Raw genomic sequence first — 72,089 nt, 5'->3', positions numbered from 1 at the left:
CAGACTCACCAGTAACCACTGCTCCAAATCTCACTGCAGAGAATCCCAAGTCAGAAAATCACAGAGAGAACTCCCATGCTCTCATGCTAGGCACAACCTTATATTGAAACAGGGCACACTCCCTCTTGGAGTTCCACTTTCACATTCGGGCCGATACAGTAAAGTCCGCGGGAGAGCGGGCGAATGCCTGCTCTCCTGGCGCGTGCACAGGCCACTCTCCTGTGCACGCGTATCCTTAGCACCTCCTTTTGGACTAGAGCGGCGGCGGCTGTCAGCGGGTTTGACAGCCAACACTCAATTTTGCCAGCGTCGGGTCTCGAGCCTGCTGACAGCCATGGGCTCGGAAACCGGACGCCGGCAAAATTGAGCATCCGGTTTTCGACCTGACAGCCGCCGGCCGACTTCAAATTTTTTATTATTTTTTTTTTACTTTTGGAAAGTTTCAGGACCTCCGACTTAATAGCGCCATGATATTAAGTCGGAGGTGCACAGAAAAGCAGTTTTTACTGATTTTCTGTGCACTTTCCCGGTGCCCGAAAGTGCACCTTTGGGTAGGCGCTAATTTCTGAAAGCAAAATGTGCGGCTTGGCTGCACATTTTGCTTTGTGAATCGCGCGGGAATACCTAATAGGGCCATCAACATGCATTTGCATGTTGCGGGCGCTATTAGGTTTGGTGGATTGGATGCACGTTTTCTGAATAAGGGGTAAGGGAAAACGCGCGTCCAGTGGCGGGTTAACAGTGCGCTCCGACGGAGCACACTGTACTGTATCGGCCTGATATTTACTTAAAGAGGTAGCAAGAACCCATGCCATACTCTGACTACAATGGAGAAAATCCCACATAACAAAACATAGAGGTTAAGTGACAAAATTTAGGATACATTTCTAGTGGCTAGGAGCTGATTTAGGGCCTGTGCCGCATGTATTTAAATTGGTTAATAAGCATGTAGATAAGGCATTTAATGTGTGCAAATTACTACACTCCTGTCTTCTAAACCACTTTGGTCCATACAAGACCCACACCAGACCAAATCCAATGATGAGACCGGCATCAGGGAGAGGGAGAGCTTAGCTGCCTGGAAGGGTGAGTCCAGTCACAGCCTGGGAGCCAGCTGGAAAGAGAGTGTCTGACTGTGAGAAAAGTGCAAGAGCTGAAGAAATCCGAGAAGCAAGGTCCATGAGCTGCCTCTGTGTGACCGAGTGAGAGTGATTGTGAGCTATAATTTTCTCTTGCTTGCTACATTCAGGTAGGGATACTGAATGTTTCTTTATTTTGTTAAAAAGCTAGTTTGCCACAGTTCACCAAGATTCCAGTTGGAGTGAGGGAATACTTACATAGAGTTAAGTAAAGGAAGCTCTTTGAACTAGAGATTAGTTAGGGGTTTTCTTCCTTTGAGTTGTGTTAAGTCAGCAAGGCAGTTACTATTGTGGGTCAAGAGGCTTGAGAAGGGCTACAGCGAAGGAGCCAGCTTTGCGTTACAGGAACCAAAAATAGTCTGCATGGAAGCAGCTCATCAGAAGGGCCCCCACCAATTGTGAACTCACTGAGTGCATTCACACATACTTTGGGGGAGGGGGAACCCAATTTACCCTATTTTATTGGGCTATTGAATTCCAGAGCTCTGATAGTAATGGGTAGCTTAGCACTTTCACTGCCCAAGAGTAGTCCAAATATTTCTGTAAGGGTAATGTAAGAGCAATCTTTAAGACAAGTCAGAGCTCTGAAAAGTGTTTTGGGGTTAAAAGTTATCTCACGACATTGAATTGGTATAGATTGGTCATAGTTTGTTGGTCTGAAAAGTATTTGGGTAAATTTTGTTACTTGCCTGAAAAATGTTTTTTTTGTGGTATTTCAGTAAGAAGAGTACATGAAAAACTGATACTGAAATCTTTTATTTGTGACTGCTGATTTACTATACTCTAAACACAATTGAATTTTTTTTGGAGAAACTGTAAATAAAGATTGCATTTGTTTTGCATACATCCCCGCTTCTTATTCCTACTAATTTGTGGCAGGCAGGATTAGCCCTTGTCCCACTTACCTGGCAGAGGGGTGGGATTGTGGGGAAGGAGTAGGCCTTTCCCTCCTGAACCTTTTTACTCCTCAGGTGAGAAGAGCCACAATTCCATCTGTAGCCCCAATTTCAGGGCGGAGGTAGAAATAGGCAGGGGCCACACTCAGACCAGGGGCTAAGTCCTAATTCACAATCTCCAGTCCTTTCACCTCAAAGTGCGGATTCTTTCAGCTGGGGGTAAGGCTGAACCTTCAAGGCCCAAGGTGTAAGGGTAGAAACCTCTTCACTGCATGTTATTAATGATGCTTAAGTGTAGGTGGAATGAATGGAACAGGCAGGATAATCTGGTTCGGTGTTCCAAAGTAAAACATTACTGTGAGTAATTAAATGCAATCAATTGTTACAAAATAAAACTGTTCCCAGTTACATGCATGTCCAGACTGATCTATTTCCTTAAACATCTCTTCTCTCTCTCTCTGTGAAAATGTCACTGAGCACCGGGTCCTGAGATTTTCTTAACCTCCAGGCTTTGGAAAGATAAGTGTCTCAGGTGGGTGGGGGTATCCCAAGAGTAGCGGGTTCCCTTTCCCAAAAATACCTAATGTCTGGGTAATCTCCAGGAGACCAATATTCAGTAGGCCGTTTAGTGGACAAGATATCCAGCTAAGTTTAGCCAGATAACTTGTCCTGTATATTCAGTGGGATAAACATCCTGGGGGAATGGGACATAAGGATAGTGTAGCCAAAACAGAGCACGCACCCTCCTCCGTATTAGTTTTTCTGTTTGGGAAGTCCTGGCTAGTCTCTATCCTGGCTCCGTTTTGCTGGGCACCACCCATGACTGATCTCTAATGTCTGGAGTTAGAGGCTAGTCCAGTAGTTCATTTCCTACCAAGGATACAGGCACCCCTGAGATGTTAGTACCTGCAGAGGAACACACATCTTCAGGCAAAGCTGGGAGTGGAGTTGGAGAGTCACCGAGCAACAAGAATTTCTCTCCTGAGAAGATTCCAGAGCTGAATTGAGAGGCAGCCATTCTGAAGAATTCTCAGTAGGTCTTAGGCCCCCTCACTAGCAGGGGGTCACCACAGAGAACCGTTCTCAAGCATACTTAGGGCTCACTGCCATGCTCAACTCTCTCCGATCTTTGCTCCAACACACTACCACCTTTTCTGATCTTCTGGAAGATTGGGAACTGCTAGACCACTCATCTGAGGAATGGCCTCTACCTAAGGCCTTCCCCCCTTCCGTTGTGGGGTTTGGTGCCAAAGACAAATTCTGACATCCTGTACATGGTCAAGCCATCTCCAAAGGCCTATGCAATTCTAGCCTTCTCTTCCCCACTTTTCTTGCTTCTCCTCCTGCCCCCACTACCTTTCACCTGTGTCTCTACATGTTCTGCTCAGGAAAAATAATTCACCTGGCCTTGAGAGATCTGGGTATATCCAGATTTTTTCTCCATGAAAAAGATCATTTCTATTCCGCATGTAAAGGCGAAATACCGTATCCCTTTCCGCAGCAAAAACAAAAGATACATGCAATGTGGCCCTCAAGGATATTTTATCTTCGGGTGTAGCCTTGATTAAAGCTGTTAAGTTTAATGGAGATTCTCCTGGTTTGCTATTTGATATACTTTCTTTAGTTGCAACATAATATATTTTAGAGAATACAGGTAAAGCCTGCTGTGGTATTTTAAATATATGACTCAAATATTCTTTAAACATATCTTGTGGTGTTACCAAAGTATGTCTAGGAAAATTTAACACTCTGAGAAGAAGGAAGAAATTTCTAGTGACTAAACAAGAAGTAGAGAATAAAGGTGGTAAAATGATCATTAAATTCCCATGCAGATGTGAATTAACGTACCTTGATCAGAAATATGTTTTCTTTGAAATCTCACAGCTACGAACTTTTCTTGATTCCCAAACCCAAATGTCTCCAGCTAGAGGACCAGAGCAATAGTATTGAAAAATTCATGTGTTCTCTTTAAATTCAATTGTTCATATTGCCTTTATCCGCTTTATATAATTCTTTTTTTTTTCTTTCCTGGAATTTGCCTTTGCTTTAAAATACAGATTTCATTTTTCACTGTATTAATTTCTGTAGGAATTATATTTTTGTTGTATTTAAATTTCATGATCACTTGCCTGATTGTATAAATGAAATTGCATAAATAAAAAAATTAAAAAAAAAAAAATTCACCTGGCCTTTTGGAGGGAAAAGAATTTGGCACTTCAAACACAATCTTCACCATGATTTCGAGGGGCCTTTTCAAAACTTAAACAGTAGTTCTTTTGGAGAGGGGGCCAAATTTCTTCTCTTTGAAGGGTGGAAAGTTAAGTTGGGGGCCCAGATTACTGTCAGTCTACTCCTGTGGGAGATATTTCCTGCACTGATTCTTTTTCCCTCTCCTGACTAATGCCACTACTGCCAGTCTCCTTCTACTCTACTAGGGACAATTGACTGCTCGGGAACCGAGCACCACTCGCTCCAGTGCACTGACCAACTGGATGTCCACAAACATCATCGAGGTTATGAATTGTCCTGCATTGGCATCCTTAAAAAGATTTGGGCTGCAGTGGAAATACTATAGATTAACTGGCTGTGACTGCCGAAAAGGTATGGCACTCCATGCATTCTTCCGATCTGAACATGGCACACCCCATCAGGATTAGATGGATGTGACCTCAATAGTAGAAGTGCTGCAGATGATCTGGGGGCCCATATAAGTTTCCTAGCCCAACTGATGGGAATGGGTGAGTACTCACAATGGCTGTGGTGGCCAGGCTACCCATGGATGTCCCAGTGATAGACGTCCGATCTCTCTTGGGACACAATGGTGGGCTGCCATCCCCATCCTAGTCTAGTAGGGGTTCTGCATTTTGCTCATCAAATTGCTGGTCTTTGCTCACACAACTGATGGATCTTTGTGGGAGTCTGGTGAATCTCGAAAGTGAGGCCTAATACTGACGCTCCTGCACCATCATATGCTTGGCAGATTTTTTCACACTCTCCTCATGCTAAGCCATATGTGCACAACATGTTGCCAGTTTTATGGCTCTCCACTGGATGTGTACTGTCAACATCACTAATAACGTTAGACACCTGCGCAGAACCTTCTCTTCTCACTTCTGCCATGCTTTCTCTCCTGCTGCTTTCCTAAGGCGGGACCAACTACAGCGATTCACCTTCACAGTTCTCCCAATCACTGCACAGCAGCAAAACATTAATTTTCTCCCCTGTAATATGCAATTCCACCTTATAATGTCCTCAAGCCCCCTGTTGCTTGGCACCATTTTATATAGCTCTAATTTCAGGGTGTAGACTGAAAGGGCAAGGGCCACACTCAGACCCAGGGCTCAGTTCTAATTCATAGTCACCAGTTCTTTCACCCCAGGGCATGGATTCTTTCAACTGTGGGGTAAGGCTAAACTTTCAAAGCCCAAGGCGTAAGACTGGAAACCTCTTCTCTGCATGTTATTGATGATACTTAAATGTAGATACAATGAATGGAACAAGCAGGACATTCTAGTTGGATGATCCAAATTAAAACTCAGGGGCTCTTCTATGATGAGAGAAGGTGAGGCACCTTAGGTGGCAAAATTTTGGGAGTGGCAAAAAGGGAACCCATAAAACACTCCTGTGGCAGCTGCCTCACTGTGTTGAAGACATATGATTATTAAAGTGCCAGCAGGCTTTGGTGGACTCCACCTCACCGAGGCAAAAGAGATGGCCAATAGGGTCATGGCAGACTCCTTGACCTGAAGAAAAGAAACCAAGCAGAGCCAGGGCAGAGCCCATTCTGCCATAGTCTGAAGAGAAGAGGCCCAGTGGGGCCACGGTACAGCCCATCCCACCATGGCCAAAAGAGAAGAGCTCTGACGGCACTGGCAGACTCCATCCTGCTGCAGCCCAGAGAAAAGAAGTTGGTGGGTTGTGGTTGATCTCATCCCCCTGCAGTCTGAAGAGAGGAGGCCCGGTGAGGCCGCAGTGGGAAAGGAAGGCCCTAAGAGCATGTGTGTCCGTGCGTGTGAGAGAGCTTGTATGTGAGAGAGAGAGCCTTTATGCATCTGAGGGTGTGTGAGAGTCTGTATGTATGTATGGGTGTGTGAGAGAGCCTGTATGCATATGTGAGTGTGTGGATGTAGGAGACATTTTGTATGCATGTGTGAGTGTGTGTGGTGTGTGTGGGAGAACCTGTATGCCTCAGAGGAGCTGCTGTTAAGAATGGTACAATCCTCTCCTAACTCTCTAACACAGGACTTAACTAGGGCCATCTAATGGAGACCTAGAAGGTCTCTACACATCTTTTTCTGGAGGCCATCCCACATTGTGACAAGAGTGGGGTGCTCTTCTATGTCTGAAGGGGAGCTAGATTATACTAAGAAAACTGAATTTTTATTTTAGTGGTAAGATTTTTTGTGAAACTTCTTTTTCAGTGGATATTTCTTTACAGAGGCTTATCAGATGGTTGAGTATGTCTGTGTGTGTGTCATCTCCTTACAAATTCTAAACATTTACTGAAGACTGAGCTGAACCAAACTTTGTGTGGATGTAGACCTAGGGGGAAAGGGGCAACATTTGTAGCCAGTCTATTTTACAGTATATTTGCAAATTGTTTCTCCAGCTATGCAAGTATGCAATATCTTTTCCAGAGATGCATGGGTTTTGATTTCCTTTATCCAGACTTCAAATAATGGTGATTTGGCCCTATGGTGGATATATTTATTTACAAAATGTATATTCCGCTGATCCAAAAATCTCAGTGGATCACAATTGTACATACATAAATAATACACCATCAATGAACAAACAATTGCATATTAACAGATTATATAAACAAACTTTAAATTAAAATAAATAATTTAAAACAACCTCAGCATACTGTCTGTCAGTCTGGGAAACCACATGAAAACAAGAGTGGCAAAAAGCGAAGGAGGTCATTTTCCACTCTGATCATGTCTGGCAGTGCATTGCAAAGGGCAGGGCATGCAACGCTAAAAATCTGCTCTCGTGATTCAACTAAGTGAACGTGCTTAAGGGAAGGAATTTCTAATAGATGATACTGAACAAAGAGTATGGGCGTAAAGCCATGAAGGGCCTTAAGTTCCAGAATGAGAATTTTAAATTTCACTCGCCAGATGACTGGCAGCCAGTGCAGCTTTTCCAGGACTGGTGAAATATAGTCTCTTACAGTAACCCTTGAGATGAGTCTGGCTGCCGAATTTTGAATTTGTTGAAGTGAACAAAGATAGGATTGTGGAAGACCTAAAAACAGCGCATTACGATAGTCTATGGAAGAAAGAATGAGTGACTAGGTGACCAAGCGGAAATCTGAGCTCTGGAGAAAAGGCTTTAATGACCGTAACTGACGAAGCTTGAAGTTAGATGACTGTACTACACAGGAGGTATTCCCAATGGCCTTTACGTCGCCATACATCTAATACCTCTTTTACTTGCAGGGTATTCTCGGGTTCAGTATCATGTTGTGTAGGTACAGGGGACCTTCAGGAAGGCAAGGATAGGACTAGTGGTTTTAAAAGGGACATGTGAAACGTGTTGTGGATCCCCATGGAGGTGGGAAGCTGTAGTTGATATGTAACTGCTCCTATGTGTCAGATGATCGGGAATGGTCTGATGAACCTAGGAACCAGTCGTTGTGACGGAAGACATAGCTTGATGTGTCTAGTGCTCAGCCAAACCTTCTGGCTGGGCCGGAACGGGGGTGCGGTGCGATAATGAGCGTCCATGAAGTGTTTGGCCCGCTCGGCCGCCTGGGTCAGTCTTTCCTTGACTTGATTCCACAGTCATGTACTGTCTGTGCAGTAGACTGGGCTGCATGTGAGGGTACAGAGAGCGGTACTGGTAGAGGCAGGTGTGGCTGGCAGCCAAAGACCACTGAGAAGGGTGAGGCATTAGTAGCAGAGGCAAAAGGGTATTGTGAGATAACTCGGCCCATGGCAAGAAGTCGGCCCAGTTATCCTGATGATCATTGATGTAGGATCTTAGGAATGTCTTCAGGGAGTGGTTTGTCCTTTCGGCTTGGCCATTCACCTGAGGGTGGTAGGCCGACGTCAGATTCAGGGTAATATCAAACTTTTTACAAAGGGACTGTCAATACTTGGTGGCAAATTGAGGCCTTCAATCAGACACGATCTCTCTAGGTAACCCATGTAAGCGGAATACATTGTTTAGGAAGAGTTTTGCCAGTTCAGGAGTTGAGGGGAGTCTCTGTAGTGGAACAAAATGGGCCAACTTTGAAAAGTGGTCGATAATAACCCAAATGACCGTGTTGCCCTTTGATGGGGGCAGCTCGACATTGAAGTCAGTAGAGCTGCTTGACAAGGGTTCAGTGGGAGCAGGAAGAGGTTGGAGGAGTCCCATAGATGGCCAGTCGGGGACTTTTGCTATGCACAGATGGGGCAGGAGTCCACATAACTGCGGGAGTCGTTAACCATGCTAGGCCTCCAGTAATGTCTTCTTAACATGTTAAGAGTCCGAGTCATGGGCCCAGCAGAGGACACGCTCCCGGAGGTGGCGTGGGACCACTGTCTTCCCAGCTGGTATTGTATTGGTAACTGCGAGGGATATGCATGCTGGGTCAATGATGTGCCTAGGAGTCTCGGGCATATCTTCTGGCTCAAGGGAGTGAGAGAGAGCATATCCGCTCAGGTGTTCTTTGCTGGACGGTAGTGGAGTTCAAAGTGGAAAAGTTCAAAGAACAGCGCCCAATGGGCGTTAAGTGTTCGAGGTTCTGTGGTCTGTAAATATTGTGAACTTATGCTGTGCTCCTTCTAATCAGGGGCGCCATTCCTGAAAGGCCAATTTCACAGCTAAGAATTCATGGTCCCCAATCGTGTAGTTTTGCTCTGCGGCAGAAAACATGTGTGAGTAGAAGGAGTAGGGTACTAAGACCCCCTTGGAAGAATATTGGCTCAGGACCTCCCTGCTCCAATGGTGGAGGTGTCAACTTCGACGATGAAGGGGCGGTTAGAATCTGGATGACGTAGACATGGTCCGGTGCAGAAGACCTCTTTCAAGGCGTGGAAAGCAGATTAAGTCTTGGGGCTCCAAACTTGAAGGTTACTACCTTTCCTAGTCATGGCCATGAGTGGAGCAGCTAGCATGGAGAAGTTAGCGATGAAGTTTCTGTAATAATTTGTAAATCCAAGGAATCTTTGTAAGGCATGGAGGCCTACTGGCTGGGGCCAATCTTGAATACCTTGGAGTTTCTCAGGGTCCATGGTGAAGCCACGATTGGAGATGATGTAGCCCAGGAATGGAAGGAGGGTCTGTTCGAGAATACACTTCTCTAATTTTGCGTAGAGGTGATTGTTTCTGAGGCGTTGGAGGACTATTTGAACATGCGAGCGGTGGGACTTCAGGTCTTTGGAAAAGATCAGTATATCGTCCAGATATACCACGACAAATGAGTATAATAGGTCCCGGAAGATCTCATTCATCAAACGCTGAAAGACCACAAGGGCATTACAAAGTCCGAAGGGCATTACTACGTACTCGTCTTCCAAATGTCCTCTGGCTGGATTCGTACAAGGTTGTATGCCCATTGGAGATCTAGCTTTGTAAAGATCTGAGCTCCTTGTAGGTGATCAAATAGTTCGCTAATGAGTGGCAGAGGATAACGATCCTTGCGAGTCATGGCGTTTAGCCCACGGTAGTCTATGCAAGGACGTAAACTGCCATCTTTCTTCTTTACGAAGAAGAATCCGGCTCCTGTCGGGGAATCGGAGATCTTATTGTTATGGTTAAGCGGTGTTTGGGTACTGTGGCAGATGATCATGCCCACGGGAAGGAGCCCCATGAGGTGCCACAGTACTGGGCTAAACGCAGACGCACAAACACAGAGTTTAGTTCTTTTATTAAACAGCTTGTAGTGTACCACCAGAGGTGGCAGTAGTGAGGTAGTCTGGAAGTAGCAGACTCAGGACCCTCGGCAGAGGGGACCCTTCGCACCCTGTTGGTATAGGGGGATTCCAGTGCAGGTTTCCCAGCAAAGTACTGTGGATGAGATTGACTAAGAATTAGATTACTCACTAGATGGTTGCTTTTGGTATGCGCCACCAGGTTGAAGAAGTTTGTTAGCGGCACTGAGGCAGGGATCGAGTACCTGATCCCTGTAAGGCACCTGAAATAAAGCAGAGGGCCCCCGAGGAGCGGGTACCCAGGTTAGCAATACCCCAAAAGGGCAGAGAGAGAGCTTCCAGTGGCAGCACGGAAGCGGCAGAGTAGCTTAGAACCGGCCAAAACCAATCCTTTGCTAACTCAATGAGCTAGCAACAAAGTACAGGCTATATACCCGGATGGCGTGATGTCAGTAGAGGGGAATGCCCCCGAGGTTCGCGCCAATGCTGGAATAAAGACGTGGGTGACGTGTGCGCGCACACCCTAGTAGGCCCTTGGGAGGAGCATGGCGGGAGGCAGCACCATAGCCGTTCCAGGGACGCCGGAGAGCATTTGAATCGTGTCCTCGATCGTCTTAACGATCGATTTCGGCTGGGAGGGGGAGGGAATCGTATCGTCGCCGTTTGGGTGTTTAGAGTATCGTTAAAATCGTGAACCGGCACACTAAAACCCCCTAAAACCCACCCCCGACCCTTTAAATTAAATCCCCCACCCTCCTGACCCCCCCCCCCCAAATGCCTTAAATTACCTGGGGGTCCAGCGGCACACTAAAACACCCTAAAACCCACCCCGGCACACTAAAACCCCCTAAAACCCACCCCGACCCTTTAAATTAAATCCCTCACCCCAAATGCCTTAAATTACCTGGGGGTCCGTAGCGGCGGTCCGTAGCTTAAATTACCCCCGGGTCCGTAGCTAAATCGGGGGAAGGGGGAGAGCAGGAAATCCGGCACACTAAATCGTGGTGTCTTCAGCCGGCGCCATTTTGCAAAATGGCCGCCGCAAAATGGCGGCGGCCATAGACCAATACGATTCGACGCAGGAGGTCGTTCCGGACCCCCGCTGGACTTTTGGCAAGTCTTGTGGGGGTCAGGAGGCCCCCCCAAGCTGGCCAAAAGTTCCTGGGGGTCCAGCGGGGGCCCTGGAGCGATCTCCTGCCGCAAATCGTTTCCGTACGGAAAATGGCTCCGGCAGGAGATCGACTGCAGGAGGTCGTTCAGCAAGGGTTCCCGCTGAACGACCTCCTGCAGTCGATCTCCTGCCGGTGCCAAATCTGAAATCGGAGCGGCCTCGAAGGGAAAGGAGGCAGGCTGCATGGCTCGGCGCGCGCAGGCTGCTGATTTTGCACAGCCTTGCGCATGCCGACCCCAGATTTTATAAGATATGCGCGGCTATGCGTGTATCTTATAAAATCCAGTGTACTTTTGTTCGCACCGGTGGCACGAACAAAAGTACGCGTACGCGTATGTTTTTAAAATCTACCTCTGAGTGAGGTAATCAAATTTGCAAATACAAAATTATTCAGAGTAGTTAAATCCAAGCAGATTGTGATAAATTGCAGGAAGACATTGTGAACCTGGAAAATTGGGCATCCAAATGGCAGATGAAATTTAATGTGGATAAGTGCAAGGTGATGCATATAGGGAAAAATAACCTATGCTATAGTTACACAATGCTAGGTTCCATATTAGGAGATATCACCCAGGAAAGAGATCTAGGCGTGGATAATACATCGAAATCGTCGGCTCAGTGTGCTGCAGCAGTCAAAAAAGCAAACAGAATGTTAGGAATTATTAGGAAGGGAATGGTGAATAAAATGGAAAATGTCATAATGCCTCTGTATCGCTCCATGGTGAGACCGCACCTTGAATACTGTGTACAATTCTGGTCGCAGCATCTCGAAAAAGATATAATTGCGATGGAGAAGGTACAAAGAAGGGCAACCAAAATGATAAGGGGAATGGAACAGCTCCCCTATGAGGAAAGACTAAAGTAGTTAGGGCTGTTCAGCTTGGAGAAGAGACGACTGAGGGGGGATATGATAGAGGTGTTTAAAATCATGAGAGGTCTAGAATGGGTAGATGTGAATCGGTTATTTACTCTTTCGGATAATAGAGGGACTAGGGGGCACTCCATAACATTAGCATGTGGCACATTTAAAACTAATTGGAGAAAATTCTTTTTCACTCAACGCACAATTAAGCTCTGGAATTTGTTGCGGGAGGAGGTGGTTAGTGCAGTTAGTGTAGCTGGGTTCAAAAAAGGATTGGATAAGTTCTTGGAGGCGAAGTCCATTACCTGCTATTAATTAAGTTGACTTAGAAAATAGCCACTGCTATTAATTGTATCAGTAGCATGGGATCTTCTTAGTGTTTGGGTAATTGCCAGGTTCTTGTGGCCTGGTTTGGCCTCTGTTGGAAGCAGGATGCTGGGCTTGATGGACCCTTGGTCTGACCCAGTATGGCAATTTCTTATGTTCTTATGTTCTAAGGGAAGCAACTTCTTATCCGAGGGCTTTGGGAGAGAGGAATCCCCAACTGCTAAATGGCGCTTTCATTTTGGACTGGCTAGCATGGGAGATTTGCACATGGCTTGACATTTTTAAGCCTTAGCATGCATGGCAAAAAATATAACACACAATCTGAGACAGGCCTTAAATTTTAGGCCTTAGCACGTGATGGTTAAATGGCACGTGGAGAAGTGCATGCCATGCTATTTACCAAGCACAGTATAAAGTCTTGGTTGCATGCATCGCTCCTTCATTTCACGTGCAGAGATGCTAATTTTAGATCAGATGTACTAACATCTTTTCAAGCCAGTGTGAACACAAAGCTGGTACTGCATGGCTCTAAACAGCCTTAACATGCACACATATGGGTAGATTTTCAAAGGCCTATGCGCGTGTCGGGCGAATTTTCAAAGAGGCCCGGCCACGCACGTAAACCCTGGTACGCGCACAACTGCCGGGCCTCTTCAAAGGGGCGGGTTCTGGGCAGGGGGCGGGCTGGGACAGTGCCATGAACGCTGTCCCGAAGACTCAGAGCGCGCAACTTACTTCAGCCTGGGGACCTGAAGTAAGTTCTAAAGCAAAAAAAAAAAAAGATGGGGAGGATTAAGGGGGTGGGGAGGCGAGGGGAAGAGGGAGGGAGTTTAGGTAGGGGGGTAGGGAACTGGGGAAGGCCTGAATGCGTCGCCGCATGGAATTTGCATAAATTCTCCCCTCCCTTCCGCGTGCCGCCCGCCGATTATAAAATCCGGCGCACATGTGCGCGCGGCCATCTGATTTTATAACATGTGTGTGCCGGCGCGCGCATGTTATAAAATCAGCGGGTCCATTTTAAAATCTACCTACCCCTAAGCTTTACGGCATAAGCCCTCAGTTACTGAGCTAGGGTGCATTGCTTCCAGGCCGAGTTCATGGTAATTGCTGGTCTGTGGCTCCAAGTCAAGGACTGGACTTTCACCACAATGGCTCAGCTAGAGAATGCTATAGAATAGGTGAAGGGCTCTTGGTAACACTGAGTGAAGGATCAAGGCACTGTTGCCCAATATAGACACAGATACCAATTGTGCTGTAAGCCCAAAAATAAGCAAGAGGGAAACCTGGGCTAAACAATACAATTAAAGAAAAAAAATAAATAGAGACACTGCAGGCCTCTTATAGCATGAGAAGGTGCTGATGAGCTGCCATAAAAATCTGAGCAGATGGATCTTCATTCCATTGTCAATTTGTTGAAATGCCAAGAAAACTGAACTCTGGCACTGTATAGCAGTTATTCCAGGCAGCAGTACTTTAAACTGAAAGGTCGCAGTCTTGTAACACTGCCATGAAAATGTGTCCTGACGTCCCAGTTTGAGTTTCACACCTAAACAGCATTTTGATATTGATGGATTGGTTTTATTCCTTTTGAGTAGAGCGTAGTACAATGAGAATCTTAGTCGGTTGTGTCACTTATAATTTGCATTTACGGTAAGGTTCTAAAACGTCTGACCATGATTTCAAGTCCTGCCTTTGTCCCTGTGTTTCTTCTCATTCATAGTTCACCAGTTTCGGCCAGTATATCCAGAGTGGGGTACATGCTGGGGTACATTTTCAGTAGAGCATCTAACAAGAATACGTGCGTCCCTTTCAGCTTGCAGAAACCAACCTGATCTCCAACAACAAGGACAGGAGCACACACACACAAAAAAAATGTCAGGTTGGATAGAATAAATCAGTCAAAATACTTTAAAGAAGAGCGCTTGACTCTGCAAAAAAAAAAAAAAAGCATCCAAATGAAGTAGGCAAAGAATTTCATGAGTTTCAATAAATCCAAAACCTAACACGTGAGCATGAATGTGAAAACAAGGCAGCAGAACAATGAAAGATTTTGTTCAAGGTCAGTTAGATATTCATTCTTTTCTTTCTGCAGGTATTGTGAACGTGCTTGAAAGTAGCGTCCATTATGGAAGCAGAAGACTCTGTGAGATCAGAGTAAGGAGCTCCCTCAGCCTCTTTCAACACTCACTCCGGCCATTCTGAGAAAAGTGTCCTATATCACAACCAAAAGGGGACTTGCGACCTAAATGCGACTTGCCCAGAGAAAAAATCAGTGGACATTATCGGCCTGATTTTTAATCCCCCACATGCATAAAAAACGGGGGGGGGGGGGGGTTATGTGCATGGCCGGGCCTTGCGCGCGCAGTGCACATCTTCAGAGTGGCCCGGCCATGCACATAACCCCTGTTACGTGCCAAAGTGCCAGGCCCAGATAAAGGGACGGTCCGGCAGGCAAGGAGGGGAGGGGCTGCAGGCGGCCGGTACAGCAGCCGTTTGCCGCTGGGCTGGGGAAGCGTGCGCCGGCACCCTGCCGGCAGGTGCAACTTGCTACTGCTACTGTTGAGGAGCAAAAGGTAAGAAACAAAAATCAGAGGTAGACAGGATAGGGATAGGGGCGGGAAGGAGAGGGGAAGGGAAGTTAGGGTAGGGGTAGGGAAGTTCCATCCCCAGTCCGCCTCTTAATTGGAGCAGACCGGGAGGGAACTGGGGAAATCTTGGATGCATTGCTGCGTGAATTTTGCAGAACTGTCGTCCCCCCTTACGCGCAGCCATTGGGTTTTATAACATGTGCGTGCCTGCGCGCCCATGTTATAAAATCAGCGTGTCCATGTGTGTGCGCCGGGAAGCGTGCACACATGGACGCGCACCTTTCGAAATCTACCCTTTTCATGGAAGATGCTTACTTCTGAGTAGAAGTACTTGCCCTCTCCAATAGATAAATGATGCAAGATATTTTCTGTGGTACTAAATAAGAATAAATACAGATGCTTGTGTTCCATCATTGGTATGACTCCTGCGGTTTCACACCTTCATATTTAGTGAGCTGTATGCCAAGAACCATTCACCAAGGGGTTATTAGAAAGGATAATAAATGCATAACTTGCAGATGCTGAACACATCCCAAACAGCTGGCAGTTTCTCCCCATGTAATTATACAGCTATCATCTTCTTCTTAATGGGGTGTTTCATGATTTTAATATCCAAGTTTAGGGATTATTGCCTTGAATCATCTGTCAAACTCCTTGGTTCTTTCTCAGAAAAGTATATCCAGCTTGCTCTTGTGTCAAGTATATGGGAAAGGGCTTGCCTTTTTCTATTAGAGTTCCCTGGCTGTGGAACTTGCTGCCCTTAGAAATTAGGACAGGATCAGACCTATATCAAAACCTGATTAGTTAGGAAGGCTTTCTCTACTGCTCATTAGCTAGTTTGTTGAATGGGCAATTTTGTGAAGAGATGGGTTTTAATTTGTCTATTATTTATCTGTTTATTATTTATGATTATTGTAATGTTTATGATTATGCTTATTGTATATACATTGTTATTTTATTTGATGTACACCACTTTGCATTTTTTTAGCAAATAGCGCTCTATAAATACAATGAAATGAAATTTGATCCAGATGTGAACTACTGCCCAGACTGAGTCCTGAGCACACAGCATCCTGAGAGTGCTGTCTTCATCTCCCAAGCGTGGTCATCTCATGCTTATGAAGATAAATCATAGCCTCAGGTCAATCAGTGCAGCATGCAGTATGGGATAGGAATGTGCTTTCCTTTGAAACATTTGTTTTTCCTTTTGTTTTATTTTCAATAGAAAAAGCAGGCATCCCTGTCCCCCTCCCCCCCCCCCCCCCAACCAAAACATCCAGTTGCATTTAGTCAGCCGCAGATCCGTCCTGCTCTTACCTCCAGACCCGGGTCAGGGGGGCCCCATTGACACCAAATGGGTCGAAATGGGGTAGGAGGGACCCCAGTTGCTCTTACCCTGCCAGCTCCATTTAAAAATACGGCACGGGTGGAGCAGGAGCAACTGAAGATCACTCCTACCACATATAGACTCACAGATGGGGTAAAATGCGAGCAGAAGGATGCAAGACAAGTCCGCGTGGCTTCTCTATAACTTTTAATCCCAAGAGCTGGCAGCCAGCTTTTAGTGTGCACAGTAAAACAAAAAGAAACAACCCCACCCCCACCCTCTGCACCCTGCCTAATGTGGGGCAGACCCTTCACACCCACCAAAGGAAGGACAACGAAAGATGGCAGTGCCTCCTGAATTGCACCCTGCTTTCACTTGGCATCATTTCTGGGTAGTGTGATGGTTACTATATACCCTGGGAGGGGTTGGATGAGGAAACCAGTGGGGGAATCTGGGCAAGAAAGGAAACCTGGCTGGGACCTTCAGATCTAAAGAATCCCTGGTTTGGCCTCTGTTGGAAACAGGATGCTGGGCTTGATGGACCCTTGGTCTGACCCAGTATGGCATTTTCTTATGTTCTTATCCCCAGGTTAGGAGAAAATCTTTTTCACTTAGAAGAACTGGGGGGGGGGGGGGGGGGGGGGGGGGAGAGAGGGTCAGAGAACAAAGAGGGAGGGACTTCACCTCAGCAAGGGGGAGGGGGCACCCAGGTAGGAGGGGGGAGGGGGCCGGACAGGAACAGGAAGGAGCACTACTAGAGGCAGAGGGAGACATAGAGGAGGTGGAGCTGGAGGTGCTGGAGAAAGCTGAGCCAGAGCCAATGGATGTGGGAGAAGAATGGTGGAAACCCCCTTGAGGAGACCTGGATTGCTAAAGCCGAGTCTGGTAGAAGGGACTGCTATGGGTGGTGGCAGCTGTAGTTGGGCAAGGCAAAACGTAGTGCATAAGTTCCCTCCACAAGCTACGGTGGGTGGTGGCAGTAAGAGCTTGGGTTTCCCTCAAACCAAGCCCACATGCACTAGAAGCTGTGCTTGAAAAGACTCTTCTGGTCTTGGCCAGAAACTGTGGCAGAAGCCAGAGGCTGTGTTTAAAACAGACAGGGTTAAACCCGGTGGCAAAAGCAAGAGACTGATCAATATGCGGTTCCACGAACTGCGATTTGACCTGTGCAGAGAAGGCCGAACCTACTTTCAGAAGGCCTGCCAGGAACTGGAATAATAAGGTAGATGGAAGTATTTTACTCCCTGTAGAGATAAAGCATCTGCTAAAGCACGGGCTGTGTTTTGAGGTTGTCTTGCTACAAGGAAGAATCCTGCAGAGGAGGCTTGTTTACTGAAGCATTGGCTGTGTTGGGGAATGCTACATCTTCTTCTCAAACCGTGGAAAGGTGGGAATGATGACATCAGGCAAAAGGCTGACCCTTTGAGACTATTCACAGCTGACAAAAAAAACAAAACAAAAACTTGGCAGTGGAAAACGGCAAGCAGCTTTGCGAAAAGAAAAAAAGGAAAAGAGATGCTGATTTTTGTGTGGCGCAACAGGTCTTCCTAAAATTAAATTAAATTACAGAGCATCTTGGGGAAATGCAATTGGTTATTTTCTTTTAACTTGAAAGAAGAAAAAACTGTATTTATGCTTCTACATGAATAGCGCAAAATCAGAGTATTCAAGAGGCTGTAATTGTGCTAGGTCTCAGTCTCTGGTTTTATCAGGTATTCTTTGCCATTGCTATGCATGCCTCTGCATTTTAGGGGATAGCTGTCTTCCTGATCTGCATCTGCACTAAGCCGGCCTAGTGAAGCGCTGCCATGCTTCCCTTTTACCATTTTTCCCCTGATTCCAAAGCAGATACTGCTTGGAAAAGCCCACTTGTATTTAACTGTTTCAGGTTAAGAAATTCAGGGGCTGGCTTCATTTCCTTTCTTTTACGGTTTATTAAAGAGGATTGGAAATGTAATTTTAATGAGCAATAAAAAAAAAGTGCATTTTAACCAAATTAGACGACCTAAAAGCCTCAACAAGACTAGCCAAGTTCAGAAATGTATTTATGTATAAAATAGGGATTGTGGCAGAATCTGTGGCAGCATATGACTCTTCCTATATTTATATTTTTACCATCATTTCTAAAGTTTTCTTCATAGTTATTAAAAAAACCATATTTTCCTAGAAACCTTCGTCTGTCCCCCAGATTACCGCATTCCCCTGCAAATTTCTTCTTCTCTATTGATATTTAAATTTCCTAACATGGCCCTTAAAAACACAGATCCAGCATATCACTGCTCTGTTTACCATTCCAAGCATCTGGTGAGTGAATGAAAGATTTACTTTTGGTCATTTTGCAATATTTATTTTTTGGAAATGCAGAAACAGGGCCGGTATGACCATTAGGCAGTCGCCTAGGGCTGCGTCAATGAGAGAGAGAGAGAGAGCACCATAGGGGGGCGGTGTTTCATTGGTCTGCCTAGGGCATTTCTACCCTTGCACCGGCACTGTACACAAATAGCCAATAGTTAAGGCTGAAACTTTGAAGACTGATGCTATCATTTGCAAATTTCAAACTTATTATTATTATTTATTGAATTTAATATATTGCCTTTAAGGCTATCTATCCAGGCAGTTCACAATAAAAACATACAGAAAATCAAGCAAATTATATGATAACAGGCACAATATACATAATCAGGGTCAGTACCTGTGGTCTGCATTTAGCCCCAACAGGTAGTAAATTGTGATAAAATATTGTTGCAAGCTAATAAATAAAGGAGAGGGAAGGTGAAGGAGGCCTTGTTGGGAGGAATGCAAAGTATAGGAGGGCATGTAGGGAATCAAGAGCTTTGAAAGATACTAGGAAGTCCATGAAGTGTGCTTATTCAGCCCTGGTGCATGCATGTCTGTGTACACGTGGGGGGTGCACGTTACTGTGTGACTATAAGCGCACATGCATTTTTCTCTAAAATGAAATTGGAATACTCTCTTGTCTTCCACTTTTCTGCAAAACGAAAAACCTGGATATGTCCCTTTAACAAACCAGCAGGGCAATCAATTATTTAAGCTTAACCAATGAATTAGCCAATTAATAAAATACTTGCTAGCACCAGAAGAGTATCACCATGGAAACCCCAGCTATAAACATGATCCAGGAGCAGGTGGAAGCAGCGACGTTAGAGCATTAAAATCAAAATTATTCTGTATGACACTAATGGCATCTTCACCCAGAGTGCAACAATATTTTATCACAATTTACCACCTGTTGGGGCTAAATGCAGACCACAGGTACTGACCCTGATTGTAGCTAATTAGTTCACTAATTGCTATTAACATTTATATTAATCAAAGTGCCTGTTGTTAATCTATATAAAGGTGATACATATGCAAAACAAACATTTTAAGTAAGACTTTTTCAGAGGGTGCCACCAAGGCTGAAATTCTATGGTTGGAGCTCATAGGTGCTCTTCCGTGTGACTTAACTTCTATAAGAGAGGACCCCAAACTTTTTAAGTGAAGGGCCACATGCAACATTTCAAATCACCAAGAGGGCTGGGAGGTTATCCTCTTCGATGAATGGGGGGGTGTGTGTGGGGGGGGGGGGGGGGAGGTGTTTAGGAGGTTCCCTCTAGGAGTTCCAGGGTGGTCCTACAGAGTGGAGAGCTTGACATTGTTATTGGTCAAAATGGTAGATGCTATTCTGAAGAACAAAATTACTGACCATCCAGATAGATAAAGATTAATGGGGCAGAGCCAACATGGAAATTATTGATTTACAAATCTGTTAGATTTTTCTGATGGGATTAACAAACATGTGGTTGACATAATGTATCTGGATTTTCAAAAGGCTTTTGACAAAGTCCCTCATGAGAGTCTCAACAGAAAATTAAAGAGTCATGGGACAGGAGGCAATGTCCTATTGTGGATTGGTAACTGGCAATAAGATAGGAAACAGACTGAATAGTCATTTCTGTGAATGGAGAAATATAAATAATGGAGTGTCCCAGGGATTTACAAACACCATAGCAAGAACACCCATCATAATACGTCACCATATGAAAACATCATTGTACAGAAAGAGGTAATTTTTGTTTGCCAAAAGAAAGTCAGATAAATGATAAGCAAGACTTTTTATCCCCCACCTTCCCTATCTACAATCCCCACCCCCCTAATGGGTTCCCATTGGTCAAGATCAAGGCACTACACAACTAGGTCAGACATCTGTTTCTGGTATGTCTGACCTATCCTCTTAGCGGTACCCCCTCCCAATGCCCCTTAGAACTCCTTCCTCCCCCCCCCCCCCCCCCCATGCTTCCCCAAACCCCCACTTATCAAATATAAGCACGCAGCATGGAAAAAACAAAAATAAAGCCCTTTACAAAGTATTCAGAATTAAACACCTGGCTTTGCTGGATAGACCTTGAATATAGGGTTCCCAAACATCTAAAAATTTAGTCTTGGAATGAAAAGATGACTGAGCAGCCATAGACTCCATAACCATCATACCATGCACAGCATTACGCCATTGCCAATAAGATGGTGGTGTCTTGTCTCCCTCCAGACTAATAGAATTGAACGCTTCCCTTGAGCTAGTAGTTTTCATACTGAAAGGCATTTCCCTGATTTTTGAGCATAAGTGTGTAAACCTACTTCAAACAATATTAATGCAGGCTGTAGTGGTATTATATAACCTAAGAGATCATTGATGTATGATTTAATCCTAGAATGAAAAAACAAAGAGCCACAATACGATCCTGTATGCAAATTGCCAAAGATATAACAAAAGGTATTGTCCAACTAAACCAAAATGCTCTTCACCAACTCAATAATAAGTATATTACTGTATATATCAGAACCTTATCAGCAAGCCTGACGACGTGCTCAGTATGATTCTAAGCCGTCCTGTCTTTTCTATCATTTGCGGTTCGATAGATGATAAAGGAACACCAACCGGTGCTTAAAAATAGTCTCAACAGAAATGTTTGGAACAAGGGCTTGATCCACTGTGACGGAGGTGAAAGTAGAACCATCATATACTCAATCCCTCACTATCCATAGTAAACTAGCCAAGTTGTATTTTTCCATATCTGGTAGTCCCAGCCCATCCCGACTCCAATTTTATTGTTTTTTAAGAGCTATTCTTGTTTTTTTCCCCATCCATAGAAAATCAAGAAGCATTCTATCCAAAACTTTAAAATCCCTTCTCAAAATATGAATACGCAGAAGCTGAAGAACATACATCCATTTGGGGAAAATTACCATTTTAAAAAGGTTGATTCTACCTCCCAGGGACAGTAGAAGATACTGCCATTCAGCAAATGTTTGCTTAGTACCTTCAAGAAATGGGCAAATGTTGAGAGATTGTATAAGTGGTCCAATTTCAAGGAAATAATAATGCCCACATAACGCAAAGACTCAGGCGCCTACTTCAACAGAAAGCCCCCTTCCCACGAAGCTTTGATAGAATCTGGATATGCCAAAGCTTTTGACTTATCTGTGTTTAGTTTGAACCCTGAAAATGCCCCAAAATCTCAAAGATTTAACAGAGAATCCAGAGATTGGGCCGAGTTTTGAAGAAAGACCAAGAGAAGGACTGGTGCTTTTTAATATATTTATAAATAATCTGGAAAAGGGAGTGATAAGTGTAGTGATCAAATTTGCAGATGACACAAAATTATTCAAAGTAGTTAAATCACATGGATTGTGATAAATTGCAGGAGAACCTTGTTGAGACTGGGGGATTGGGCATGTAAATGGCAGATGAAATTGAATGTGGACAAGTGCAAAGTGATGCACAAAGGGAAGAATAATCCAAACTATAATTACATGATGCTGGGTTCTATATTAAGCATCACTTTCCAGGAAAAAGGTCTTAGGCTCATTGTGGAAAATATTTTGAAATCCTTGTCTCTCTGTGCAGTGCTCAAAATGCAAACAGAAAGGAAAGGAATAGAAAATAAAATGGAAGATATCATAATGCCTCCATATTGAGCCATTTTGCGACCACATCTTGAGTATTATGTGCAGTTCTGGTCATCCCATCTCAAAAAAGATATAGCAGAACTAGAAACGATACAGAGAGGAGCAACCAAAAACGATAAAAGGGATGGAACGGCTTCCCTATGAGGAAAGGCTAAACAGGTTAGGACTCTTCAGCCCTCAGAAGAGAAGGCAGAGAGGAGGTATGATAGAGATCAATAAAATCATGAGTGGAGAGGTAGGGGTAAATAGAGAATGATTATATACACTTTCTGATAGCACTCGGACTAGAGGACACTCCATGAAGCTAATAGGGAGCACTTTTAAAACAAATAAAAGAAAGTACTTTTTTTTTCATGGTACACAATTAAACTGTTGAATATATTGCAAGAAGATGTGGTGAAAGCAGGTAGCATAGGTGGGTTTGAAAAGGGTCTAGTCAAATTCCTGGAGGAAATGTCCATAAACCATTATTAGCCAAGTAGACTGAGCAAAGCCATTGTGTATCCCTGATTATGAACAAGAAGGATTGGATTTATTCTTTGGGATCCTGACAGGTACTTGTGACTTTGGATTGGCCACTATCAGAGACTGGATGCTGAGCTTGAGGGACATTTGGTCCAACCCAGTATAGCATTTCTTATGTCAGTCTGGCCATTTCAGTGATTTGAAATGCAGTGTGTGTGTCTGGGGGGGGGGGGGGTGTACAGGTGGCAGGATTTGCAGAACTACGGTTCATGTAAAACATTTTTAAACTCCTTCTCTGTTCTTAGAAAGTCTCCTGCAAAAATGCATTAAAAAATGCCCTCTTCCCATAGTTTATACCATAAAAATCTTCCAAGTTGCGAAGCCACTTCCGAGAGATATGGTATGATTTTTCAAGCAAACAAATAAGAACTCATAGTTACAGAGGGGCATATAGTATTAAACAGAGAAATTAGATGGCAGAAAAAAGATCGTAGGGCCTATTTATTCTGCCCAAGAGAGATATCATGGATATGGCCAGCACGGGGGGGTGGGGAAATTTTCAAAGGGTTTAGGCTTCTAAATTGGTTCTTTTGAAAATTCACTAGGGTGGAGTCCTTAAATTTAGGCTCCTATTTTCACTAAGTTTCTAAATGTAGGAATCTACAAAATGGATGGCAATAGGAGCGGCGTTAGGACACAGAAACAAAGTTAGGCACTTAGCACTAATTTTCAGAACTAGGCACCTAACTTAGGAGCCTAGATTTAGGAAATTAATTATGAGTCTAAATTTAGGGACCTAACTTTTAGGGACCTAAATTTATATGAATTTTCAGTGGAAAACTTAAGCTCCTAAATTTGGGTGAAAATAGGCACCTACCTTAGGGACTTAAATTTACGGTGTCCAAACAAATATAGCTTTGGTTTCATATTTCATTTATAAGTGCTAATAGTGAAAGCTTCTTCTCCATTATTTGGTATTGTGCAGAGGCATTCATTTTCTTCTTAAGCGAATGACCCATATTTGTATACAATGAGTGATAATTTCATTTTCCATAGTGTAGACAGATGGACTCAGGACCAGTGGGTTATGCACCTCTGCCAGCAGATGGAGATGGAGCAAATTGACATCACAGTGTATATATACTCCTTCAGTGACATCAACCTGCCAGTATTCTCTTCAAAAGCAACCGTGGACAGACTAGTAAAAAACTTGATTAAAAATCGTCAACCATTGCTGTACTCAACCAACCGGAAACACTGAACTCAGGCAATAAATGTTTGTACCCCAATCTAGGGACTGGATGAACACTTACCAGCAATCTCCTGGAACACGTAGCTCCACAGGAGGACCATTAACACAATCATTCAGCAGCCAAGGGCAGGAAGCTGAGTCATCTATCTACACTAAGGAAAACGAAATGATCAGGTAAGTAGTAATTTCTCCTTTTTTAGCATGTAGACAGATGGATTCAGGACCAGTGGGATGTACCCAACCTCTCCCGAATAGGGTGGGAAGCTGCCTGAGGTCCAGTCAACACCACACATCCAAAGGCTGCGTCTTCCCGGGCCTCACATCCAGACGATAATACCTTGCAAAAGTGTGTAAGGAGGATCACATCGCAACTCAGCAAATGTCAACAGGAGACAACAATCTAAACTCTGCTCATGACACTGCCTGAGCCCTAGTGGAATGAGCCCTAACCTGAGTAGACAACGGCTTTTCAGTATCCACATACGAAGCCATGACTACCTCCTTAATCCAGCAAGTTATTGTAGCCCGTGAAACTGGTTCGCCCTTCTTTCCTCCACCATGAAGGACAAACAAACAATCCATCTTTCAGAAAGGTTTAGAAACCTCCAGATACCGGACTTCATGTCTCTTGACATCCAAGGGACGTAACAAGTGATTCCTTTCCGCATCTCTTTCTTATTCAAGGGCGGCATGGAAATGGACTGATTCAAGTCAAAATCCGAAACCACTTTAGGCAAGAAAGAGGGAACAGTACACAGCTATATCACACCTGGTGTCACCAGAAAGAACTGCTACCGGCAAGACAAGGCCTGCAGCTTGGAAATTTGATGCGCAGAACATATTGCCACCAGAAACTCTGTTTTCAAGGTCAATAACCACAAAGAAAGGCTATGTAGCTGTCGAAACATAGGGCCCGCCAAGAAATCTAACACCAGGTTAAGACTCCACAAGGGAACTGGTAACCACAAGGGAAAACGAAGATGTTTTGCTCCCTTCAAGAAACGGGACACATCAGCATGAGACAATAAGGATTCACCATTCCCCTGGTCCCTGAAACAGGCAAGAGCCACAACCTGTACCTTCAAGGAAATAAGGGCCAACCCTTTATTTTACCCATCCTGCAAAAATTACAAAATGAACAGGATCTTAACTGAACAAGGAAGAACACCTCGATCCTCACACCAAGCCTCAAACACTCGCCAAACCTGCACATAGGCTAAGGAAGTGGAGAGCTTTCGAGCTTGTAGAAAGGTGGCAATCGCTGCAGAAGAATATCCACACTTCAACAAGTGAACCCTCTCAAGGGCCATACCATAAGACAAAACTGAGTTGGATATTCATGAAGGACAGGCCCAATCAGTAACAGATTCTTGTGCGGTGGAAGACAAAAGGGGGTCTCTATCAGGACTTTTTGTAGATCTGCATACCATGGTCTTCTGGGCCAATCCATTGCCACCAGGAGCACCATCCCCCTGTGGCCTTCAATCCTGCAAACTATTCTGCCCAACAGGAGCCACGGTGGAAAGGCCATTTCCCAGTAGGGAGATGCACATCCATCATCAGCTGGAGATGGAGATTACTGGTAGGCTGATGTCACTGCAGGGGTATATATACTGTGATGTCAGTTTGCTCCGTCTCCATCTGTTGGCAGAGGTGTATAACCCATTGGTCCTGAGTCCATCTGTCTACATGGTAGGAAAACAGCAGTTTGAGAATACAGTGCACAATGAGATGGCTGTCACCCTCATAACTATCCAAAGTATCAGGTATTAGAGGACTCCGTTGTTATTTTGGTTTTTATCCATTGTTCTGCTCTCATTCATACAGATCAATTTTAAAAGCATCGGTTTGCGCACAAATGCCTAGCCGCACACAAGCAATGCAGATTTTAAAAAGCTGCAAATTATGCATATATGTACCCGTGCATGATAAATAAGGAGTAGGGCACAGGTGGGGCATGAGAATTCTGGGGTGGGGCCAACATTTATGCGCCTAACTCCATATTTTAAAACCAAAATCTTCAGCATATGTACGTGAGATATCTACGTAATTTTACTGCTACTTCTGCTGAGGTGCAAGTGTGTATATCTCGAGTTTTAGTGCTTATAGAACAGGGTGAGGGTCAACTGGGTGGCATACAGGATAAAGAACCAGAGGGTCTAAAAGACCTTGATATTAACTGGACAAAGCGGTGGACTATTTGGAAAACTGGGAATGTGCCTTGTGCGAGCATCTTTTATACTGTTATATGTACACGCAACTGCGTATTTTTGTTCTATGTACACCGACGTGATATCTTTGATGAGCGGCGGTATATAAAACCCAATAAATAAATACATAAATAAATAAATAAATCTTTTAGAACCCACAGATACACGTGCATAAAAGTCGACAGAGTCCTATGGAAGACATGCATGCTAGCCTTGCTTGAGTAACCTCTTAAAATTAGGAGTATATTTATGCGCGGTTGGTGCATTTTAAAGCATATGTGCGTAAGCGCAAGCACGATTAAAAATTCCAGGCATCTTCGCTTGCGCGCCGATACGCACATGAATGGGAGCATGCACGTTCATTTTAAAATTACTGCCTTATTAATTTATTCTTTTCTTTTCATCTTCGCAATCAGCTCCCTTCAGAAAGCCGGCGCATTCCTTCAGTATTTTCCCTGTGACCAGGTAATGCAGTCTCCCCTCAAAGGCTGGGAGAGCAGAATGAGGGTACACTCAGATCTAATTCCAAGCCTCAGACAGCCTCTCAGTCTCACTGTAAGAGCATTGCCTGGTTCTCTCTCCCACACAGGGGTTTTGAGTGCTATTTTGGCAACACTGACTCCGCTAGCACAAGGACCAGGAGCCTGAGCTGAGAACTCAACCCAAGTCTCTTGCTTGGCACATTGTTTTAGCCTATGAGCCATCTCTGTGGCCTGCCTTTTTTTTTTTTTTTTATCTCTGCTTCTAAGCCGCAAGCCTTCATTCAACTCTCTATATTTTTCTGTTCTGTTCACTCCCAGTGAAACCAAGGTTGTGTCCAGCTTTAAAATGAACTGGAATGAGCTTGGTTTAGGCTTCACTAGAAAGCAGAACCGATGATGTGTTTTGAAAGCATTCTTTACCAAAATGACTTGGAAAGTGACTGACATTACTAAGGTGCTTTGTAAAAATGAGACTGTAGCATTACATAATACATGTTTCATGTTTAAACTGTGTAGTTTACAAATTAAATTTTCACCGATGGCTATTGGTGGCAACACACACACAACAAATTCATTTATCAATTTAAAATAACAGGTAAGCAATATAATTTTTAACACACTGCTTTACTACTATATTTTCTGCAAATGCCACCTAGATTGTCTAACATTTATTTGCAAAAAACCTGTGCTTGGTGTAGAAGAAACAAGGTAATTTATTTGCTAGTAATACCATCAGTGATGCACATTATGGGCTGCATTTTCAAAGGGTTTTCATGTATACAAACAAGTGCATTTTAAAAGGAGCACGCGTGCGCCCATAAACTCGCGTATTGGGCACGCGAGCAAAAATACGCTCAGTTTTATATCGTGCGTGCAAGTACACGCATATCATTTAAGATATCCCTACCGCGAGTATGTGGGGAGAGGGGGAGAGAGAGAGAACATGACATGCTATATATATATATACCTCTATAAATGGGGACACTTTCAACTCGGGGCAAGTTGGGGGGGGGGGGGGGGTTACATACACAGTCAGAGGTATTAACTGCAAATTTGGCATGACTGATGAATTTCTGTCCTTTGAATCAATGAAAGGTACCAACAAGAAGAGTTGATTTGTACAGTGCAGTACAAACAGTTCCACCACCGTACTCGAACCCCACATAACCTCCACAGCCCAGTTCATGTGTGCACCCCCTTCTACAGGAGGGAACCAGCCAGGTGACAATGAACCTGGTCAGGCAAACCAGGATTTTTCCTGCATGGTGAAGGCAGCGGTGGAAGCAAACGCGCCAGTGTTAGGAGCGTTGCACGGTTTTCTGGCTCTTTGATTCCTGCTGGTTTTCTCTCCCCTGCCTTCTTCCCATTTCATTGTGCAATGCGTGGGTTCTGTCTTTGACCTTGTACACTGCCTCCCTGACTGTGAAGATTATATTCACGCTGCTATTAATTTTGTCTTTCTGCTTGGATCCTGGCTGTGAGGCACTCTCTGGGCAGTCCCTGTGCTGCTTTTCTGTGTGAGATGCTTGTCAGTGCAGGTGCTCACTGTGTTACTTATGTTTGTTGTGCTTGGATTCTGGTTATTAAGCCTGCACTAACACCGCATCACAGTCTGTGCGGTGCCATGCTGCCTAACCTATGACTCCTTTTTGGTTTCAATGCTGCCCCACTGAAACCCCCCCCAGAAATTGAGGATTATTGTGGACTAGCTCTGGGTCATGTAGTGAGCTTAGCAGATATTGGATTTCAACCAGGGAAACTCATGGCTCTCACATTTCACAGCACTGTGCTCTAACCACTAAATTACACTGGCTTCTCATAAATTAAGCATAATTAACATAGAAATTGATGCCACATGAGGACACCAGCAGGAGGCTATGCTAGTTAACAGCTTAGAGATGTAAATTAGTGTTTCATATATGTGGCACCAATTGGTGCATGGAACAAAAGTTATCAGAAGAATACCTAACTAGAATCTCAAATTATGACCCGCTGTTATAAACACAATTCATATGAGAACTCCCAGGGCCCAGTTAGATGTTTTAACATTTCTGCCCCTTCCAAGGAAGAAAGGAAATAGTTTCATCTAATCCACTAAATAATGACCACCAGCGACATACTGTCAGCCTTGACAAATGTAGTGGAAAATCAAACATGTGACTCTTGTGCAGAAAAATGTATTTTTGTAAAATAAGATCAGAGTTCTTGTAAAAACCTAGAAGGCTATGATACTTTTATTGGAATGTTTCACATCTGTGGTGTCTGGCCAATTTATTTCATCTTATTTTGTATCTTGCTAAGCACTGTTTCTGTTCATATCATCTGCAAACAGGCACATTTTCCATTCTAACCCTTCCCTTTCTGAGGTCTTAATAGGCAGTTCTCATCTCCCTCTGTGGGCTTCGGGGACTAGCTGGTACTTCCTGCTGGCGGCCACCTTGCTTCCTGTATGGACTCATATTTATTACAGGCTTCCAGTCAGCAGGTTGGTTCTCATTCTCTGGCCCCCTTATTTGGACCTTTGCTTCCTGAGTTCATCTCGCTGCATTGACTCCAGCATATTTCTTGATTCTCTGGATCTGCTGAGCTGCCAGCATCCCAAGGCTCAACCAATGGTAAGGTGGCCATTGCAGGCAGAAGGTGCCCTGTCATTGTTCCAGTTGAACCAAAACCAAAAAAAACTTTACACACATTTGACCACCATAATATACCAATCTATATCACAAGATATTTCTTCAAGGAGGAAAAAGACCTCAGAACCTCTATGCAAGTTCTATAAAGAACATGTAAGCATGTTACCAAGTATTTTATTTATTTATTATTTTTAATTTTTATATACCGAGGTTCTTGTATCAAATACAAATCACTCCGGTTTACATAAAACAGTGAGATGCCCAAAAAAGGGAGGGGCTTTACATATAACAATAGAACAATGTACAAATTGAACATAGAATAGAATACCGGTAGTTACCCAAAACGTTTGAACTCAGAATCATAGTATAGTAACAAATAAAACAATAGGTGTCATAGTATAGTAAAATAAAATAATATAGCAAAATAAAACAATAAAGCACAGTATATATATTATATACAATAAATTATGTATAAACACAGTATATACAATAAAGCACAGTATCTTAATAGGGAAAAGGGGACGGGTTGACGTGATTGACTACTGAATATATAGTACACGAGTATGCGAGCATGCGAGCATCTAGGCAGTGTTATGTGTCTGGAAAGGCTTGGCGGAAGAGCCAGGTTTTTAGTTTTTTTTTTAACTCCTGATGACTAGGTTCAAGTCTTAGATCTGGGGGGAGCACGTTCCATTGGTGGGGGCCTGCTGAAGATAGTGCTCGTTTCCTTAGTAATGTTTTTGCAGGCGGGGCATACAGTGTGCCTTTGTAGGTGCTTCTGATGGGTATGGAAGATGTATGAGGTTGGAGTTGTGTGCTTAACATGATGGGCGCGAGTTTGCGAGTCGCTTTGTGAACAATTGTAAGAACTTTGAAGAGGATCCTATGTTTGATAGGAAGCCAGTGAAGGTTACGGAGGATTGGTGTGATATGTTCTCTTTTGTTGGAGTTTGTGAGGATTCTGGCGGCAGTGTTCTGTACCATCTGTAAGGGTTTGATGGTATTTGTGGGGAGTCCGAGTAAAAGGGAGTTACAGTAATCTAGCTTGGATAGTATGATGGATTGGAGTACGAGTCGGAAATCAATGAAGTGTAGGAGGGGTTTTAGCTTTCTGAGGACTTGTAATTTGTAAAAGCAGTCCTTTGTGGTAGTGTTTATAAACTTTTTTAGGTTTAGATTGTTGTCTAGCCAAGCTCCTAGATCCCTGATGTCAGGAGAGAAATTGATATTTGAGTTTGTTGATTGAGAGGAGCTTGCTGAGATGGTGGGGGGGTCATGGGAGATAATGAGCATTTCCGTTTTATTGGCATTCAAAACTAAGTTGAGACTAGAGAGTAGGTCTTTGAATGGCTGAAGGCAGTCATTCCAATAGGTAACAGTTTTTTTGCAGGGATTCTGTGATCGGGATAAGGATTTGTATGTTATCCGCATAGAGGTAATGGGTAAGCTTAAAGTTTGCAAGTAGGTGGCAGAGCGGGAGGAGGTATATATTGAAGAGGGTGGGTGAAAGTGAAGATCCTTGAGGGACTCCTTGGTCTGTAAGGATGGGATGAGATTCCTTGTTGTTTATCCTGACTTTATAGAACCTATTGTTCAGGAAGGACCGAGACCAACTGAGAGCTAAACCTTTGATGCCTATGTTGGCTAGTTGGTCTGTAAGTATTGTGTGTTTTACCATGTCAAAAGCTGCGGACAAATCTAAGAGAACAAGCAGGTAGGATTGTTTTTTCTCCAGGTTTACAAGGATGGAGTCCGTGAGTGATAGTAGGAGAGATTCGGTGTTTTGGGATTTGCGAAAGCCGTACTGAGCCGGAGATAGAATGTTATGATCTTCAACATATTCTGACAATTGCTTGTTGACAATTTTTTCCATCAATTTGGCAATGAGAGGTAAGTTTGCGATTGGACGGAAGTTAGCTGGGTCTGATGGAGAGGCGTTTGGTTTTTTTAGCAGAGGTTTGAGGATTGCCAATTTTAACTGGTTAGGTACTAAACCTTGAGATAGAGATGTGTTAATAATTTCAGAAATTGGTTTAGAGATGGTGTTCGGGATGGCGATGAGCAGGTTTGTCGGTAATGGGTCTGATGGGTGGGAGAATGGTTTCAGTTTCTTGAGTGTATTTTCTATCTCAAAAGAAGAGGTGGGTTCAAAAGACTCGAGACTAGTGTTTTGTTGAGGCAGGGTGTATTGGAGGGAGGCTGTTGGTTGTGAGAAAATAGGTAAGGTTGGAGATTTTTGTCTTAAAATAGTTGGCGAGTTCATTGGCTTTGTTGAATGCTTGGTGGTCTGGGATAGTGGGAGGAGAAGGTTTGGTAAATGAGGAGATGTAGGAGAAAAGTGCCTTTGAGTCAAAAATGAAGCTGTGGATTTTTTTTGCGTAGAAATCTTTCTTGGTTCTAAGGATGGCGTTCCTGTATGTGTTGAGAAGGGATTTGTAGATAGTGTGTGACAAAGAGATTGGGTTTTTTCTCCAGCTTTGTTCTTTATTTCTTAGTGTTTGCTTGAGGGATTTAAGTTCAGGGGTAAACCAAGGTTTCCTGTTGTCCAATGTGGGTTGTATGGTTTTGGTTGATGTTGGGCAGATTTGATCTGCAATTTTATTGGTGAGATTGATCCATGAGGAGGTTGCTGTGGTTGCGTCTGTGAGGTCAAGTTGGTTTAGTGCTTTAGATATCTTTTCACTGAGTAGGTCTAGTGAGCATAGTTTCCTGAAGTGGATGGTGGATTTAGTGGGGACTTGAGGTGGTTGACTTTTTATCTTAAGGGTCGTGTAGATGACCTGGTGGTCTGACCAGGGAACTGGAGAGCAGGTGGGATTGGAGTGGATGGTAAAGCTATCGTTAATGAAAATGAGGTCCAATGTATGGCCTGCCTTGTGGGTGGGGCTGTTGACAATTTGAGTGAAACCCAAGTGACTAAGTGAGGAGAGAACTGTTACGCAGTTGATGGATTGTGGAGAAGCGTCCACATGTAGGTTAAAGTCTCCTAGGATTATTGCGGGTTTGTCGGCGTTAATGTGTTTGGTTATAAGCTCAATCAACGGAGAGGGGTCTGATTCTAAGGTTCCTGGTGGGGCGTAGATGAGGGCTAATTGAAGTTGTTCAGATTTAAAGAGGGAGAATTCTAGTTTGGTGGAGGTGTTTGTTTGTTGTAAAGTTATGCCTAGTCAGTAAGTCAATCATTGGTCTTAAAAAACTCCCAAAAATGTATTTTATAAAAAAACCTTTTATTCATTCAAACCTTCAATTAATTTTCTTCTATTTAATTTTTTTTCTGTTTTTCCTTTTTAACATATAAAAAAAGTTTTTTTGTGGGCAGTAAAATTTCACAAGCCGACTCCAACAAAACAGCTATCTCAAGCATATGTGAGCCCAGAAGCTGCATAAGAATAACAGAGAAACTGCACCTCTAGTAGCTCACTGTATGAAATTTAAACATCAATTTGAACAACTTAAATGGTTCATGATAGATACTGTCAAACCACACATAAGAGGAGGAGATTGAGCACATAATCTGTATGTACGTGAACAACAATGGATTTTAAAAATGCAGAGCGAAGAACCTTCAATAGACTGGTCTAGTCTATAGCGGGTAATATTTTGTTGTAGATCAAAACAAAATGCTTCGTTTGAGATTTAGACAAAATATTTCATTAAAACCTTTCAGGTATCTGAAGGTCTGTATCTTATCTCCCCTGCACCTTCTCTGTTTCAGGGTATACATATTCAGATCCTTCAGCTTTTCTTCATAAGTGTCTGGATACAGTCCCCACATCATTTTCATTACCCTTCTCTGGACCGCCTCTCTATCCCTTTTTGAGATAATGGCTCCAGAACTGAACACAATACTCCAGGTGATGCCTCACCAACGACCTATACAAAGGGATTATCACCTAATTTTTCTTACTGGTTATTCCTCTCTCTATGTAGCCCAGCAATCTTCTGGCTATTGCCTTGTCACATTGCTTTGCTGCCTTCAGATTGCCAGCCCCTATCACCCCTAGGTCCCTCTCCCAGTCTGTGCACATTAGTCTTATACCTCCCCCCCATCACATACAGCTCTTTTAGATTACCGCACCCCAGATGCATGACTCTGCACTTCTTGGCAGTGAATCCCAGCTGCCAGATCTTCGACCACTATTCAAGTTTTCTTAAATCACTTTTCAATCTCTCTACTCCTTCAGGCACATCCACTTTGTTGCATATCTTAGTATCATCCATAAATAGACAAACTTTACCTTCTATCCCTTCTGCAATGTCGATCATAAAGATATTGAACAAAACCAATCCCAAAACCGAACCCTGGGGCACTCCACTTAACACTGTTCTTTCTTCAGAGTAGGTTCTGTTTACCATTCCTCGCTGACTCGTCAGTCAACCAGTTTCTAATCCACTCCACCACCTTGGCACTGATTCCCAAGCTCCTCATTTTATTCCCAAGCCTCCTATGCGGGAGCCTATTAAATGCTTTGCTGAAATCCAAGTAAATCACACTGAGCGCTCTTCCACGATTCAATGCTTTAGTCACCCAATCAAAAAAAATCAGATTTTTTTGACAGGGCTTTTCCCTGGTAAAGCCATGCTGCCTCGGGTCAAGCAACTTACCGGATTGTAGATAGTTTAGTATCTTTTCTTTCAGCAGCGTCTCCTTTAATTTTCCCACCACCGAGGTGAAGCTAACTGGCCTGTTGTTTCCAGCCTCCTCTCTGCTACCACTCTTGTGAAGTGGGACCTCCGCCACTCTTCTCCAATCCCACGACACTGCTCCCATTTCCAGGGATCTATAGGACATGTCCTTCAGCAGACCCGCCAGCACATCTCTGAGCTCCCGCAGTATCCTGGGTTGTAGTAGTAGTGGTATGTCTTTCAGTTTCACATGGATTTACTTCAGTTCCTCTGACTTATCACCTACAAAGAACGCTTCCAATGAGGATGTCTTATCAACATCTTCCTCAGTAAAAGCTGAAGCAAAACATTCACCAAGTTTCTCTGCTATGCCATTATTGTCCCCGAGCATGCCTTTTAGCCTCTGCATTGTAGAAAGCAATTTTTAAATTAAATATAAAGCTACAAGCACATTTTTAAAGGGAAACTCCACCCAGGTTTCCATATGAAAATGCAGTCAGCAGGGGGACAGCAGGTACTTAGTACTCATGCACATGTGAACATGCTTTGAAGCAATTCAAATGTGCCCACAGAAAGTATACATGCAGCTTTCAAAAGGAAAGTGCCCCCCCCCCCCCACATATATTTTGCCTCCTCAGATCTCACCCTGCCCTTTCCCTGCCCCTCTACTGAAGCAGGTAAAAAGTGCACTGTGAAGAGCAAAGGTACTTTTAGCCATAGTGAAGGGGGAGGGGTAGGGGTGGTGCAGTTTTCAGCAGGACTTCTTATGTGGGCAAACAGCTGTATACTCACATAAAACGCTTTGAAAACTAATTTCCTGGGGGTCCAAATAACTCCTTTGCAGGCTTCTTGCTCTTGATGTGCTTGGAAAAGATTTTATTAGTAGTATTTTTGCCTCTATAGCAAGCTCAATGAAGTGTGAAATACAAATAGAATTCCTCCAAATTCTACTAATTGCATTGTGTCATGAACAGGATTGGACTGGAGTCGGATTCTGGTTTCTGTGCCCCAGGGAGCAGAGAGAGGAAGCAGAAGAGTGATATCTATAAAAGTTTGCAAGGAAGCCGAGTTAGTTTCGATGGCCCCTCTCTTTCTCCTCTCTGCCCCTTAATGTGCAAGATTCCCACACATGGAGCTCAGGCGCCAGGAGAGTGGAGAGAGGTAAGCAGGGGCTGCATTCACTCTGAGTAGTTATTTCTTGTTCTTGAACATGATGGAAATGTAACACGCCTCTCCCTACTACCACAACTGTGTAAAAAAAACTCTTCTTTCAGCTAACACTGAGGGCTATCAAAGTGTACAAGGATATCTTCTCTTGAAAAGGTCTCTAGAGGTTATATTGGTCAGTATATTGGTGCAGAACAGGGGTCAGGAACCTTTTTGGCTGAGAGAGCCATAAACGCCACATATTTTAAAATGTAATTCCATGAGAGCCATACAATATGTTTAAAACTAAATACAAGTAAATGTGTGCATTTTATGTAAGATCACACTTTTAAAGTACAATAAGTCTCTGAAAATATTACACCAGGCCTTAAGACACCAATACATCTCCTATTAGGAAAACGGACCAAGTCAGACTGCTATAGAGTCCTACACAGAAACTACACGCCAGCAGAAAACCACACCTGAATCACGTGCTGTCCCTCACCAAAAATAGAATAAAGAGACCAAAACGCATAACAAGAAGCATGCAGAAAAAACTGAATTGGAAACTGCAACAAGCCAGAGTTTCTGTATGCAGTGTAACAAAGGAAAAAAGAAACATCACCCATCCTTATAAAACAAATCAAGAAATATAAAATCATCAGCAGTAAAACTGTACTAACAAAAAGAACATATTTCGAAACAGCTGATGAGTGGAATATCCAATAATTAAAAACTCATATAAAACATTTCCAGATACCAACAAAATATTTCAAAATAGCAGACACAAAGACCCAGTAATGAAAAATAAGGATAAAAACATTTTTTTGCTCTGCATACCTGGGAACGTTTGATATCCAGGTGTCCTGAGATTGTTCTGAATTAGCAGGAGGTGGGGTGGTTTGCTTGGAACTTTCTCCTCTCTCAGTCACATACCAGCGCTCTCTCTCACATTGGCTCTCAATGACACACCTATACACACATGCTCTGAGTACTCACATATACACATATACATATATATGTGTATATGTGTATATATGTAAGAATGTCGGTATATAAAAATTCTAAATAAATAAATACACATGTTTTTTCTCTCTCACTTATATAGGCTCTTAATTACACATTTACACACATGCTGTCTATCTTTTCACGCTTACACACACACACAGGCTTTCAATCACATAAATACATGCTGTCTTTTTCTCTAACACACAGACTCTCATTCACATGCTTACAAACATGTCCTCTCTTTCTCTCATTTACATACAGGCTCTCAATCACATACTCACATGCTCCCTCACCTAAATCAGCTCTCAATCACACACAGACACACATGGTCTCTCTCTCTCTCATTTAAACACAGGCTCTCAATCACATACTCACATGCTCCATCACCTAAACCAGCTCTCAATCACACACAGACACACATGATCTCTCTCTTACTTATACACACGAGCTCTTAATCATACATACACATGATTTCTCTCACACACAAAGGATCTCAATCATACACACATACTCTTTCACACAAACAGGTTTTCAATCACAAACTTACACATACAAGTTCCCAATGGTAAACTTACATTCATGCTCTCTCTCTCACAGGCAAGCTCTCAATCACAGACACTCTCTTTCACATGTACAGGCTCTCAATCATTCACATACATGCATCTCACACACACACACACACACACACGGCCCCCCGCAGCCCGGAAGAGGAAGTGGAGAGTATCGGCTGCCTGCGCGGCAAGAAGAGGCCACGCTAGTGCGCTCGGCATCGGCCCGAGGAAAAGAAGACTGCAGCGCGGCTCGGAGGAAAATGAAGAGCTTCAACCGCGGCCGATGGGACTCCGCCTCCGCGAGGGCTGAAAATGAAGAGGTTAGCGTTGGGAGGAGGCTGCTGCTGCCGCGAGTTCCCGGGGTGGGGGTGGGGGAGAGAGAGAGTGAATGAGCGAGCAAGTGTGTTTGCTCGCTCATTCACTCTCTCTCTCCCCCACCCCGGGAACTCGCGGCAGCAGCAGCCTCCTCCCAACGCTAACCTCCTTCATTTTCAGCCCTCGCGGAGGCGGAGTCCCATCGGCCGAGGTTGAAGCTCTTCATTTTCCTCCGAGCCGCGCTGCAGTCTTCTTTTCTTCGGGCCGATGCCGAGCGCACTAGCGTGGTCTCTTCTTGCCGCGCAGGCAGCCGATACTCTCCACTTCCTCTTCCGGGCCGCGGGGGGGGGGGGGGCGGGAAGAAGAGAGCTCGCCGGTGCCGCTGACTCCAGCTGTCCTGCCGCGTTCCGCCCGGGCTGACAGCATTTTAAGCCCGGGCGGAGGAGGACCGGGGAGCAGCTGGGTCAGCGGGAAAGTGTGGTGACTGTCTGCGAGCCAGATGCAGCCCTCAAAAGAGCCATATCTGGCTCGCGAGCCATGGGTTCCCGACCCCTGGTGCAGAAGGTCAATGTCTATACCACTTGAATTATTTCCAACTTGCTGAAATGTATTTGGCAGTAAAGCAAGATCTTATTTCGCTGACAAACATAATTACTGGCATTTCTTGATGTTCAAAGCAGCTGCTAATTTGCTGCTTGACCAGGATGGTAATAACACTATCCCACTTCTGATCTTAATCTCATAATCAGTTTGCACAATATTCCAGGTTTAACAAAACTGTCCAAGAGTCAATTCCCAGCATTAACTCCCTTCAGTCTTCCTTGTTATTACTCGCATAAACTTGTACTCCTCAGCAGAGATCCCTCCACCTGGAAGTTCATAGCATGTGGTGCATGATCCTCTCTGAGTACAGCTGGAAGTCCTGCCAGAGAGCTGTGCTGGTAAACAGAGCAGCCATTTCACGGACACGACAGCAGCAGCATCAGCAGCTTCCTTCCTCTGCAGCTCAGTCTCACAGTCTGCCTCACATTCTCTGCAGGAGGTGCCCAGTTCCTTCAGAGTGGACCAATGTTATCTTCCATCTGGAGATGACTGGATTAGATCAAAGGGGTTCAGAGACAGTGGGTTAGATAAGCTCCTGTTTTAGTTCACTGATTTTGTGTGGTTAGCTTGCTTTGAGGGTTAGTTTCAATATGAAAATGTGTTCAGTTTAGAATTTCGAAATGAAAGAAAGCTATTGTTTCAGCCTTTTCAGCTGCAAGAGCAGGTAGGTTACATTTCTTATTGTAAAAAGGTAAAAATAAAAAAACCCCACTTTACAATTCATTTGAGCTCAGACTCCACCAGAGTGTAGAGAGCTTTCAGAGCTGCAAGAGCAGGGTTTCCCACTGTCCTTTCCCTGATGTTTTATGTTGCAGGTGAAGCCTGTGGACTCATAATAAAATGACTATCAGCCACAACCAGTGCCTTCTGTAGTTTTTTTGGACCCAAGTAGCCATGGGTCAGCAGGCTGCAGCCGTAAGCTGGCTATACAAGTTTCTACTCAAATTATCTCTTGGCCTGTCTTATTGTTTTACCTCTGATCTGCCAGTGCTTATGCTCATTCCCATTTTCCTCATTTGGACTTGCTTTCCGTTTTGCTTTTTTGGCTTGTACAGGCTCTTTCACAGTAATCATGCTGGCAGCCATTTCTTTTTTCCCAACCTTTTTCAATGTGTAGAATTAAATTGTATTGGGTTTCCAAGGTTGTATTTTTAAACCAGGGGCAGCTCGAGGCAATGGATGAGATGGCACTCCATGGGGTCCCCTCCCCCCAAGACATGAAGCAGGTCAAACCTTCAAGCAGACCAAGGGGGCGGGTGTCCCCCTTGGAGTCTGGCACTTTCATTGCTTTGAAATTCTTGAGAAGGGGGGAGGCAGGGGCCAGGGTTCCCAGAGGAGTGACAGATACAGTGTCAGTGATAATATTTCCAGGAAACTGGCAACCCTGCCACACTCCCAGGAACCCTAGGACCTGCCTCCCACCCTTTCCCCCAGCGTTTGGTCCCTGGGGACGTAGGCGATGTGTGAATGGTGGGGGGGTCTGTGTCTGGTGCACACTCTTAGCTCTGACGCAAGGATATTAGGAGTCCTAGGTGAATCTTTACAGCCTTGAGTCCCTGCTCCTAGCCCTCACCGCACGCAATTAAAAATTATGTATTTATAGTAACAGATTTTACCATGAAAAAGGACATTCTGAGGTAACAATATCACTTACAACATGTATATTACATTTGCATGCACTAAGGTGGTGCCAGTGAGGAGACCCTGCGAAAAGGACACTTGGAACCCATATGGTATTAGGCTTTTGTAAAGTCCATTGGGTTTGGGCTTGGCCTTCAGAAAGCCACGAATAAACTGAGCTACAAATTACAATACAGTAAACCTCCCACAGGGCTGCTGTATGAGTATTTGAGGCCCTAGGTGAACCGTTGGCATGCACCCCTCTCCCTCATCGTACCTCCATCACAGCTCTCTCCCTCCTACCAGCACTCGTGACTCTAGCACATTGCACCCTTCTTTGGTGGTTTTGGCTCTGGCACAGCACTCCTCTTGGCTTCATGCTGGTGGGGTTTTGCCACCCCAAACTTTTGGTGCTCAAGGCGACCGCTTAGTTTTCCTAATAGAAGTGCCAGCCCTTTAGGAATGCTGCGCAGAATCCCCCCCCCCCTGCGCATAATCCCCCCCCCATGAAGAATTGCCATGTTCTGCACAGAAAATGGCAGAGGAGACCCCAGCATGCCGTGAGCAGAGTGCGCAAAGATGAAAGCCCCGGCATCCCATTTGCGGCGAAGATGGCTGCTAGTGTGCCCTGGGACGTGCTCCGCTTGCGGCGATGATGAAGGCCCTGGCGCGCCATTCGCAGCGATGATGAAGGCCTCTGTGTGCTGCGAATGGAGTATGCTCTGCTCGCGACGAACATGAAGAGCCCGGTGAGAGTGAATGTGTGTGTGTGTGAGAGGAGAGGGAGAGGGGTGTGAAAAAGGGGAAGGGGTGTGAGAGAAGGGAGGGGAGGGGTGTGGGTGAGGGGAGGGGCTGTGAGACAGGAGAGGGAAAAGTTAGAGAACAGGGAGAAGGGTGTGGGGGATGGGGGATGGGAGAGTGAGAGTGAGAGAGAGAGCAGGGGTGTGAGAGAGCGGGGGGGGGGGGGGAATGCTTGAGTGTGGGTGCCAGAGAAAGGGATTCTATATGAGGAGATTGTGAAGGAGTGTGTATGTGTGTGAGAGATTGGGAGCGCATGTGTATGAAAAAGGGATGGTGTGTATGTGAGAGTGCTAGCCTGTGTGAAGGGATTGTGTATGTGTGAGACAGAGCCTGTGTGAAGGGGTGCATGAGAGAGACATAGGTAGCCTGTGTGAGGATGTATGTGTGAGAAAGGGAGCTTGTGTGGGTGTGTGTGCAAGAGAGAAGGACCCTGTATGAGGGGATGTTTGTGTGCGAGAGTGTGAGGGAGCCTGTATGAGGGTGTGTGTATATATTAGAGAGAGGGAGCATGTGTGTGAGAGAGGGAGGCACAGAGGGAGCCTGTGTGAGGATGTATGTGTGAGAAAGGGAGCTTGTGTGGGTGTGTGTGCAAGAGAGAAGGACCCTGTATGAGGGGATGTTTGTGTGTGAGAGTGTGAGGGAGCCTGTATGAGGGTGTGTGTATGTATATTAGAGAGAGGGAGCATGTATGTGAGAGAGGGAGGGACAGAGGGAGCCTGTGTGAGGATGTATGTGTGAAAGAGAAAGGGAGCTTGTGTGTGCAAGAGAGAAGGACCCTGTATGAGGGGATGTTTGTGTGTGAGAGTGTGAGGGAGCCTGTATGAGGGTGTGTGTATGTATATTAGAGAGAGGGAGCATGTGTGTGAGAGAGGGAGGGACAGAGGGAGCCTGTGTGAGGATGTATGTGTGAGAGAGAAAGGGAGCTTGTGTGGGTGTGTGTGCAAGAGAGAGGGACCCTGTATGAGGGGATGTTTGTGTGCGAGAGTGTGAGGGAGCCTGTATGAGGGTGTGTGTATGTATATTAGAGAGAGGGAGCATGTATGTGAGAGAGGGAGGGACAGAGGGGAGCCTGTGTGAGGATGTATGTGTGAGAGAGAAAGGGAGCTTGTGTGGGTGTGTGTGCAAGAGAGAAGGACCCTGTATGAGGGGATGTTTGTGTGTGAGAGTGTGAGGGAGCCTGTATGAGGGTGTGTGTATGTATATTAGAGAGAGGGAGCATGTATGTGAGAGAGGGAGGGACAGAGGGAGCCTGTGTGAGGATGTATGTGTGAAAGAGAAAGGGAGCTTGTGTGTGCAAGAGAGAAGGACCCTGTATGAGGGGATGTTTGTGTGTGAGAGTGTGAGGGAGCCTGTATGAGGGTGTGTGTATGTATATTAGAGAGAGGGAGCATGTGTGTGAGAGAGGGAGGGACAGAGGGAGCCTGTGTGAGGATGTATGTGTGAGAGAGAAAGGGAGCTTGTGTGGGTGTGTGTGCAAGAGAGAGGGACCCTGTATGAGGGGATGTTTGTGTGCGAGAGTGTGAGGGAGCCTGTATGAGGGTGTGTGTATGTATATTAGAGAGAGGGAGCATGTATGTGAGAGAGGGAGGGACAGAGGGGAGCCTGTGTGAGGATGTATGTGTGAGAGAGAAAGGGAGCTTGTGTGGGTGTGTGTGCAAGAGAGAAGGACCCTGTATGAGGGGATGTTTGTGTGCAAGAGTGTGAGGGAGCCTGTATGAGGGTGTGTGTATGTGTACTAGAGAGAGGGAGAATGTGTGTGAGAGAGGGAGGGGCAGAGGGTGCCTGTGTGAGGGGCAGTATTGAGAACGGGATCAAACTCTGGTACTGGTGATAGAGTGGAAGGGGTTGAGCCTAGAGGTGGAGGGGAGAGATACTGGCAGGTGGAGGAGTTGGGGCCTGAGAAGGCAAAGTGGCCAGGAGAGTAGGGAAAGCGAGTGGAAGGGACACTCTTACAGGGAATTTCTAGGGAAATTCTGCTCAAAATATTTAAAATTCTGCATCTCTAAGTAATAACTTTTTTCTGTATTAATTTAAAATGTAATTATTTAAAGACTGTCATGTAAATTGTGTTATTTTGACCAATATAAAGTTTGCAGAATTTTGCAGAATTTTAAGTTTTTGTGCGCCATATTTTAAAATTTTTTGTGCAGAATTCCCCCAGGAGTAACAAATGGCAACAGCCTTCAACTTCAGCGCACACAACGAATGGGACTTCTCTGCAGGCAGACTCTGCTCCTTTCTTCCAGCCATGTTGGCTGGTGCTGCTCCTGCTCCTTCTGGCTACAGCAATTGCACTCTTTCTTCCCACCCACGTGGGCCCATGTGACACAGTTTCCTCTTCTGGGCCCATGTTGGAGGGAAGAGGAAGGAGTCACAATCATTGCAGTCCTGCCACTACTGCACCATCTCCAAAACTGTAGTGCTCTAGATGGCTGCCAAGTTCTTCCATTGGCCCTGCCCTCTTCTCCCATTCACTACTATTCCATACAGTGTTGCTCCATCTCTACTTCCTTCCCTTCTTCACACTTTTCTACCTCACTAACAGTATCTTACCTTTCCTTCCCTCTAATTCACACTCTCTTCCTTTTCTTTCCCTCTCACTCACCCTCTTCCCTTCCATCCCCTCATTCACTCACCCACCTACTCTTCCCTCCCCACTCATTCACTTACTCCTTCCCTTCCCTCCTATCCCCTCTCACTCACCCTCCTTCTCTTCCATCCCCTCACTCACCTGCCTTCTCTTCCCTCCCCTCTCATTAACTTACCAATTCCCTTCCCTCCTATCCCTCCCCCTCCCCCTCCTTCCCTTCCCTCCTATCCCATCCCCCTCACTCACTCCGCCCTACCCTCTGCTCTTACCACTCATTCATACTTTACCTCTTCCCTTCCCTCCCACTCACTCCCCCCTTCTTTTCCCTTACAGAGTCAGTCATTTTCGTCTGGCTCCCAGGGTGTGGGAACTCTGCAAGCAGTTCATCTTCCTGTGCCATTCTGCCAGCCACAAGATATTCTTCCTGCCTATGAGGTATGGGATCCCTGTCGGCAGTTCATCTACTGGCACCACCACATCGGCCGTGGGATCCTCTTCCTGCCCATGGGACCTGGAATCCCTGTGCTCATGACATCTTCCCACATCACTGCAGTGTCTTCTTCCTGCCTGTGGGGCCTGGGATCCCTATGGGTACATCCTCCCGCGCCACCACGGGACGTCATAATTTAGCACTGCTGCCACCACTGAAGTCTTCTTCCTGCCCGCAGGGTGTAGGAACCCCGTGGACACATTATCATCCCACGCTACTGGTGTCTTAGATTTGAAAGCAAGGTGAAGTGGCCACCGCAGGGGTGTTTTGGGGGGGCACTTGCTAGCACTCCAAACTTTTGCCACCTGAGGCGGCTGCCTCCCCCTACCTAATGTTAGATCCACCCCTGCTTAAACACTCTACGTGCCTTGTGCAAATTTTGAACCCTTACAATTGCTCCTTTTAGTTTCCTTGCAACTAATTTTATCATTTTATAATAGTTTCCCTTTTGAAAGTTAAATGTTACTGCAGTAGTTTCACCTGCTATTCTCTCCCCTCCAGTGATATCAAATTTGATTGCATTATGAAAACTATTGCCAAGTGTTTCTACCACCATTGCACCTTGCATCAGGTCCTGCGCTCCACGGAGAACCAGATCTAAAGCTGCTCCTCTTCTAATCAGTTTTAGGACCAGCTGCTTCATGGAAGTTATTTATGCTATGTAGAAGATTTACCCCCCCCCCCTGCCAGTATGCCCCAGTGAAACATTCACCCACTCATTATTGGAATGATTGAAATTTCTCATTATTCCTGTATTGCCAATTTTATTAACCTATCTAATCTCGGATGGTAACTTTAAAACAAGCATGCGGACGCCCATATATGTGTGTATGGGCACGCCAGGGAACATATGCTGGAATTTTAAATCATATGCGCATTTATATGCGTAAGATTTCAAATATATCTAGTGCGCGTTTGTGTGCTCCTAATTTTTCAGCTGTTACTCGAGCAAACCTACTTTGCATATCTTCCTTAAGAAATTGTTAGCTTTAACGTGAACAGGTAAGCAGATTAAAAAAAAAACCAAACATGCTCGCCACCAGCCCTGACTGCTGCCTGTGACTTGACTTCATCGTACCGCTCCTTACGGGACTTTTTGCTTAAGCCCTGCTGGCCCCTAGAACCCAAGGGCTCAACCTACGGGAAACAGGGCTTGTATAGGTGAAGGTCCAGTTCCAGGAAATCCTGAAAACCTCCCCCCAAAGCAAAACAAATGAAATGAAAATTTTTGCCCTGCACCTCCCTAAGAGATGTATTAAGTCAGACCAAATAAAACATATCACCTTAAAGTAGTTTGTTCACCCTTAATTCTTTTAGGAAATAATAGTTTCCCAGGACATGTCCAAGACGGCAGACATGAGGCAGTGAGCTCCATGAGTGCCCAGAGGTTCCTAGCCTCAACCAAATGGTGAAATGAAAGGGAAAACTTTGGATCCTGCAGAGCTCGGAACTGGAACATCTACATGCCTGATGGATTGCCAGGTTGCAAGGACCCCCTTACCAATTTCCTCTGGCATGTCATCCTGGAGAGATTCGGCTGAATTGTGGATCTGTTGCTGCCCCTCTGGACTTTAATATCTCTTTGACCCCAGAGGAACAGTTCCCTCCTTCGATGTTGAGCCACGAGGAATTTCTGATCAGCAGTGAAATTGTGATGCCCGAAGCTGATGTCAGATGCTGAATGGAAGCAGGGCCCAATGAAACTGCTTGTAGCATTTTGGCCTGCTGTGGGAAGGCCCTTTGACCAGCCACGCCTATCCTGAGCGCTGTCATGGCTACAGAATGACTCAGTTGCATGCTGGGCTGGTCATGCTATGCCTCCTCTAGGTGCGTGCACTTGCACTCCTCCTGCACGTACACACCCCGTGACAGGAGAGTCTTGCCGGCACCCCCCTGATGACGTCAGCATGGCTGGATATTTAAACCCCAGCTGCACTCCAGCCCAGTGCCTCAGCAACAGGTCCTCCTGCCTTGCACTGTATGTTGTTACCTTTTTTGCCTCGTCCTGCCTTGTCTCATTGTCCATCCTTCTCCTGCTGTCTTGCCTTGTCTTGCCTTGTTGCCTTGCTGTACCTCCTTGCCTGGTTCCTGCCTTGCCCTGCCTTTCTGTTGCCTTGCCTTGTCTGCCCTGCCTTGTCTTAGTTCCCAGTGTCTTGTCTTGTCTTGCATTGTCTGTCTTGGCCTGATTCCCGGTTCTGACCCTTGCTTGGATATGGATACTGACTACTCTTCTGGATTGCTGCCTGCCCTGACCCCTGCTTGGACTTGGATGCTGTTTGTTCGCTGCCTGCCCCGACCTAGGCCTGAACCTGGATACCCTTGCTCGCCATCAGCCCTGACTACTGCCTGTGACATGACTTTGTCGTACCACTCCTTACGGGACGTTTGCTTAAGCCCTGCTGGCCCCAAGAACCCAAGTGCTCAACCTACAGAAAACAGGGCTTGTATAGGTGAAGGTCCAGCTCCAGTCCCAGTAAGAGCGAGTTGTCCAGCTGTTGGCGTGGGCCTAGAGGGTTCGCCAGTTAGGCTACATCAACCATACCATAGCCCAAGGACTTACATCCGTGACACTGCTGTTGCTAATGAGTCAGGCGTGTTATCAAGGTCACTCGGAGGAGGAAGAAATCTGCAGGAAGATGAAATTCTGGGCCAAATGTATTCAGCCCAGTTTTTCTGTCACCCAATGCTGCTTCCTTATCAGGTCTATTAAGGCCTAAGACTATTACTCTAGAGGGGATCTGGGAAGCTATAGCTAATGTTGAAAAATATATTTCTGCCCTGTTTTGGTCATTGTTTTTTGCAATCTAAAGATCTGCTATGCAAAGTCAAAGAATTGGAAATAGTTCTAAATGATCAAAGGAAATCTATAGACCATGTGGAAACTGCTTTGGGGAAAACATAAGAACATGTTCAAGATTTATCTAACGATAATTGTTCAATATATAATAAATTGAAACATTTAGGGGCGGATTTTAAGAGCCCTGCTCGCCTAAATCCGCCCAAATCTGGGCGGATTTAGACGAGCAGGGCCCTGCGCGCCGGTGCGCCTATGTTCAATAGGCCTACCGGTGCGCGTAGACCCCGGGACTCGCGTAAGTCCCGGGGTTTGGTGAGGGGGGCGTGTCGGGGGCGGGCACGGTCGGCGCGGCGTTTTGGGTGCGGGCCCGGGGGCGTGGTTACTGCCCGGGGCGGTCCAGGGGTGTGGCCGCGCCCTCCGTACCCGCCCCCAGGTCGCGTCCCGGCGCGCTAGTGGCCCGCTGGCGCGCGGGGATTTACGTCTCCCTCCGGGAGGCGTAAATCCCCCGACAAAGGTAAGGGGGGGTTTAGACAGGGCCAGGCGGGTGGGTTAGGTAGGGAAAGGGAGGGGAAGGTGAGGGGAGGGCAAAAGAAAGTTCCCTCCGAGGCCGCTCCGATTTCGGAGCGGCCTCGGAGGGAACGGGGGTAGGCTGTGCGGCTCGGCGTGCGCCGGCTATACAGAATCGATAGCCTTGCGCGCGCCAATCCAGGATTTTAGCGGCTACGCGCGTATCTGCTAAAATCCCGCGTACTTTTGCTTGCGTCTGATGCGCCAGCAAAAGTACGCCAATTCGCGCTGTTTGTAAATCTACCCCTTAGAGAATATAATCAGAAATAGAAACTTGTGTTTTATCAACTTTCCTAAACTGGCAATGTCTCCTCCACTGCAGCTACTTAAGAGCTATTTCATAGAGGTTTTGAAGATTCCTGAAAATGCTTGTCTCCCTATTTCTAAAGCTTGCTGTATTCCTTCTTTTGTTAAGAAAGGTTTTCAGAATGAAGCTTTACAAGCTTCATTGATTTCCTAGATCTTAGGCTGTGTTGGAAAAGAAGGAGGAAATAGAAGCAATTGCTGTTTCTACATTGATAGTGAACTTTATCCTGGAACCTGGGCTCTGAAACTTTTTTTCCATGATAAAGATGTATCTTTATAAAAATCTATTATTTGCATATTTTCTGATGTAGCTTGTTATGGCCCTGGGCCGTGCCCCGGGTCCTCCACTTACCTCGAGGCCAGCCCGGGTCGCTGAGGTGCCGACTAGGTCAGGCCAGGCCTCGGCTGCGGTGCTCCCTCCTTGAGAGAGATGCCGGCATTCCGTCGCGTCTGTCCCCGCCCCCTAGGCGCGTGCGTGCGCAGGGGCTCTGAATTTAAAGGGGCCAGCACGGGAACTCTAGGACAGCCCCGATGATGACGTCAGATGCTGCCGAGTCATTTAAAACCTGCAGTCGCCTCTAGACCTCGCCTTGCAACGAGGTTCACTCTTCTGAGTTGCTAGTTGCTGCTTTGGACTCCTGTCTGTCTTCGGCTTCTGACTTCTGACTATGCTTCGTCCATCGACTCCAGCTTCAGCTTCCGTTCCTGGTTTTGGCTTCTGACTTCTGGCTCCTGACCCTGCTTCGTCCATTGACTCTGGCTTCAGCTTCCGTCCCTGGCTTTGGCTTCTGACTTCTGGCTCCTGACCCTGCTTCGTCCATTGACTCTGGCTTCAGCTTCTGTCCCTGGCTTTGGCTTCTGACTTCTGGCTCTGACCCTGCTTCATTCATTGCCTTCAGCTTCAGTTTCCATTCCTGGCTTGTCTTCGGCATCTGACTTCGGACTTCTGACCTTGGCTTGTCCCTGGACTCCAGCTTCAGTCCTCATCTCTTCTTCAGGTACTTGGTTCTTCGCTTGCCTGGAGGATTCTCCTACGTCCCAGCAGCTCAGGTCCTCAAGGGCTCCTCTCGGGAGGACCGCAGGCTTCCAAGGGTGAAGTCTCTTCTGGCCTCCTGGGCTTTACTGCTTCCGTCGACTACCTCTTCGGCTGCTTCTCTGGTCCTTGGTCGCATAGGATCACACCTAGGTCCAAGAGGCCTGGGTCCCTACAGGCTCCTCCTGGGGGGGACCTCGGGTTTCCAGTGGTGAAGCCTTCTTCGGAACACCTCTTCAGTGCCGCCTCCTGGCTGCGACGCCCACTGTGGGTCCCCACAGTGCAATACTATCAGTTTCAGCCGGCCCAAGGGTCCACTTCCTGTAACATAGCTAGAGCCATGCAACAGAAAAGGAAGCAATTCCTTTTAATGCACCCTCAAGTTTTGCAATTCAGATGCAAATTCTAGTTAAATTATCTCTGTAAATGCATAGTTTGGTTACAGTCAGGCAATATGTGTTTTTTTTTATCCTTGCCACAGCTTACTGTATTTTAGGTTCAAAGACTGAACCGACTGGAAGTCCATGTCTTACTTATTTTCTTAAATAATTTTTCCTTTTTTTATGCAGAAGAGAGACCCTTTAAACTTGGTGGTAAGGTTTGCCGTAGTCCTTTTATAACTCTTGATTATTTCATTTTTAATGTATACAATGGATGTCTATAGGTTAGGTATAACAAGATATTTACCGTAGTTGCCTTCATTCTTTTTGGTTTCTTAATGCATATTAGTACTTGTTACTGTTGTCTGTGCAAAGCATATTTTTGTTTTGTATAATTGGAACCAATAAAGAATATTGAACACAATAGTTTTCCAATCTTTTGAATCTCTGGTTTTATTTTCTACACTGTTTCTTTCTCTTCTTTCATTCTCTCTCTCTCTCTCTCTCTCTCTCACTCTCTCTCTCTGGTGTTCTCTGTTCTCCTTCCTTTCTAATTTCCATTTTAATTCTGTTTCTTTTCTTTCAGTCTCTTTCCTTCAGCGACTTTATCATTCTTTTCCCTTCTCCTGCTGCTCTTCCCTCTCCTTGTTCTATCATTCTCCACCTTCCTTCTCTCTCTCTCCTTTCTGCCTGTTCTTTCTGCTGTCTCCACCTTCCTTCTCATTCTCCTTTCTGCCTGTTCTTTCTGCTGTCTCAGAGCACCATCACAGTAATATAGTAATGTAGTAGATGACAGCAGGAAAAGACCACATGACCTATCCTGTCTGCCCACTTGTTTTTTTCCACACTGCAAGAATATATCTCAGGAGCTAACTCTAGAAGCTTGATCACTTGTAGGATATCACTCCTTATCTAAGTCAGTTGTTTTTATCCTTGCTGATTTTCTACCAATCTGGGTAGGTGAGCATACAAGATTTCATAATCCAACACCCATCCTCTTCCATTCCTTACCACCAACATTTGTAATAAAGTAAACAACTACCAAAACTAATGAGCTGTTACATGGACATCCCACCTCATAGATCCCTGTGGACCAGCTGGACTGATTTGGTTGGTTTATGGGAAAGTGTAGTCTGCTGGTACCAATCTGGTTTCTCTATAGCCTCCAATATCACGAGTCTGTGCTTCCATTCTCCTCCCTTTGTTCTGTTCTTATCACCTCTCCCCTTCTGTTCTTGAGGGAGATATGGGTGGGTTGCTTGCAATCCTGCAAACTCTAAGCCCTGTTCCTACCACTGTCACAGAATATACCAGCAGATAAGGACAATTATTCACATCTAGTCTGCCCAATTCCATATCTGGTGCAGTGCCAGAGACCCGGTTGATCTTTGGCTTTTCCCTTACTTCTTTGCTGCTAGGGATCCTCTGGGCTTATCCCAGACTTTCTTGAATCCCATACATTTTTTTCTACACCATTTTAACTTGGGTGTGTGTGTGTGTGTGGGGGGGGGGGGGGGGATTCCATCCAGCCACCCACCACCCTTTCAATCAAGAACTATTTTCTAATTTTGCTCCTGAGTCATTCTCCTTGTAGCCTCATACCATGATCTCTTCCTCTAGAGCAGTGGTTCCCAATCTGGAGTTTGTGAACCCCTAGGGTTCATGAGACTATCACAGGAGATCTGCAAGAAGGGAAGCAACCAAAGTGCAACTGTAGAGGAATAGAGCATACTGACCTTGTCTCTGAGGAGCTCTGCTCTAAGACTCCTGATGCCTAACGTCACTGCTTGATCCTATGCCAAAAAGAGGAATATTGCAGCCTCAAGAAGTCCAAACTGGCGTGGAGAGGAGGGGTGGAAGAGTGTGGATGATTGTCACCCTGAGGAGTCTGAAGCTGCACCAAGAAGAGGAGGGGAAGCGTGCTGCCACCAGCACCTTCAACAGCAGCTGCTCTACACAACTAGAGGCAGCAGCAAGTAGGGTGATGACCCTGAGGAACATTTCTGGCTATAACTATATATACACTGGCTGTCCTGACAGTGAGGGAGAAAAATGCTACACTAAGGGATTATCGTGATCATATTAGGGGGTGGAGGTAAGGAGGCAGGAGGGAAAGGGGCCATAGTGGGATCAGCACTCAGGAGTGGAGAATGGGTCACATGAGGAGAGGAAGGGCAAGAGGATAACATAGGAGTGAAAGCACTTGGAAAAGGCCCTAAGAGGGAGAAGGGCAGGAGAGAGTGCTATAAGCTGCTTGGCACATTATGGGGCACCTTAAACATCATGCTGCAACCTATTGGTTTTTTTTTTTTTAATTATATTTTTATTGAGTTATAACATTTATTTACAAATGCAATAACCCAAGAATTTCCAGTAACACTTTTACAATTTTCAAATTATACTTTACATAATATATTTCATATCCTAGCCCACATCTAGGGGTTCAAGTAGAGTTCCTGACTACTGCATGTCATTACCTTTTATTGCAACCCTATCTCCTTCAACTAATACTTACTATTTTGGAGATTTGTCCTTTAAGAATCGCTCCAAGTGAGTGGGGTCGGTAAAAATAAACTTGTTGTTCTGAAGTGTTATATGACATTTGCAGGGAAATTTTAGGAAAAAACTGGCTCCCAGATCGAAAGCCTGTTTTTTTTAAAGTATGAAATTGTTTCCTACGCACTTGTGTAGCGCGTGAAACATCCGGAAAAATTTGAATTTTTTGCCCTCAAAAAATAAAATCCTTAGTTTGAAAATACTTTGAAAAAAATAAATCTTTATCCTTCTTTAAAGAAAAAGAAACCAACAGTGTGGCTCTAGTATGAATGTGGTCCATAGAATCCTCTAAAAAGGTAGAGACTCCAGGACTATTCAAAGTATCTATACCCCCTTCTGCAACCTATTGTTTGTAGTTATATATGAATGCCTTGAAAATACTGCTACAACCTATTGTGCTGAGATGTTTGTATTCATCTCTAATTAATCCTTTGTTGATTTTATAGAGATGTGATCTATTCTTAGTCCTGTTGTTAATTTATTTCAGGTTTAATCCTGATCTACATTTTACCTGTTTAGTCCTATCATTGATAGATATCAAGTTTAGTCTACTGAAGTCTCCTTCACACTAGAACTGTTAAGACTCCTTCAATTACATTTACATTTATTAAAATTTATAAAACCGCCTAACACATAAAAGGCCTAGGTGGTGAGCAAAATAACATATACAAATTAAATCAACAGACAAGAAATATAACAACGTACAATTAAAATAATAAGAAAATAAAGTTAAAATATGTTACAAGAATGTATAAAATAAAAAATATTAAATTAAAGCAATTTATAAACACAAGAGGTAGATGATTAAAGCAAACTTAACCATAGGCTAAATTAAATAAAAAGGTCTTAATGTCTTTTCTGAATTGAGTAAAGCGAGTCACATAGTTTGATTTCAATTGAAAACGAATTCCATTGTGTTGGTGCTGCAACAGAGAAAGTGCACTCACCAGTAATGTGTAGTATGGCAAATTTCGGTGATGGAATTTCCAGCAAGCTTCTTTGCGAAGAACAAAGACTGTATGTTACCTTTTGACTATATTGTACCCACCTTGGATTGAATTTCTTATATAAAAAAGTGGGTAATAAATCCAAATAAATAAATAAAAGAGGACTTGAGGTGGGACCAGGGAAGGGGCTGTAAGAGGAAGAGGATATGAGGCAAGACATTCAGAAAGGGGCTATGGAGGAGGGAAGGAGAGATCATAGGGGAGGCTGTGCAGTATTCAGAAAAGAGCCATGGGGGAAGAGCAGGAGGAAAGATGGAGCGCTGGCAGGGAAGCACTCAGGAAGGTATCTTGAGGAGGAGGAGGACCAGAAAGAAGACACAGGAGGAAGAGGACAGAAGGGAAGGTTTTAAGGAAGGGGTCATGGATGAGGGCAAGCAGGGCAGGAGTGAAGGCACTTGGGGAAGGGTCACAGGACGAAGGCAGGAAGGACAGAGCCAGAGAAGGGGCTGTGGGGAGGAAAGAGCAGGAGGGAGAGCACTCAGGAAGGGTCCGTAGGTAGAAGGAAGCAGGGCTGGAGAGAAGGCACTAGGGAATGGGCCTTGATGGAGGTGAGGGGGTAAAACTCATGAATGGGCCATAAAGGGAGAGCAGGAGGGAGAGCATAGATTATATCAGAAACCATTTCTTATTTAATATTAAGTTTTATACATTTAAAATTATTTTGGAGTGCATTTTATTATTTGTTGTTACACTAATCAGTTTTCCGTGTGGCCTTTAACTGTATGTAAAAATTAAAGAGATACATATGGGGGTCCGCAAAGGTTTTGGAGGTTGAAAAAGGGTTCATGCTTCCCAAAAGGTGGGTAACCTCTGCTCTAAAGCATTATTTCTTCCTACAAGGGTTTGTTTCTTGTGTATTATTTCTTTTTAGAGTTTCCCAACCCTCCCCTGGAGGCACACCTAACCAGGTGGGTTTCCAGGATTGGCACAATGAGTATGCATGAGATAGATTTGCTTACAATATGTCTCCAATGAATACAGATCTATCTCATGCAAATTCATTACAGACATCCTGAAAACAAGACTGGTTAGGTGTGCCTTCCTGAGAGGATTGGGAAACACTGATTTATACCTTTTGAGGAATTTGAATGTCTCTATGATCTCATCTCCTCTAGGACAGACACATTTAGGTTTTTAAGTCTCATCTCATGAGGTTCTGCACCACTTTGGTAGCCTCACTACTGTTTCCAGTCTGTCCACAACCTTTTAACTGTTTAGACTTTAAAACTGCTCACAATGTAATAGATGAAGTCTTATTAATGCTCTATAGATACGTGTTTTCCTAAGGTTATATCTCTTCTGGTGCACCCTAATATTTGTTTGGCTGTAGCCATAGCCTTAATCACATCATTTCACTACCTTGAGATCATCAGCACAATAATCCCAAGATCTTTCTCCTAGTCAGCGAACATTAATCCGCACCCCACCCCTCTCCCCCTCAACATGCCCACATACATGCATATGAAAGCCGCTGTGAGGGGTGGTGTGGGTGTGAGCCCTTGCTGTGGTGTAGTTGATGCAGCCTCCTAGGCAGACCTACATGGTCCACACTGACAGCTGGCAAACATGCCCTGAAGCAGAACAGGCTGAAGCTTCACATATACTAGCCACCTTCTTCACAGGTTGAACCTTGGGTTCTGGTGGCCGGCAGGGCTTAGATAGGTCCCTAGGGTGGTCAGGTAAGCAAGAGTCTGAGTCCATACCACGGTCAGGGCAGGCAGCAGATTTGAGAAGTCAAAGGCAGATCAAGCTGGGGGCAGGCTGTGGGCAGACTAGTCGGGTGCAAGCAAGAGTCAGGTTCAGGTGGGAGGCAATCATGGTCAAGCCCAGGCAGGAGGACAGGTCCAGGCAGCAGGCAATCATGGTCAGGTGCAGGCAAGAAGTCAAAATCTGGAAGTCAACAAAGGGTAGACAAAGAAACACAGAACAGAAGACCCTGGACAAGATGGACAGGAGAAGGCAAGGCTGGATAAGACAAGACTAGGCGAAGTGAGGCTGGACTTGACAAGGCTGGATGAGGCAAGGCACAGGAAGTCAGGAACAAAGACAATCATGAAATCAAGACACAGGAAGAAAGCCGATCAGGAATGTAGGAACTACACTCACAACTAGCAGTAGGAGACCCATTGCTGAGGTGAGGAACTGTGGCACCAGGAGAGCTTATTAAGGCCTAGGGCCATGACATCATCCAAGTGCACCATGTGGCTGTTCCTGCCATGGGCCCCTTAAGAAATGGTGTGCACCGTGCATGTGCGCCTAGAAGGAGGCCTGGGAGGAGCAAAAGCCTGATGTGGCCTAGGCACCTCAATAGTGTGCCAACCATGTAGCACAGGTCTGGTGGTCAGAAGCTGCATCCTTGCTGTGGGTGGCTGGGAGTGGCGTCAGGGGTAAATGAGGCGATTTGCGGGGCCTTCCCGCAAGCCACGCATCATGAAAGCTGCCAGTCACACATGTATGTACCCTGTACACATGAGAAATAAGGGGATGGAAAAGGGGTGGGGAATAGGTGGGACATGGTGTCCTGGTGTGGGAGCAACACTTATGCACACATTTTAAAACCAAAAAGCACAGTGCATGTACGCTAGATATCCACGTAACTTTACTGCTACTCCTAATGAGGAGTAAGTCTGTAGAACGTGAGTTTTAGGGCTTATAGGACTGGGTGAGGGGTCCAGGTCAACTGGGCGGCGTGCAGGATGAAAAACCCAAGGGGTCTGAAAGAGCTCAATATTAACTGGACAAACTGGTGGATTAATTGGAATACTAGGAATGTGCCTCATGCGAGCATGTTTTAAAATCTGCTTACATACAGTTGTGAATGAAGGGCAGCTGGAGAGGGGGTGTTGTAGACACCATCTCCTGAAGTGCTGCAGGACTGGAATGGAATATAGATGGTTCGGTGAGGCTGGAGCACTGGAACAAGGTGCAGGCTGGGCTGGGGCACTGGAGCGCTGGAACTGAGTGCTACTAAGTGTGGAAATGGAACACTGAAGCTGAGTGCTGGTAAGGGTGGTACAAGAACACAGGAACAGAGTGAAGGTAAGTGTGGAACTGGGTGCAGGTAAGCATGGAGCTGGAACTGGGGCAGACAGGTTAGAACAAGACACGACAAACCAGGACTAGGATGACACAGAACATGGAACATAGAATGTCCAAAGGCAGCATAGGCAAGGAAGGCCCTGAGGGGCAAGGCAGAAAGAGGGCTAGAAGCAGGCAGAGAAGTGGGAGTCTCAGGGCTAGGCCAAGGGTCAGAAAAGAGAGAGGCCAAGGGCAGGTTACCAGACAAGAAAGGGTCAGAAGGCCCACAGGCCACAGAGCAAGGCTTGGAACAGAAGGCTGGATGGCCACAAGGCAAGACCAAGGCAAGCAGGGAACAGAAGCCCCAGAGGCTAGGAAATAGAGAAAAGCAAGGTTGGAGTCAGAAGGCACAGAGGCCACGAGACAAGACTAGGAGTATCTTGAGGAAGTTGCAAGGCAGAGAGGGCTAGAGCAGGGAGCTAAGATGGACTCGAAGCCAAAGCATTGAAGCATGGGAGAGACAGAGTTAAGTACGGCTGGAGTCTGGGTGTGGTAACGGCAGGAGAGAAGGGGATTGGTAGGCCAGGGGAATGAGCTTGTGGAGGTCTCCTTCTGTCATGAAGTCAGAAGCACCACCTGAGGACAGGAGCCAGAGTATACTGGAGAACAGTTCAGAGCTGGGATCACTGGGGTCCTCTGGTGGAAAGGAGGCCGTACAGCAGCTGGAATCGCAACACATTTGCGTGTAAAAGCCAATAAAGTCCTAGGGAAGACACATATGCTAGCTTTGTTTGAGTAACCTCTTAAAATTAGGAGCATACTGACACATGGTTGATGCATTTTTAAACATATGTGCACAAGTGCAGAATTTAAAATTCCAGCATATTTTTGCTCGTGAGCTGATTTGTGTATGTATGGGAGCACATGCACTCATTTAAAAATTACCATCATTGTGGGCTGCTCCTTGGATTTCTGTACTTCAGATTTATGATTTTAAGAACATAAGAAGTTGCCATACTGGGTCTGACCGAGAGACCATCAAGCCCAGCATCCTGTTTCCAACAGTGGCCAATGCAGGCTACAAGTACCCTGGCAAGTACCCCAAACATTATATAAATCCAATACTACTAATGCCAGTAATAGCAGTTTATGGACTTCTCCAGGAACTTAGCCAAACCTTTTTTAAACCCAGCTATACTAACTGCCCTAACCACATCATCCGGAAATGAATTCCAGATTGCGTTGAACGAAAAATAATTTTCTCTGATTTGTTTCAAATGTGCTACTTGCTAATTTCATGGAGAATCCCCTAGTCCTTCTATTATCTGAAAGAGTAAATAACTGATTCACAATAACCTGTTCTAGTCCTCTGCTCTAACCACTAGACCTCTATTATATCCCTCCTCAGCTGTCCCTTCTCTAAACTGAGCAGCCCTAACTTCTTCAGCCTTTCCTCATAGGGGAGCTGTTCCATCCCCTTTATTATTTTGGTTGCCCTTCTCTATTGCAACTATAACTTTTTTCAGATGCAGCAACCAGAATTGCACACAGTATTCAAGGTGCAGTCTTACCATGGAGTGATACAGAGGCATTATGCATTCTCTGTTTTGTTCACCATTCCTTTCCTAATAATTCCTACTATTCTGTTTGCTTTTTTGACCATCTGAGCTGACAATTTCAATCACCTTGCACTTTATTTATTATTTTTATATACTGACATTTGATCTAAGATATCACATCGGTTTACATTTGGGTACTGTAGGTATTTCCCTATCAAGTTTTGTACCTGAGGCAATGGAGGGTAAAGTGACTTGCCCAAGGTCACAATGAGCAACAGTAGGACTTTAGCCCACTGCTCTAACCACTAGGCTATTCCTCCTCCCTCCCTTGTCTGCATTAAATTTCATCTGCCATTTGTATGCTCAGTCTTCCAATCTTGCAAGGTCCTCCTGCAATTTATCACAATCTGATTGTGATTTAATTACTCTGAATAATTTTGTGTCATCTGGAAATTTGATAACCTCACTCTTCGTACTTCTTTCCAGATCATCTACCTTATAAATGGGCTCTGACCGACGGCCCGCAAATGCGCAGTAGAGAGCAGCTCTACCGCGCATGCGCGGGCACGTCGGCCAGAGTTTGCCTGTTGACAAAAAAAATGGCGCTGGGAGGACCCGTAGCGATGGCGGTGGCGAGGACCCGTAGCAGCGGCGGTGAGGACTTGTAGCGGCGGTGCACGCGCGCCATCCGAAGGGGTTGTGAATGAGCTGGGAGAGGAGGGGATTGAGAGAGGGGAGTGACTGAGGGGAGGGGGAGGGAGGAGAGAGGGAGGTGAGAAGGAGTGGGTGGGAGAATAGAGGTGGGAGGGAGAATAGGGGAGGGGAAGTGGAAGGGAGAGGTGGAGGTGGAAGGGAGAATGAGAGGGGAGGGGGAGGGGGAGGGGAAGGGAGGGGGGGGAGGGAGAGGGAGGAGGGGGGAGGGAGAATGAGGGAGAGGGGGGGAAGGGAGGATGGGGGAGGGAGAATGAGGGGGAGGTGGGAGAGGGAGGGGAGGGGGAGGGGGAGGGGAGGAGAATGAGGGGGAAGGAAATGGACCAACATTTTTTTTTAATGTAGCCGTTGTTACGGCTTAACGGCTAGTTTATAAATATATTGAAAAGCACCGGTCCAAGTACTGATCCCTGAGTTACTCTATTGTTTACCCTTGTTTTCAACATGAGAAAACTAACATTTAATCCTATTTTCTGTTTCCTTTTAACCAGTTTGCAAACCACAAAAGGATATCGCTTCCTATCCCATGGCTTTTAGTTTTCTTAGAAGTCTCTCATGAGGAACTTTATCAAATGCCTTCTGAAAATCTAAATGTCGTTTTGTGGTCAGAAAGTGAATGTTTTTCCAGATGTATCTCGCTCACACAATGCTATCGTAAACAATTCTTACTGTTAAAGCAGAAGGTTTTGGATATTGGAGCTTCTTTTTATCTTAAATATTCATGTAAATGCCTTGTAATATTTCAAAAGAACAGATATGAATTTATGGACTTTCTATATCTGGAGACTTTTATTAAAGATAAGGCCGTGGTATGATATTAGATGCTGGTAAACAAGTATGATTGTACTTCCTTCCTTTAAGTTTCTTAAATTAGAAATTCTTTGAATATATAGCCCCTGTATTATGTGGGCTAGGACCCAAAAAACACAAAGGAAGGCGATCTATAATAGCCGTCAGGATGAAAAAGGGGATAGATGCCAAAAGTCTTATAAATTCCTTTATTGAAGTGGAGACACAAGGGTAGCTCGACTCTGGCCGAGTTTCGCCGTCTGAAAACGGCTGCCTCAGGGGCTTACATATATTCTCTTGTATTCACAAACATGACCGCCCGAGTGGAGATTCTTCCGTGAATGCGTTCAAAAGATTCAATACTGTTGTTGGTCATATAGTGATTTATATGACCCTCCATACTCAATTCACTTGAATCTAAATTGTGGAATACAAGAGAATATATGTAAAGCCCTGAGGCAGCCGTTTTCAGACGGCGAACTCGGCCAGAGTCGAGCTACCCTTGTGTCTCCCACTTCAATAAAGGAATTTATAAGACTTTTGGCATCTATCCCCTTTTTTCATCCTTATGTGGCTAGGACATGGTTATTGTTTAAGTGCTGATGTTTATTACCTTTAATGTTTCTTTTTGAATTTACATGTTTAGCTTTGTAAATGGTGTGTTGGAAAATGAAACACAATAAACTTTAAATTTTAAAAAAAAAAACCCTGCTTTTCAGTTGATAGGGATAATTTGGAGTCCTTTAGCTCAGGCGATTCTTTACTTATAAGACATGGACTATTTTTGCTTTTATTGGAACTTCTCTGTTGGGATGCCCTAACTCTCCTGTTTCATTAGTATCCTTCAAAGATACATTTCTCTGAACTGTGCACTGCCGAGCCGCTGTCGGCTTTCCCCTTGTTCTAGTCTAAAAGCTGCTCTATCTCCTTTTTAAAAGATAGAGCCAACAGCCTGGTTCCACCCTGGTTAAGGTGGAGCCCATTTGAATCTTAACTGCCAAGTGCTATACCACTCTCATGCTTCTTAGATGAAACTTCATTCTGTCAGTTTAGTCAATGTTGTTTTATTTTACATAGGATTTCCCACTCTGACAGTACTTCTTTGAGATACTCCCCTATTTTACCAAATTTGGCACTCCTGAGGTCCAGGACTCTGAATTTGCATGACCCCTCTCTGCTTTTACTCTTACATTAAGCATTCCATCTGATGATCACTGAAGCTCAAACCATAAGTATTAACAGACAAGTTTGAATGTCTTGTCATAAAATTAAAGAGAGTTAAGAAAAACTGCAGAAACAGCAAATCAGGAAACTGTGTATGGACATTTTCTAAACTTAGTGGAAATATCTGAGGCATGTTGGTTTTACAGCATACTCAGGAGACAACTAGGGGAAAAACGATGAAGTAGAAATGTACATTTTGAAGGGATTTGAAATTTTGGTGGTGGTGAATGGATCCTGAATGGAACAAAACTAAGGACTAATAACTTAGAGAATCTACCATGTCCAGGGAGCTAGGAAAATGAAGAGGGCCCCATTTTCAAAATGGTTACTTATATATTTAACATTTATCTTTTGCAAACTGAGCCCAGAAAATATACACTGTGAGATAGTGACTAAGGATGTTTTATGTAATTCACCACCAGCAGTGGAGTGTGCGAGTAACAAATTTTTAATAATAATAATAATAATAACAACATACTGTTCTCCAACTTTCTACGATCTGAGCGACTAAGCAGTGTTGGACATGGGAGCACTGGGAATTGCAGGAGGTGATGATGGTAGGTTATTTGATGCAATCTTTTTCTATAAGTCAGTATGAACGATTTCCACAGCATGGTCTGCTATTCTTTTAAGGACTCTGTTTTTCAAGCAATATGCTAAACCAAGGTCCTGTCTACAATGTGCACATTGAAGATCATCTCTCATTTTCTGAAAGAGTAGGGATGTAATCTTGCCTTCATAATATAATCAGCATGGTTTATTCAGTCTACAGGTTACAATTCTCACTGCAAAATTAACTCAAGTAGAGAATGATGTATTAAAGTGTGAAGTCACTTTGCCAAAAGTGGGCTTCATGCACAAATTTGCAAAATGGCCACCAACATGCAAGAATGTAAAAAATGTTAGCATTTTTAAATTTTTTTTTGCATGCAAATCCCTACTTTTGTGAATTGACTTTGCACGCACACCCTTATTAGTAGCAAATGTTTGAATGTAGTCTGTTATGTACAAATGGTTATTTAAATTCAACATTAATAATTTGCTGCGAGGCAGGGATCATGCAAACAGCTTACTAATGTTGAATTTTGTGGAAACAGGTTTGCAAAAAAAATATTCACAAGTCTGTTTTTGTAAAAAGGAAACCTCACCTCAATCATCTTTTTGTGGCTATCCCAGTAGCAGAGGGGGGGTTGTGTAAGTTTTCTACCCAGCTTATTGGTTCAGTAGGTCCCCGCCCCACCTCCTTAGCCTCCTCCTTCAGCTTACCCCATAGCTGTGGGATTCTTCGAGGACAGAAGCAATCTCCACGTGCTCCTACCCTGCAAAATGGAAGCAGCTGCCCCCCTTTTCCCTACATGTTGCAGGGAAACGGAGTGCATGTGCTCAGTGGTTGCCATTTTCCAAGATGGCACCACTGGGGGTTCTGTCCCCACTCAGAGGCTTTGGGTTCTTATTTAAAAGGGAATGAGGGTTAGAAGTGAGAGGGAACTTTCCAAAGGGCTAATTTTTCCTGCATTTAGGGTCCATGTGGGGGAGGTTTCTTCTTTTCCCACAGATCACCAAGGATTTGTCACATGAGGGTTGAGGGGTGCGGGTGGTGGCTGTGGCTTTGACTGGGTCACGTGGTCCCTTTCAACCAGGTTGGTCTGATAGGGGGGGTCAGCACTACGCATTGCACAGCAGGGAACTTTTGTAACATTTCTCACAAAGTTTGCTCTGGATGCAAATGAGCCCATAGTAAACTTTCACAGAAACAGGCTGCTAGCCTGCAGAAAATGCCCCAGGTTTAATGCATTGGCCACTTAGACTCATTCGTTTGGTATGGATCTCATAATGTGATTGTAAAGTATACATCTAATTAATGATCCCATTACAACATATTTCTGTTCATTGCAGTATTTGACCTGTGGAAGTGAATATCAAGTTAAACAATGGAAGCTGTGCTAGATGGCACTCTTCCAAGAGCTGTATGGGAAGAAAGACGCCTACAAGAAAGGATAAAACTGGGTAGAAATACTGCCTGCAACAGAAAGAAAAAAAGGATTTGGTTCCAGAGATGTCTGTGATTCCAAGTCACACAGGTTTCTCAGATTTTGCTTAAGAATCTGAACCCTCATCAGAGGGGGATCACTGACAAAGAGCTTTCACCTTCTCCATCAATTAGTTGTCATCTACATGGTTTTTTACCATTATTTATTCAACATCACTGAAATGAGTCATTTTCTCCTGCTCTGCATGTTTCTTCAGTGGTTACTAGGAGGGATTTTGCTAAAGATCTAAAAGTGCACACTCTTAGAATATGTCATCCTCAGGTCACTGGGAAGGAGGCTAGAGAAGGAATAAAGAAAAGCTGCTTTCTGCTCTAATTTCTGCACCATTAGATGTTTTTCTGCAGCTGATGCTTTTTGAATTGACTGCTGATAGAGATTGACAGAGGAACACCTGATGATTGAGACTACCGTGTATATTATATAGACACTAACAATGCAGAGTTTTGAATTAATTTCCTTTAGCTGTTTTGTGGTTGTAGAAAAAAAGCTGTTTTGCTATTTTGTTTACCATGTGGGCCTTTTCTTTAAAAATGTACTCTCCCTCACTTCATCCTTAGTTACTACTAACCCCTGCCTCTTCTGATGGTTGCTCTGTTGCCATAGTTCTGTGCTTTAAAGTGGACTAACATGGCAACTGCACTACTGTTTCCATAAGTTGCTGCCTATGCCACCACTACTAGCTCTTACATTGTAAAGGCAATTGCCAAGAATATTATAAGTCCGGGGTTAGCCTGTTATAAAGTATACTGAGCCTGGGCCTTACACAATGGGTACCAGCAACAAGCCATATTTATTTATTTATTTTATTTGTTTTTATATACCGGTATTCGATTTACATATCACATTGGTTTCCAAATAATTTGAAAGGTACAGGAAGGAAGTCCTTTCCTTTTGACAGGTACAGTAAATGATTAGAGGAATGTCATAGGAAGTTATAGCAGCAACATGGGTAAAAAACAGTGCCAAAAATAGCATAGATAATAATAGAATAATAGTGCCAAAAGATAGCATAAATAATAATGGTATAGTAAAAAGGAATAGATAGCATAATAGTGGTAAATATTAGAGTAACAGGGGTAACAATAATTATCATTAGGTATATTTTGTATCAGAGACAGTAATAGGAATGGGGTACGATAATTAAATAGATTATATAAATAGATAGCAGAAATAGTAATATAATGATAGTAATTAGCATTAGAGTAACAGGGGTGAATTTATTGGTGTGGTGGTGGGGAGGGGGGTAGCTCTGAGTGCAGTGTTAGGGTCTGGTTTCGGGTTGATTTGTGTGTGATGTTGGAAAGGCTTTGCGGAATAACCATGTTTTAAGATTTTTCTTGAAAGATTGGGTAGATGGATCTGTTCTTAGTTCTGTGGGGAGTTTGTTCCATAGGATGGGGCCGGCAAAGGAAAATGTTCATTCCCTTGTTGATATCCATTGAGTGGCTTTAGGGGCGGTATTTGTAAGAGGCCAGAGTTTGAGGAGCGAAGATTCCAAATGGGGGTATGGAGGAGAAGGGGGGTGGGCAGCCAGTTGGTTTGGTTGTTGTGGATGATTTTGTGGATGATGGTTAGAGTTTTGTACCGTATTCACTGCGGGATTGGAAGCCAGTGTAGGTCTTTGAGGATGGGTGTGATGTGGTCTGATTTCTTGCTGTTTGTTGTGAGTGCTCTGGCCGCAGCGTTCTGGAGTAGTTGAATTGGTTTGATGGTGGAGGCTGGAAGGCCTAGTAGCAGGGCATTGCATTAGTCAAGTTTAGAGAAGAAAAGAGCCTGTAGAACTGTTTGGAAGTCTTGAGGGTATAGCAGTGGCTTGAGCTTTCTTAGGATTTGGGTTTGTAAAATCCGTCTTTTAGTAGGTTGTTGATGTGCTTCTTGAAGTTCAGTTGGTTGTCGAGAAAGATGCCAAGGTTTTTGACTGTAGAGTGTGTTTGGTTTGTAGGATGTTGTGTGGGGGGGGTTGGTGGGGGGGTGGTAGGGGGGGTTTGCTGGATATGTATAAGATTTCAGTTTTTGCGTGATTGAGAGTAAGGGATAGTTGTGATAGCAGGTGCTTTATTGATGAGAGGTGTGTTGTCCATTGCTCTAGGGTGTGTTTGATGGAGTCTTTGATTGGGAGCAAGATTTGTACATCATCGGCGTATATGTAATGCAATAGACCTGCTTCCTTGAGGAGTTTGCATAGTGGGGTCATATAGATGTTGAATAAAGTGGAGGATAGGGAAGATCCTTGTGGAACTCCATGGGGTAGGGGAATTGGCTTGGATTCGATGTCGTTGAATTTGACCTTGTATGACCTGTTGGATAGGTAGGATTTAAACCAGCTGAGCATTGTATCTTGTAGTCCAATTTCCTGTAATCTGTGTATTAACGTTTTGTGGTTGACGGTATCAAATGCAGCTGATATGTCGAGGAGGATGAGTTGGTAGGAAGTGTTACAGTCGAGTCCTTTGAGGATTGTGTCTGAGAGGGAGAGTAATAGTGTTTCAGTGCTGAGGGAGGTGTATTGATATTTTAGATTCTGGTGTAATATTTTTGGTATTCTTTTTCATAGGTAGGGTTGTTATTCTTTGTGTGTTGGCAGATAGTACTGTGTTGATACGGTAGGACCATGCTGAAATATATCATAATAGGTATGATGCCATATGAATTCCAAGATGCAAAGTTTTCTTGTTGGCATCAGAACAGTGCATGAAATTATCACAACAACTTGTATATTAATTTTACCTCAGAATGTCATTTTTCATGTAAAATATGTTATAAATGCATAATTTAAAATTGTGTATGGGGAGGGGGCGCCAGACTGTAAGGTTTGCCTAGGGTGCCAAATACCCTTGCACCAGCCCTGCACACCACCCATACTCTGCCTGCAACCTACACCAGGGGGGTAAGATCAGCAGCAAAATGCCACTGCTTGCGGCTTGTCTCAGTGGGAGAGACAGAGAGACAGTCTGAGTTCAATAAAAGAAAGTGCGGTAAAAAAGAAGCATGGCTGGCACAGCAGCAAAAACGAACAAATATCTTTTTCAATGGAAAATTCTATCAAAATAGCAAGCAATAGCAATTGAATACAGATGTGAGACACTCAGACTAGCTCTGAGTAAAGCTAGCTCCCGAAACAACAGCCGAGAAGAAAGTGCGTGGCATGCTGCATGCTTAAGCTATAAATAGTAGAGATGTGTATCGTGTGATCGATCGTCTTAACGATCGATTTCGGCTGGGGGGGGGAGGGAATCGGATCGTCGCGGTTTTGTTTTTATAAATATCGTGTAAATCGTAAATCGGGGGAGGGCGGGAAAACCAGCACACTAAAACATCCCTAAAACCCACCCCGACCCTTTAAAATAAATCCCCCACCCTCCCGAACCCCCCCAAAATGTCTTAAATTACCTGGGGTCCAGTGGGGGGGGTCCCGTTGTGATCTTCCACTCTCGGGCATCGGGCGCGTTGATAGAAAATGGCACCGGCGCTACCTTTGCCCTGTCATATGGCCGGCGCCATTTTGCAAAGCTGGCGCCGGCCATATGGTCATATTGCCGTACAGCAAAATGGTGCCGGCCGTACGGCAACACGATTCGAGTGCAGGAGGTCGTTCCTGGACCCCCGCTGGACTTTTGGCAAGTCTTGTGGGGGTCAGGAGGCCCCCCCAAGCTGGCCAAAAGTCCCTGGGGGTCCAGCGGGGGTCCGGGAGCGATCTCCTATGCTCGTGACGTCGGGGAACAGGAACCAAAATGGCGCCGGTGCTACCTTTGTCCTGTCATATGACAGGGCAAAGGTAGCACCGGCGCCATTTTCTATCAACGCGCCCGACGCCTGAGAGTGGAAGATCACAACGGGACCCCCCCACTGGACCCCAGGTAATTTAAGACATTTTGGGGGGGTTCGGGAGAGTGGGGGATTTATTTTAAAGGGTCGGGGTGGGTTTTAGGGATGTTTTAGTTTGCCGGTTTTCCCGCTCTCCCCCTTCCCTTCTCCCTTCCCCCGATTTACGATTTTTGACGATAAATCAGGGGAATTCCAATTAAATATCGCCTCTAATGATTTTTGACGATTTAAAATATATCGGACGATATTTTAAATCGTCAAAAAATGATTCACATCCCTAATAAATAGTATAGCAGGAACAGCATCACAGAGCACTGAGAGTGGCGATTGGCTGCATTAGAAAAATGCTTAGCTCTGATAAGTTGCCATTCTGGTCTCTTTGCCAACCTATCTGACCCACTCTATGACAGGATTGTGAGGTCACTTATGACTCACAGGAAAGGGCTGGTTTTTGCTATGTATACTCCCACATGGCCTTCTCCTATATCAAATGGCCGCTAAGAAATCACTGCAAACCAAAAGAATGAAACTAGTATGATATATTTCATTCATGGGGGATCGCCATGCGTTTCGCAAACCCAGGAATCAAATGAACAAGGACTTATGCGTTGCGGATTGCACATTCGTTGAAAATGAATGCACATCTCCACTGGTTAACTGAAACACCCTTCCAGAGAAAGATGAAGAGAAACATTTGAGATCTTTGACCATTAGATCCTTTGGTAGATTTTCCTTATGGTAGATTTTCATATCTGGAATCTCCAGAAGAATCTTTGCAAAGGATTTTTAGAATTCATGATTATAAAACAGAAACAGTTAAAGTTACCTTCTGCAGCTGAGTACCCTGAGTTCTGGGACAATTCAGTGCTTCAACTTTTGTAAAAAAAAGAAAAAAAAATCAAAATCGATGCCTATGAGAAAGTGAAAAAATGCAAGTTTGCAGCTTCCAACTATCTTGTCCTACCATTGAAGCTTGCAGGTGATTGGAAATTCTATGCAAACCATTTTCTTCAATGAGCTAATTGACTGTACCCAGTTGAATGAACCTGATCCCTATTAATTTCATGAATTAAAAGTTAGGTGTTCTGAGTTGAAGATGAGGGGCCAGGCATTTAACAAAAATGTTCTTGTCTTTATACTGGTGCTTTTATAAACTGAGAACTTTGCAGAAAATGGGCCACCCAATATGCTCATTTGTACCTGCCACAGATCTTATGATTTCTGGTCTTCTCTTTGTATCCTCCCACCACTAAGTTCCCTTTGTATTTCTTGCAAGAATGCTTGAATTCTGTCATTGTTTTGCTGTCCTTCCGTCTTTGTTTTGAAATCTGTTCCTGCTGTCCACCACTCTTTCAATGAAAAGTATTTTCTTATATTCCTTTTGAGTCTCCCCCAAAATAATTTGGTTATTATTTTAAAATGTTTAAACATATTTTTACACTCAATTTTTAATTACAAAATTATTGTAAATGTTTCTTAGGTTTTAAAATCTGCATGGGACAAATTTCTTGGTGCTTCTACTGTCAGATAATGAATTTACTTATTTTTTGACTGGTGGAAAAGTTCAAATTTTTATTAGATCACTATTACATATTGTTTCTTATTGCTCACCCAAGTATCCTAACTGAATAATTAGAAAAATGAGTATCAGTAAGAAAAATGAATGCATTAAGGATACTTATCATAACAGGTTAATACTGTGTTTTCAAATAAGCTCCCTCCCTTTTGCTGTTTATCATGTTAATATATTCTGTCTGACTTTCTAAGTCTGCTTTCTCTCAATCATCTGTTTTTCATGTTGTGACAGAATTTATATTTGGAGACTGAGAAGGATATTTTTTTTTTTACCATATGACCAAAACCTGTTTTTGCAATTAACAAACAATGATAGGCACCAATATGGCACCTTCCACAAAACATCTGACGGTTTTGGATGCTAATTTTGTTTTAAACTGCATATCTAGATTTTTCGTAGCCTTCCTAAGAAGGCAACAACTTACACTGGTTTCAGCTGGACACCACGAAGTGTAATTCTCTGTGTCCTTTTCTCCTCTTCAGAAGGCATTGATTTCCAGTTCCTAGTCAGAAGATTTTTCTTTTGCGGGGCTCAGTTTTGTACAGAAGACACACTTCATCAGATAAACTGAATTTATTTGCTGCCATCTGCTTGCATGGGAGTTTTTCCTCCTTCCAATGGGGGGTTATTACTCAAAATACAGTTGATAAAAGCTGTTTCAGTCAAAATCATTATCTGAGAATTTTCGTTTTACTAAGTGTAACTTCACTCTCTTTAACTTATACAAAGTTTAACAAAAGAAACATGTTGCTTATCCGTTTACTTCTCTTTAATTACTCACTTTACAAGCTGCTGCCTGCCTACCCTCAGACATGCTCGCCACAAACGATATAGACTATTTATGCTACTACAAAAAATATGAAAAATATATTTTCTGAAAATGAAAGGTACACATGTGATGTACAAAATAATAGATGTTTTATCGCGTCTTTCATTTTCAGACATGTCAGTCAGGCTTTGATTCATGAGAGATGGGATTTCCTTATTTCTCCGCAGTTTGCTATAAAACTGGGGTGGGGTAGGGGTGGACAGAGCGGGAAGTAAACATATTCTCATAGCTGCAAGAATCAAGTCAGCTGAAAAAATAATGGATTTCATGTTACCTGGGTGGTGCTTCTGTCTAGCATATTTTTTTTCTCTTAACCCTGTATTAATGAGCAGTTATCACCAGCTCTTTTGCCGTTCTGTAATTAAGATTTCTATATTGTATAAAAAAAAAAATGACAGTCACCCTTTCTCATTTAAAGTGCAATCAAGGGTTAATACATCAACCAGTTCCCTCCTCACCCTAGTTGTTACAGCCTGAAGCTTCACGGCTAGCTACAGGTTGTCGATTACTGAGGAACTGACGCGCGTTTGCTTCAATACAACTGATTATTCAAGATTGCTGGCATGCTGTAAATCAAACCTAAACTCTACGGGGAAAAAAAAAAGATGACTAAGGCTGTGGATTAGTGTTTGCTAGGAGATTTAATATAGATTTCCCATTAATACAATGGACGTTGAACCGCATGGGCACTGCATTTGATGATTACCAACAAACAGCAGAGAAAAAAAATCCTCCCCCATTATATGTTCAGGGAGCTGTGGGCTCTGGGTATGGTTAACTTGATTTGTTTGAAGGGGGATTTCTAAAGTGGGAGGGGAGAGTGGACGTGTACCTTATGGTGTGTAGTGGGGGAGGAGGGACGGGGAGGGGAGAGCAACATAAATAGGCGTTTTGGTTAGCGGTGGATAAGAGGGAAAAGTACAGGAGATAAAGGAGGTAGGAGGGAAGAAAAAAGGAGGCTAGAGACAGAAAGAAAGAGTACGAGATAGAGGGAATAGGGGACGGGGAGAATGGGGTAGATTGAGAGCTCCAGCCAGTGTGACAGACTGAAAGGTGGGATTTCAGCACTACGCATGATGGACAGCTCCCAATACACGGAAAGACCCCGAGGATCGCTCTCTGTCGCGCTTTTTCCTAGCGATCAGCAGGAGACTTCAGCCTGTAGCTTCCAGAAGAGCAGCTGTGTATCTCCCTGGAACCTGTGAAGGAAAGCCGCGATTTTTCTTGCTCTCTATTAATAAACAGAAAAACTTTCCAGTCCCTCTATCTTTCAAGCGAGAAGGGTTTCATCCCTTCAACCGGCTACGGACAAATTCCTTTGCACGCTACTCCCCGGAGAAAAGCTGCGGACTTTACTTCCTCCCTTATCATTTATGTGATCTGTATTTATATTTTGAAAATAGCCATTAACTTTGAAATGCAGCACTAACTATCCCTAAGGTCAGCTGAACCTTTGGACAGCCGACAGAGTAAAAACCACCACTAAAATGTGCGCAACAGCCTGAGGAGAGATATTCAATGGTGGAACCTACGCGGGGGGATTTCGCAAGCGGCGATTTGATAAACATGTTTTGAATAGCTGTTCCATGAGTAAAGGGAATACCAGACATTATTTATCTTCTCTACATAATAAACCGGGGAGCAATCTTCCCAGAATTTGTCAGCTCTCTCCTCTCTCTCTTTGCGCCCTTGCTGGAAGAGTGGATTGCCGTGCAAGACTGGAACTTCAGGACCATGAACAGCTCCCAGTACGTTTTCTTTGCCGGTGGCTTGCAGTCCTCAGAAGCCTCAAAGGACGTCACCGTGTTCTTGCCTCTCCTTTTCACAGTCGTTTGCCTTATAGGATTTGCAGGGAACCTTTTAGTTATCGCCATTCTGATTCACGATTTCAGGAAAGGGAAAAGCTCCGCGGTGAACGTTCTGGTGATCCACCTGTGCTCCACCGACCTGTTGCTGCTTTTGTTTTGCATCCCCGTCCGAATCGTCACCTACGCCAAGCAATCCTGGGTGCTGGGCGGCTTTGCCTGCCGGACGGCAGACTGGTTCCTGCACAGCTGTCTGATCGTCAAGAGCTTCACTCTGGCTGCCATCGGGCAGGCGAGGTATAAGCATGTGGTCACCCCACCAAAGTTTCTGAGCCTTAATAAGAAACACCTGGTCGGGCTCCTCTTCTTCGTCTGGAGCTTGGCGTTCTTGTTGCCTCTCCCCCACCTGATCTTTACCCAGACGGAGAGGAATCCAAATGGAATCTTTTGCAGTTTCGAGGTCCCTCCCTATGCCTCCAACTTCATGGATGTCTTCAGCAAAACGTACCCTCTTCTGGTTTATGTGCTACCCATGTGCTTCACCTTTTCCTGTTATGTGCGAGCCCTGCGAAGAAGAAAGGAGAGGAGAAACAGGGTGCCCAACCCCAGGCAACTGAGCAGGAAAATCACCTCCATGCTGTTGAGCGTAAGCCTGACTTTTGAAGCCATGTGGCTCCCGGACTGGATTGTCTGGATCTGGGCTAGACATAGCCCTTTCGGAAGCCTGCAGCCACCCACAGCACTAATGGTCTTGGCTCAGGTGATCGTGTTTCTGAATAGCACCATCAACCCTGGGATATTCCTGGCAGTGTCCGACGAGTTCAGAGAAGGCTTCAAGAGCGTGTGGCCGGTCCTGCCGTGCGGGCTGTGCAGAAGGCACGGCAGCTCGCCGGCTGGAGAGAAAGGGGCCGAAATGGTCACCAGCACGATACGGTCTCTGCAGGACTTGCAGCCAGTGCCCGAGGCGTCCGGCCTCAAAGAGGAGAAAATTCTTCCAGATGTGGAGCACTTCTGGCAGGACAGGAGGAACACTACAGCGGGGGAGGAAAATGACCCAATGCCCTGGGAACACCAAGAAAAACCTTAAAGACATTCCTCGGCCTTGCGTTTCTTAACGTCTCTTTAAGTATTGCGCTTCTTCGTGCCACTCTGGCTCGCACAGTCAGATATCCAGCGGTATAAATCAATTACCTACACACGAGAGTCTATGGGAAGCAGCTTCTTCTAAGCGATCGGCGAAAAGCGCGTTGAAATCCCTAGGCTTCAGTAAAACAGAGATCTATTGCTACACTTCAAAAGACAACTTCATCTCGTTCAAAGCTAAGGACATGCAATATACATTTCGACCACATTTTGTGAAGAAGCAGGCATCCGGAACAGTGTGATTACAGACCAACTATATCTATTGTTAAAAAGCGCAGGAAGCAGTTTTAGCGCAGCTGTAAGGTTTTCTCGTGATATAATAATTCCGTAGTGTGTTTCTGAGGTATTGCAAATGTTTCATGCAATGGTCTCATAACATGGATAAGTAGGTGAGTGATAACCTTGGATAAGCTTTCTTGTTTTTAAATGTTCCTCAAGGTGGAGTCATAGTAATATAGAGACAAATGCTAAGGTTTGATAGATAAAGATAAAATCAGAACTTTAGTTTAGATTCTGTTACCGTCACTCCCAGAATAAGTTAATTTCAATATAAAGTTATCACTTTTGCTGTTTTTGGGAACTCTAGTGGTTCGCACCAATATAGACGCTCATCCCCTCCACGGAATTAAGCGACTCTGTGAAGCGTATGCCTTACCGAAGTATGTTCCCTCTATCAATTGTATATTAACTTCGCTCAGTTTATCTATCTAGTAGTCATATGACTTTTTGTTGGTTTCAGCTACTGCAGAGTTAGCCTAACTCTCGGAAAGTAAGCAGTGTCGTTTCAGCTTCATACAAAGAAAGAAGAGCAAGCTATATATTTAAGTGATTGCACCCATGTCAGCTGGTATTATGAGATGACTGCAGGAGGAGTTTAGATTCCCCAAGAAAACAAGCGCATCCAACATTAGCAAGCAGCAATTATCTGATAATGACTGCTGCCAAGTCCACGACTGCTTCTATAAAATGGAATATGAAATATTTTAAAGATTACCTTAAGTGTTTTAACAGTTTTTAATCACATTAATAACAATATTGAGTAGGCATTTACTGACGATCCTCACTACTGGCTGACTGGTATCACAACATTGACAATTTAAATATAGATTATATACCTGCTGGGAGAATCCTGCAAAGCTGGGATGGGAATCTAACACTCTAGGTCTTCATGCCCAGCATTTTGCTTCCTTCTAAAGTCCATTAACTGACTAGCAAGGACCTCAGAAGTAAACAGATCGTTCAATACCATTACATCAAAATAGTTTTTAAACCAAGATGATAATTTGTTTGGCTTTATTTTCCTTGTTTTGGTGTGCTTTGTTTTGCAAGGATTGGAAATTTCCTTTAAAGCCTTGGCTGGTTCCCCTACCTTCTGCTTTACCAGAAATCCTGACTTGCTGGTACTGTCTGGAAATACACTCCCAATTGGTTCTTATTGGGGTAATTTTCAAAAGCGATTTATCCTGGGCAAATTTTATTTATTTATGTATTAATATTTGATTATACATATTTTGTTAACCCACAAGGTGGGTTGCATGTAAAAGTTATTTATTTATTTACTTGCTTACTTAAACCATGCTATATTCCACAATATGATTTATCTGGGTCTAAAGAATTTCTAACCTTAACCTGCTGAAATTACCTGTGCGGTTCCATAATACGCATACTTTTAGCTGGGTTAAGGGGAGGCATTGCCAGAGGCCTGTACTTTGAGCAGGATGAGGAAATAGCATGCAGGAATTGTATTTTCAAATGCACGTTTGCTGTTTCTCAGCCAAATGAATCTAGCCCGCACAAAACACAGGTGTAAAGTCTGTGGCCCAATTGAATCAATAGGTAATCTTCAAGGGAAAAGTGCGCCCAGGACTTTTCCTTTGAAGATTTGTACAAAGTCTGTGGGTGCAAATTCCCCCAGACTTTGTGCTGGGGCCTGCTGTTTTGAAAGTTGTTCCCTATAACTTCAGTGCAAAACAGATCAT

The 72,089-nt window shown here is 44.4% G+C and overlaps 1 protein-coding gene across 1 annotated transcript; it reads left to right on the top strand.

Moving 5' to 3' along the window:
• The first annotated feature begins 49,884 nt into the window (after window positions 1-49,884).
• Window positions 49,885-70,054, top strand: LOC115094579 (probable G-protein coupled receptor 151). The gene is made up of 2 exons (XM_029607787.1): window positions 49,885-49,993; window positions 68,862-70,054. Exons 1-2 carry the CDS (start codon window positions 49,885-49,887, stop codon window positions 70,052-70,054), a joined length of 1,302 nt encoding a protein of 433 aa, XP_029463647.1.
• Window positions 70,055-72,089: the final 2,035 nt, after the last annotated feature.

Source organism: Rhinatrema bivittatum, chromosome 1 (assembly GCF_901001135.1).
Source record: "Rhinatrema bivittatum chromosome 1, aRhiBiv1.1, whole genome shotgun sequence".
NCBI classification, from domain to species: domain Eukaryota; kingdom Metazoa; phylum Chordata; class Amphibia; order Gymnophiona; family Rhinatrematidae; genus Rhinatrema; species Rhinatrema bivittatum.
This window is presented reverse-complemented; position numbering and strand designations above follow the sequence as displayed.

Bases quoted from the DNA above. Each gene is read 5' to 3' on its own strand.
- LOC115094579 (XM_029607787.1), top strand. From the start codon at position 49,885: ATGATTGTCACCCTGAGGAGTCTGAAGCTGCACCAAGAAGAGGAGGGG. The intron at 49,994-68,861 runs GTAGGGTGATGA...CCTTGCTGGAAG, and splicing joins ACAACTAGAGGCAGCAGCAA to AGTGGATTGCCGTGCAAGAC.